This window comes from Ambystoma mexicanum, chromosome 6q (genome assembly GCF_040938575.1).
Source record: "Ambystoma mexicanum isolate Mex_15411 chromosome 6q, UKY_AmexF1_1, whole genome shotgun sequence".
In the NCBI taxonomy this organism is placed as follows: domain Eukaryota; kingdom Metazoa; phylum Chordata; class Amphibia; order Caudata; family Ambystomatidae; genus Ambystoma; species Ambystoma mexicanum.
The window spans coordinates 1,343,886,538-1,343,958,626 of NC_090937.1; positions in this window are offsets into that span (position 1 = coordinate 1,343,886,538).

The window sequence follows — 72,089 nt, forward strand, 5'->3', positions numbered from 1 at the left end:
GGATAACCCTGAGACCATCCACTGATTAGTGCTATTCCATGTGAGACAAAATCTGTGTTCACATTGCACTATTCACAGGCATGACAATGCAAGTGTGTCCAATGATATGTGTCTGGTAGGCCATTGCCACACATCAGTGAATTGGCATTGCTTAATCTTTCTGTATACAGTAATGTGTGCTGTAAGAACACTGTCAACCGTAAACAGAGTACAAGCATCCACCTTCTAGGATGCATAACATGTAATCGACGTGGCCATGGATACATTACTGTTCTACCCATGGATGGGTGAGAAGGACCCCGACCAACTGTACTACAACATGTGAGAGCATATCATTTGTTGAGGAAAGCATACATATCATGCACACATGGCACTCGCCTGATGTGACTGCATAGGTGTCCATGCCTCCCATGCCACCTACCTGCTCACTGCCTATGAGTCCAATGGTGACCCCTTCAAATGGAGTGAGCTCCTCAGCATTTGGTGATCCACCTCCAGTAGCCTGGGAAGATGCCTCATTGTTGCCAAGCTTCATCTTGGTCTGTTGCATGAGGTCCCCCATTCTCTTGTGGACCTTGTATACAGTGCACCCGTTCACCCCACAGGCATTTATCAAGTCTGTGACCTCCTGCCACATCCTCAACCACTACGTCACAGAGGGTACTGCCAGCCCAAGGGTACAGATCGACCTGGTGATGATCTGAAAAGTGCTTCTTCTTTGGTGGCCCCTTCTCTTTCTCCTTTTCATGGGTGCTTCCTCTTCCTGTTCTGCAAGCTGGCCCCTCTTGGCCCTAGTGGGCTGCAGTGGTACGAGGCCACCTGTATGCTCACCACCACATTCAGCAAGTGGACCCTTCTTCTGCCCTCTTCCCTGTCCTCATGCTCTCCACAGAGCCCTCACACTTGTGGTGCAAGTGGTGTTCATGGCAATGTACCCACAAATTCAGGTGCACAATATGTGTGGTACCCCCAAAATACTGCAGCCTCCACGGACAGCAGAAAGTCCACATGGTACCCACTGAATATCGCAGCCTTCATGCACCCAAGGGAAGGCACATTATATACAGCATTCCACGCGTAAGCGTGCCGCGTGCAGCATGTAATTTACACTCATGTGGCCATTCCTCTGATTTGTCACTGCTGCCTCGTGTATAAAGTGGAGACATCTGTGCCTTGCTGTAACTCCTACTTTGTGCCTACAGCCTTAGTTTGACTCCAAAGCTCAACATCTCCTGCTGCATCGTAATGTGTCACTGGCTGCTGGCCACTAGCACTGCCTTGTAGTGCCTGCAGTTCCCCACAGACTGTTCCTCTGTGCCCTCCACCACCACAGCTCCACAGTACGCATAGCCAGGGCTCAGATTTACCCCACCAGCCTCAGGTGAACCATGTCTGCACCATTGCCAAGAACCCTCAATGCAATGCTTAGGGGTGTCAAGATCTTAACTGGAGAAGTTGGTATCCTGGGTGATCAGGTCCTGGCAAATTATGATTCCCTCTTTGTGCCATAGAAGCAGCTTGGAACATACGGGGCATCAACAGATCTGGGTGGAAATCATGGCTGCCATCAAGGCAGAGGGGCTGGTAGTCCATACAGTGGACCATGCTAAGAAGCATTGGGACAACCTCAGGATACGGAGCCAGGCGAAGGTGACCCTTGATGCAGGTGCCTCATTGGAGGCCAAGAAGCTGGAGGCTATCGCACGGCATGCCACTGTGTGGATGGGGTACGCGCTGAGTTTTCACCCAATTTAGCTGGGGTGTGGCCGGTTTATGCGCTGAGTTTTCACATGCCAAATCGCATGAAAACTCAGCGCGTACCCCACCTGCACCCCAGGCAAATTGTGTGAAAACTCAGCATGTACTCAGTCTGCACCACTGTTACACCTTTCCAACGCTGGTCCGTGGTCTATAGGAGAAAGATGCTTCATTCTACAAGACGGAGGGCTGCAGAACCCGGCAGAATGAGCCCTAGCGCTCTAGTTGATTCACGCTGTCAACGCACGCCGGCAGAGAGTCACGTGACCCTATTAAAGGATCGTCTATACTCACCTCTAAGCGTCGCTACTGTTGCCAGAGACGCTCCATAAGTTTGAATCTAGGGTGAAACCTTTCCTAACCAACTTTCTGTCTTTCGTTGCTCACTCTCCCTCTTGTTTCCCTCTTCCCAGAGACTTTGTTCCAGGTTTTCTCACTATCAATTCTCCAACACGCCAGACTCTCCCGCGCTTCTCTATCCATTACGCTCGTTCAAGTGTACGGTGTTCAGTAGGACCCAGAGCCGCTCTCATACAGTGAGTGTCTCTTTCTTGGGTTTCGGGTTTCTCCTCACATTCCCATACTTACTCATTCAGTCTTTTCAGGATTTCCCCCCGGCGCTACGAGAACCAGGCTCACGAGCAGATCCTTACGCCACGCTCACCCTCTCCATCACTAACGACCGTTCAAGCCAGACTCCCGTAAGGATTCTCCTTTCCTCTCCTTTCATAGTTTTCTCACTATCCATCATCCATCACTTACCTGTCCTATTTTCTCCCGTAGGGCTTGTGCCTCAACCCATTGAAGATGCACATGTGAAGGGATTCCATCCATCCGAGAAGCCTCCATCTGCTTCATCAGGGTTTTTTCCCCCAGAGGGTTTCCCTGGGGTTTGTGCCTCCCCTCCGTGGGTATTTGAGCTGCGGTGGGGGTGCAGGCTCCTCCGGGAGATTCTTGCTTTCTGCAGTTGCTGCTCCCGTGTTGGCCGTCTGACCAGGTTAGTGTGATTGTGATTTACTTAATATTAACAACCACAGCCAAATTGCATGAAAACTCAGCACGTACCCCATCCGGACCCCAGGCAAATCACGTGAAAACTCAGCGCGTACCCCGGCCGCCCTCTATTTGCTCCAAAACAACCCATGAGACCTGCACAAATCCACTGTACGCAGACCCCTCCTGACAGGACACCCACACCCCAGCCCCCACCACCTGTGACGCCACCCTGCAGGCAGCCCACACCACACGGGACCCCTCAACCCCTATCACCCTAGCCTGCAGGCAGCCCCCACCACATGGGACCCCCCAGCCCCAATGACCTGTGACGCCACCCTGCAGGCAGCCCCCACCACATGGCAACCCACAGCCCCCATCACCAGTGATGCCACCCTGCAGGCAGCCCTCTCCAGACTGGCCCCAGCCCCCCTCACCCATGATGACACCCTGCAGGCAGCCCCCTCCAGACCGGACACCCCCAACTCCTCTCACCCGTGACGACACCCTGCATGCAGCCCCCTCCAGACCAGACACCCCAGCCCCCATCATCCATGATGCCACCCTGCAGGCAGTCCCCACCACATGGGACTCCCCAGCCCCCATCACCCATGACACCACCCTGCAGGGAGCCCTCACCACATGGGACACTCCAGCCCCCATCACCCATGACGCCACACTGTAGGCAGCCCTCTCCACATGGGATGCCCCAGGCCCCATCACCCATGACGCCACCCTGCAGGCAGCCCTCTCCACATGAGACACCCCCATAACCCATGACGCCACCCTGCGGGCAGCCCTCTCCACATGGGACACCCCAAACCCCAACACCCATGACGCCACCCTGCAGGCAGCCCTCTCCACATGAGACACCCCCATAACCCATGACGCCACCCTGCGGGCAGCCCTCTCCACATGGGACACCCCAAACCCCAACACCCATGACGCCACCCTGCAGGCAGCCCTCTCCACATGGGACTCCTCAGGTCCCATCACCCATGACGCCACCATGCAGACAGCCCCCTCCAGCCTGGACATCCCCAGCCCCTCTCACCCATGATGCTGCCCTGCAGGCAGCCCTCTTCACATGAGACACCCCAGCCCCCATCAACCATGATGCCACCCTGCAGGCAGCCCCCACCACATGGGACAACCCAGCCCCCATCACCCATGATGCCACCCTGCAGGCAGCCCTCTCCACATGGGACACCCCAGCCCCCATCAGCCATGATGCCACCCAGCAGGCAGCCCCCACCACATGGGACACCCCATCACCCATGACGCCACCCTGTCGGCAGCCCCCTCAGACCAGACACCCCCAGCCCCCATCACCTGTTACGCCACCCTGCAGGCAGCCCTCTCCAGACCAGACATCACCTGCATGCTGGATGGTGACATGGTGACACATGTTAACTCCATCGATGGCATGCCGAGCACGTTGACTGCCATGTAGTGATACCACCTTGAACCTCCTGGTCAAAATATATCCTGCAGACAGAAACAAAAGCATACGGTGAAGCCTGCGAGGAGTAAAGGGGGCGCTGTTAACTGCTGTGAGGCTGTTCTGGTTGAAAATACTTTTTGGAACATTTTCTGTTACCTGGAGGAAAGACTGCTCCCGCTCCGATTTGCGTGAGTCTATCAGCTCCATCTGATAGCAGTTGAAGCGAGTGGCGCTAAGTTCCTGCATCAGCACGTGACTCGTGTCACGTGACAATTTGAGGCCACTCCCCCATCTGAAGAACTTAAAAGCAGAACAGCGCGACCCTTGCGGCGTGAAGCCCGCGAGGAGTAAAGGGCGTGCTGTTAACTGCTGTGAGGCTGTTCTGGTTGAAAATGCTTTTTGGAACATTTTGTGTTACCTGGAGGAAAGACTGCTCCCGCTCTAATTCGCGTGAGTCTATCAGCTCCAGCTGATAGCAGTTGAAGCGAGTTGCGCTATGTTCCTGCATCAACACGTGACTCGTGTCACGTGACAATTTGAGGCCACTCCCCCATCTGAAGAACTTAAAAGCAGAACAGCGCGACCCTTGCGGCGTGAAGCCCACGAGGAGTAAAGGGCGCGCTGTTAACTGCTGTTTACGGCTGGGACCGGCGGGAACTACTGGTAAGTGTACATAAATAAAACTAAAGTATAAAGACAGTTTAAAGTACTTGTACATATATCACAATATATACCTCAAAATGGAATTGACCAAATCCCATTCAAGACTACAAGAGAAATTAGAAGAGTCTGTAGCCTTGATCAATAAAATCACTCACTGCCCAAAACTGAATGAGAAAGCTAGGACACCCATTAAAATAAAAAATGTGAGGACTGGCCCATACAAAAATAACGAGAGCCTCATACAAAAACAAGTTATAAAAGAGAAACTGGACGAGCAACAAACAAAGGTATTGCTGATTAAGGACTGTAACATGGCAGACCAAGATCACAATACTAATAAAAGTGCTACAGATCTAACAAAGGAGCTATCTACTGAAACTCTACCCCCACCGAGTAACACGGAGGGTAGCAAGATACCAACACAGCCAGTCATCAAACCTTGTAAAACCAATAGCGGGATATCTCAATTACCAACGACAGAGAAAATCCATCAGGACAATCTACCACTTGATGCTGGCACTCCAGTTTCGATGGTCGAAGAGCAAACTAAAACATCAAGTAAAAAATTACAAAAAGCCAAATCTGAAGAAACCACTTGTACTCCATCACTGCAAGAGAGAGCCAGGATAGCCAAACAGCAATGGCACTCAACATACTATCCTACGACTCCATTAATGAAGACTATACCAAATCTTTACCTATCCGAATAGCACGGCTGTCGCTCGATATTACAGAGATAGATGTTATAATGGATTCCCAAGAAAAAAGAGCAGAAGAGTTTAATGGAGTTCTCACACCAGCCCAAATTAAACAGATTAATACATCTACCCCGATCATACCTAAAGGAAATCAGAACCCGCAAAAAAAAACTCTAGAAACACCTTGTAACCCTACAAAAAATCAAAGAACAGAGGATCTTGATTCTCAATCCATGAGTATGAAAGATGAATCTTCAAGGGATATGTCTAAATCACCATATAGAGTGCCTACTACGATGCTAGATCTACAGAACACCTTATTAGCAGTACTTTCAAATGCAATGATTCCTTTCCTAAAAATCCAGGAATATATGGTTGATGCAACAAACGATAAAGCAACTCTTCTTGCAATGATCATGACTAAACAAACTCAGCTTGAATCCTTTACAAATACCATACAAGAAAGATTAAAATTTGAAGCTGAAACTTCTAGGATATGGCAAACAAGATTAGCAGACATGGCAAGAACAGATCGCATAGACAAACACAACTTTATGGAAACTGTGTCTGCTATAACAAAAAAACTGATAGATGACAAAGCAAAAAAACAAATACAAATGCCGGCCCAATTATTATCTCTGGTTAAAGAAACACAAACTGAGGAAAAAATGGATGTCAAGAAGACCGACCAAATAACTCAATATGAAATGCAAAATGTTCCTATTGAGCTACGTAACATTACAGTCCCGACATTCCCGGGCAATAACGAACCATCAATATGTACACCCTTTGACATTTTCGACATGGCCAAACGAGGAACAGCAGATCAAGTTTCATCAAACAAACCAATGCATATAAAAGCGATTAAGAAAACACAAACAGGTTCTTGTGCGTTCTTGCGCAAAATGCAAACAGTACAAAAATCGTTAGGGGAAAAGACCCAATCAACTAAATAACAAGATATTACTAAGGACATGGTGCAACAGGGACAGAATTCGAACTTGATAACAAACAAGATTTTGACAACAATATCTCAAAAAGCTAATCACATCCAGCCTGAACCATTGGATGAGTTATTAGCAGAAATTAATCAGGATACAACAAACAAGCAAAAAACTCTTCCAATAACCGGAGAGATAGTGATAAGTGAAGATGCGATAGAAAGTAACTTAGCCTCCATAAATTCACAAGACAAGGCACTAATAATCATAGATGAATGTTACGATACAACCATGGACAGGTCAACTAACACACAAGGCTCAGATGAACAAACAAATAATCTATCACTCACATACTCAGTTGTATCGAATGAGGAAATTTGGTCATCTTCACCTGTGCAAGATGGAACAAGAGGAAATGAAAGACCGGTCTCTTGTGAAAGTCCACCAATCACGAGACCAAAATTTCACAACCCACGGAGCACTACGTATGCTTACAGAATATCACTATTCCAAATGACGACAACCACAGAACAACCAGTGATGCTTAACAGATCTAATATTCTGCGGTTATTCAAAGCTATACCCCAACTGAAGTCAATCGGAACTGACGATATCGAAGTAATCATTTTCCCAAAGAAAAATCATATGGAAGAAGTTAACATTGATTTCTACTCTGAAGAGATTATGCAACGTGTACTTGCGACGAACCATCAATTAGGACAATTAGGATTTAACACAGAAGAAATCTTTGTAACAAGATGCATGGCTGAAAAAAAAAACAAGAATATAGCGCGCTCTGATCAAAATCAGAAAGAGAGAAAAATGGAGCAAACAAACAGAGGTATAAATGGGAGAGAATCTACTAGTACTCCAACATCAAGATCTGAATTTAGAAGAGTATACCAATGTCAAGAGATGAGGAAAACATACTTATAACAACCAAAAGAGAAAGAAGGACAGCTAAACAAAATATCTTTAACATCATGGAATACGAGAGGACACAAAGATCTCCTCGAAGATTCTTCACTAACCCTTGCAGAATCAGAAATAATCTGTCTGCAAGAAACATGGTTGACAGAAGAGGTCCTCTGTGAAGGTTACATAACTTGGATGAATCCTGCATTAACTTCGGTTCTAGGTCGGCCTGCTTCAGGAATTATGATTTTAATGAAAAGCACCCCTACATGGTCAATAGTAGCTAGAAAAAACATACATTCTTGGGCTCAATACATCACCATTAATTCAGATGGTGATAATGACAACAACTTGACCCAGTGCAGGTAATCCGGGTTTGTATCAGTCTTTAACATCTACTGGAATCCGACAGCTATCAATGACAACAAACTAATTGATTCAATATGCGATGAAATTGGCCTCATCACTCTGTCCAACAGCAATAATGAATTCATCATTGTAGGAGACTTCAATATACACCTATTTAATAAAGGTGGAGACACATGTAATATACAAGAAATGACAAGTCGTGCAAGAAAATGGATGAAAGAAATGAGAATTCGCAATATCACTTTATGTGAACAACCTATGAATGACAAGGGTTTACCGTGTCCTACTTGGGCACATGAAAATTCCACCTCTATCATCGATTATATATTCACATCAGTGAGTTTACAGAAATTAATAATTGCAACTAACAATTCACCACACATTGCAAGCAACCATCACCAAATATCTATCACTTGGACAGCAAAGAGGAACGAAGCTGATTGTATTTATTTACCAGCACTTGAAGTCACAAATGGGCTGAATAAACTGCAAATCCAACAACATCAAGTACCAGAAATACTTACTTTACTGGAAAATGTGGTGCTTAAAGATCATGCAAAACTGAATTATGGCTGGATACTAGAAAAATATAAAAATGTCAATTCAAAGCTCAAGTATACATCAAACCATATACATAAACATCAATACAACATTGAAATTAAACAAACAAAACAACAACACCAGAAAAGACTGCGACAATTGGAAAAAAAGAAAGAACTTGATTATAAAAATCAAATCAGAAAAGAAAAACAAAAATACTCCAATTTTCTAAAAACAAATAAGGCAATGATGAAACAAAAGGACGCGGAAGCAATTCTTGCTGCACTAGAAACAAAAAATATGAGATATCTTTGGTCAATGATGAACAACGCACCAAAACAACAAACAATGATCCAAGAAGTAGAGGTCAGCCTATGGGTCAAGCACTATATAGGACTGTATAAGAACAAAGAGAAGAAGTTGATCAAAGATATCGAAAAGGATGTGTCACCGTGGAATCTTAACTGGGACGAAGAAAGTGTTATAAACACCATCAAGGCTCTAAATTCATCCAGAGCCCCAGGCCCAGATGGCCTCTCAAATACAATGCTCAAGGAAGCACCAGAAATATGGGCAAAGTTCCTGCTTCATCTGTTCCAAATTATTGAAAAGACTAAGGATATCCCACATACCTGGACAACTGCCATCTTCATTCCGATCTTCAAAGCAGGTGATAGAAAAAACCCAGGCAATTATAGACCAATAGCCCTTTTAGATCCCTTGGGAAAGCTTTTTGCAGCTTATCTCCAAAAAAAACTCAATAATTGGGAAGCGAGCAATGGAAACCAAGCAAAAAGACAAACAGGCTTTGTAACTAAGATTGGAACTAATGTAAATCTTTTGTTATTGAACATCCTAAAAACAGAAGCATTTGCCAGAAACCAACAAATCTATGCTCTCTTCATAGACTTAAAGATGGTGTTTGACTCCGTAAAAAGGAACAAACTTTGGATCAAATTAATTTCATGGGGTTGTCCTTCTGGTATCCTAAATCCAATAAAAAAACTGTATGCAAACACATCTGTGCGAGTGTGAATAACATCTGATGGTATAGTCACCGAATCCATTCCCACTTGGAATGGGTTGAAGCAAGGATGCCCCTTAGCAGCATGCCTATATAACTTGTACACCAATGACTTTGGAGAACAAATACAAAATAATAAAGCAAATCCACCTAAAATGAACAGTGAAGTAATTCAAACACTAATATATGCTGACGACATCATCTTTCTTGATAAAACTGTGAAAGGATTACAACAAAACCTGGACAAAGCACAAGAACACATGATAGAAAATGACTTACAAATCAATACTGGCGAAACAAAAGTGATGAAACTGTCAACACAGAAGACAAAAATTCAACAAGACAGAAAACTGATGTTAGAAAGTCAAGTAATTAGTACAACGAAGACAATAAAATACGTGGGTGCCTTGATCAACCCCTCAAAGAACGAAAATGAATGGAATGAATATATTGAAGAGAATGCCAGATCCTTGGCAAGACAAGGGCGATTTTTTCACTTGAAATATGGAACATATTCGGCCAAAGCAACAACCTTGTTATACAAACAAAAGGTAATTCCGATATTAACCTACGCAAGTGAAACCCTAGTCAACCAGGAGGCAATCAAATGGCTTTATCTTGAAGGAATATACTGGCGAAAGACACTAGCCCTACCAAAATCATTTCCTATAGCAAGAATCAGATTCAAATTGGGTCTTCAATCCATACAATCCATAGTGCTATGGAAGCAGATGGACTTGTATAGGAAAATAATATCGGAGGATAAGATTCCGTTATTGGAAATATTAAAAGAAAAAGAACAAGCCATGCAAGTCTCAGCTTTCTCAAAATGGACAGCTGAAATAAAAACGAAAATGCAGATAGAGGAAATAACAGAGGAAATGCTGACAAAAAGACCACAACACGCGAAGCGAAAATGAAAAACTAATGACTGGATAAAAACGATAGATCTTCAAACAAGCTTTAAACGCTATCTTAAAGGTGGAAATGAAGTAAGATCACTCAATGAACTAACCCAATACTTAAAACAATTTCCAGATACCAAGATCCGTGATCTCTTTCTGCGGTTTCGACTCAACATTTTACCAACTAGAGACTACTTAGCGATGATCAACAAACCACCCAATATATCTCCCGCATGTCGATTTTGTGAAAAACAGGAAGAAAGAGAAACCTTATTTCACCTGATTATGATTTACCCAGCACTGAAAGAGAAAAGAGAATTGTATAGAGACTTTTTCAAGATATCGAAGAAAACAATGACAACAGAAGAGAGATGGGCGCACTTGCTACAAGGAAAGGACAAATGGCTCATTATCACAGTAATAAAATTTTGGATAGACATTACAAAGGAGACTTAATTGCATGAAAGAATTGAAAGGAACTGGTGTATTACCATAATTGCTCTATATGAAATCGTGTGAGAATTATAAATGAAAAGTTTGTAAAAGCAAACAAAAAAAAAGCATACACCTGGGCCACATCCTTGAGTGTGCCAGCTGCTCAAACACAATTGCTGTCTGCAACCATATTCCAACATAGTGAATGGTAAAGTGAGGCACTGCAGCCCATGTTAGAAAGTCATCTCAATAATCCCCATGTAGAAATAGTCACACAGTGACACATTTATAAGTCCCCTCAATGTGTGCCACATGAACAGACACTGCCCAGGCATGTCACAGCCTGAGCCTCAATGACAAAAGTCAGAGGAGCAATTAGTGTGAGTAATCAAAATAAATTATATTATACAGTTGTATTGAGCCATACACACTGCAAATCGTAAATAAAAATATGTACAACAAGAAATGAAAATAATGTTCAATTGTCCAAAACTAAACTTGCAATCATGTACACGAAAAAAATAAAGGTCTGAAAAGAGATCCATGTCCATAAAAGTGTTCCAAAATATTAATCAATATGTAAAAAAAATCCATTCCGACAGGTTGATTCCAAAAATACAAAACACAAGTAAACTATGTACAAATAAACATAAGTAAAGTCCAAATAGCACTCCAAATCATAAAATCAAGAAAAGCGAAATCACACACAAACAACTATGCACAAAAAGTGGAGTATAGTCCAAAAACTCCAAATCATAAAAAAATAAAGGAAACCTATTTCTAAAGAACTATTTACAAAGGCAGCAGGCTAGTCCTTCTCCTCACCATGCTCCAGCAATGTTTTTTTTGGTCGTTTTGAAATTGCCCGCCTAGAGCATTTAGAATCTGTATTGTTGAGGAAAAAGACTGGGCCTGCAACATTTGATGCAGTTAGAGATTGGAGGAAGGAAGCTGTGTAGCAACTCAAAAGTAGAGAAAAGCATGCATGTAGACACATGAAGAATGCTGAGAAAGCAACAGAAACAGTCAGGATCCATTAGAGGTATGGACAGGGCTTTCCAACTAGATGTGCAAAAGATATATCCCTCTCAAAATGTTCATACATCAGACGAGTTAATTAATAAATTATTGAATGAGCGTAGAACTGTTTCAACTGCACTGCCTCCTCTCATTGTTGTTCCTCTTCCTCCCATTGTTGTTCCCCCTCCTGCACCTGCACCCTTGTCGATAGTTGCCGTCCCTGTAGTTCTGTCTGCAACAGCAGCGGTATTTCCTCCGCTGCCTATTGAACAAGATTTGTATGAACTCTCTTTGCCAGGTGGTTCTGCTCCAGCTCTAGTGGTTGAAGGAGCGGGAGCTGATACAAGAATAGTGACTCGTGTCACCGTACCTAAAGACTGAAACAGAAACTTCTATACGTGGGCTAAGAAGTACATAAAAGAGGGTGATGAATCAACTGTTTTGGTTGCGATTTCTGATCAAGGGGGTATTCCTCAACAGAATATTTTGATAGAACGGATGGGAACGTATTTAGTTGATATATGTTGTAATTTGACGGACATGAATGTCCCACAGGGGTTGCAGGATTTGAATGTCCTTGCCCGCTCAAGGGAGACTGCGGCAAAAGTATATGAGCATGTTGCAAAGGTATTTGAGTTTGAAAAGGGAGCTAGATCGGTTACAGAAAGATGAGATGGATGGATGAAAATGGATGGCAGGCTTCATATGTGCAGAAGAGATTTTTTCCTCCATTGAAACCAATAAGTGAAGAAATGCGCATTTGCACAAGAGACCTTCTTAGATGGATTTCGGATGTTTCAATTTCTCTAATTGAAGTGTTTTACATGGTTAGTCAGTGTGCGCTGGCAATGCAAAGGAAAGTGTTACAGGTGATGGTTGAGTATTTACAGGATGAATGTTTGAAGAAATAGTATGTTGTCTTGCAGATTTGATGGTTATTTATAAAAGAGCAATTTCGCCTGACACTGCATTGACTTCTTTCTCACTTGATTTTGCCTTGCTGCTTAAAAGACGTTCAGATTTGCCTTCTTTACAATTGCCAATGAGGGAGGTTCCTCCGACAATTGTTCCAAAAGTAGAGATTCCTGCTTTTATTATTATTTATTATTATATGTTATGCGCAACTAAAGTGGCCCGGAGGCATACGGGCGCAGATCATTAGAGTGGAGATTTCAAGCAGGTAGCATAAGAGGCTGATTATCTAAAGAGGTGTGTCTTGAGTTTATTTTTAAATTCTCCAATTGAGACATCGTTTTTTATGTTGCATGGTAAGGCATTCCATATAGTGGGGGCGCTAGACCAGAACGCACACTTTCTCACAAGTTCTAAGGAGGTTTTAGGAACTTCAAGGTTTCGATCTCTGTTTGAGCGGAGTGACTGTTTTATTTGCTTAAGTTTTAAACTATTAGCTATGTAAGAAGGTGCATCACCGGCCAGAGCCTTACACATGATAGCTAGGAGTCTAAAAATCACCCTCTGCTCTATGGGCAGCCAATGCAGTTTTCTTCTTATCTCTTAAACATGGGCACATTTTCTGACGCCATCGCAGGAACACCTGCCACTACTATTGAAGCACATTATATCTCACAGTTTGTCCATGTCCCATTTTATAGACAGGAAGTGAATGCCATTAAGCAATCAATTCCAGATATTAGGAAGAATCCAACAGGATTTTATAAAGAAATAGAATCTCTTTTCCATTTGTCAGTTTTCACATTGGGTGCTATAGATTTGTTGTTTCCCGTGACTAAATTAAAAACTCTGGTTCCTGAAAAAGGAATGATATGGGATAAGCTTACAGGGAAGTCAGAGGGTTCAACAGAGTATTTGAACAGATTTGAGCAAGTATTTTCAGATTTTAGTGGTCAAGATTTAAGTACAGAGCCAGGACAGAGGTTGTTTGTTGATAAATGTGTGCGTGGATTGTTGCGTGAAATCCAATCACAGATTATGACTTCTGAGAGTGCATGGCAAGCGAAATCACAATCTGGGGCCAGATTACAGAAACTTTGCACTGGTGCAAGTGCAAAGTTGCACGGTATTAGCCCTAGGGCAAAGTTTGCCCTATTTTTTCAATCAGTGGCACACCCTAGAAAAAGACTGCACCATGATAAGGGCAGTTTGACATTAAAAGCACCCGGGCAAAAATTACCTTAGTGCAAAAGAGAAACATTTTTGATGCATTTTTGCATCAGAGCAAAGTTTGCCCTAGTGCTAATACTATTCCGTATTAGCACTAGGGCAAACTTTGCCCTGGTGCAATAAAGTAGTGAAAATGCATCTTTTTTGCACTAGGGAAATTTCTACCCTGGTGCTTTTAATATGTCAAACTGCCCTTGTCATCGCAATCGTTTACTAGTGTGTGCCACTGTTTTTAAAAATTGGGTAACCTTTGCCCTAGTGCTAATACCGTGCAACTTTCTGTAATCTGGCCCTTGAAGTGTTACACATGGCTCAGTATTATGAAAACAGGGTTAATACAGAGAAGGAGAAGGTGGAAAAGAAGAAGGGAGACCTGAAAACTAGAGTGTTATTGCAGCAAATAGCTAGGGGAGCCAGAGGTGGGAATACACAGTTCAGAGGCCAATTTACACCACAAGGTGGCGCACAACTGGGTCCTGCACACATAAACCAGTGTGCATGTTGCAGACCGGAAGGTCATTGGCGAGCACACTGCCCGCTCCTTCAGCAGAAATCAAATAGCACGTATGGCGCCAAGGGTAGATAATCCAGAGGCCGTCCTGGGATAGGGGGTCCTGGTATAAATCAGTTTGCACAGAACCAACAGACACCATCACAAGATAATCAGCAACAGAGTGTTAATAGTGGGAATATTTTTGATAATCCTTCGAATGTCTATTTTTCTGAAAATTTTTATCTGGCGATATACTGTTCCATTAGGACAGCCCGAAGCAGGGTCTGGAACCAATACCTATTCCCATCCATTAGAAAGGGCCCTATATTGAAATGAAGGTGGGGAATAGGGAGCATCTCTTTTTGATAGACACAGAAGTACAGAAGTGTTCTATTGATCATTCATGGGTTTCAGATATTCCACTGCTAGGCAGAGCAACATTTCTGTAGGGTTCTCTGATATGCCAGTGGTTAGTCCGGTCTATCGGCCGGTACCAATTTCACTGGGATCAGTCACTGCTTCTTGTCCATTTCTATTGATGACAAATTGTGGCGAAAATTTGTTGGGATTGAATTTATTGAAGAAATTGAATGCTGTGATTTACTGTTCTACAAATGGAGTGTACTTAACGATTTCACCCCAACAAACTTCCGTTCCACAATTTTCGTCTATTCCTTTACCAACTGAATTAAATAAGGTTCCCACATGTTTATGGGCAGTTAATGACAATGACGTTGGAATTTTACAGGTTGAGCCAGTTAAAATTGTTTTGAAAACAGGTGTTAAATTGCTGCATATTCCGCAGTATAAGATTTCGGTCGAAGATGAACAGGCCTTGAAGAGGCCTGATTTCATACACTAAGGTGTGATTGAAGAAATTGCGGGGCGCATGTGTTATAGCCCAATTTTACAGGTCTACAAGAAAGGGGATAATGCGATTCCTTTTCGTTTTATTATTGATTTGCGTGCAATTAATAAGGTGGTTGCTCCACAGTTTCCGATTGACATTTCTTTGCCTTTATCATGGAACATGGATTGCCAGAACCCTTTTGATTTGCTTAAAGCTGCGTTGTGTTCAGCACCAGTTTTGGGCACACCAAATTACGAAAAGGGCTTTGTTTTGTATGTGCATGAACAGGATGGATGTGCTTTGGCTATTTTGACACAGGGACATGGGGGCAAGAATAGGCCGTGCAGCTATTTGTCCTCCACGTTAGACCCTGTTGCATGCCCTTTGCCAAGATGTTTGTGAGCTGTAGCTGCTGCATCTGTGAAACAAAGTGAGGGTATGGTTTTAGGTCACTCTTTAACCGTGATGTTACACCACTCCGTAGACTTTCTATTAAACAGAACACAGACGCAACATCTCACTTCAGCTTGGTTAACAAGGTACAAGCTGATTCTATTTGTCCTGCCTATCCAAATTAAGAGATCGACTGAACTGTTGCCTTCTGCACATGCGACAGACTGCAGTGACAAGATGTCACATGATTGCCTCTATATAGCAGAACAAGAACCCAAGGGCAGAACTGATTTAATTGATACACCTTTAAAGAATCCACAAGCGGAACTATTCTGTGATGGCTCCTGTTTTAGTCTACCAGATGGTACATCCACTGCTGCTTATGCAATCACCAGATTAAACACTGTTGTAGAGAGCAAACAAATTCTGCATAATTCCGTGCAAGATGCAGAGATTATTGCATTAACTAGAGCTTGTGACATTTCTGAGGGGCTTAGTGTAAACATATGTACAGATAGCCAGTATGCATTCGGGGTGGTCCATAATTCTGGCCGACTATGGGCAGAGAGAGGATTCTTGACATCAAATGGAACAAAAATTCAAAATGGCACTCTGATAGTCCGGTTGCCGTCAGCACTTGCGCTTCCTACACAACTAGCAATAATGAAGTGCGCCGCACACCAGAAAGTGATGGATGATGTAGGAAAAGGAAACACTTTTGGTGACAGAATAGCAAAACAGACTGCTACTGATCTGCACTTAAAAATGTATGTGCTTGATTCAGCAAGATGGGTTACTGATGGACGAAGGGATTAGCAGTATAAAAGAAATTCAGGCTGAAGCTACGCCAGAAGAAATCAAACAGTGGGCTGAGGGTCCAGCGTATATAGATGATGAGGGTTGTTGGGTGGATAATGAGAAACAAAGATGGATGCTACCCAATGCCTATGTCACTGCTATGGTCACCATGGATCATGGCCCAAAACACATATGTGCTAAAAATATTTGCTAACAGTTATACCCCGTCTGGTATAACACTAATATCCAGAAAACTGCTCAACCTTTGGTCCAGAGTTGCATGATATGTTTGCAACATAACATTGGGAATGGAACACCGACACCGAAGGGCAGTTTTGGTCCCCCCTCCATGCCTTTCGAAGTGATTCATTTTGATTTAATTGAGATGGAACATTGCCAAAATTATAAATATGTCTTAGTTGTGATCTGTGCCTTTAGTAAATGGGTTGAGGCTTTCCCGCGAAAGGACGCCACAGCAATGTTAACGGCAAAGACCATGCTTAAGGACTATTTTCCTAGGTTTGGCTTGCCGAGCTTAATTTGGTCCGACAATGGCCCACATTTTATCGCTGATGTTATCCTGTAAGTATGAGCGGGATAACAGATCGATAAACGTTTCCACTTGGCGAAACATGCTCAGAGTGCCGGCCTGGTGGAATGCCACAAAGGTATTTTGAAGAATAAAATTGCCAAAGTGTGTGCACACACAGCAATCTGAAATGGCCTGACGCTTTGCCAATAACCGTACTATCTATGCGGACGACAAGCCAATGTATACAATGCACCTAGACAGGTGATAGGGTCCTGTTAAGGAATTCCGAGAGGGGTACCTGCCTTGCACCTCATTGCAAGGGACCCTACCAAATCCTTTTGGCTACGCAAACTGCAGTACGAATGAGCAGCAAAAGACACTGGATCCACGCGACACATGTGAAGAGGATTCCTTTATCTCTGCCCTATGACAAAGGGGAGGAGAAGGAAATTGTTGATCTTGACGCTCACAATGAACCTTCTTTGATCATCACCAAGTGTGCCACAAAAATCCTTTCTGAGCCTGTGCGGCCTGGGGAGATTGCCGCTTTTTCTTGTTTTTTTCTTCACCATCAATCAATCTTGTTTCTTCATCTTCTTCAGGAAACGACAATGCTCTTTACACTGATCATTCTGTACCTGGTGTTTCAAGGTACAATTTGTGACCATGAAGCAGGATTTAGATTTAGGGTCTGTTGACATTCAGTTAAGGTAATAGAATAGGAAAGTGCAGCTAGCATTCTGCACCCACAAGAAACCTACAAGAAACAAACGTTGAGCCAGTCCCTTGTCATTTCTCTGCTGCGTATGATAAGAGGCAGGGACCGGCAAAGTTACCTTCAATCAAGATAGGCCACGTGGTCAAGTGCCACCTATGGAGGTCCTAAAAGAGCCTAACAATGAGGCTTCTTAACGGACGCTGAGAAACTATGCCTGTGTTTGGGGCCACTCGTACTAATAAGGATACTGATCGTTTTGCTGATGATGGGCCCGTCTATCGAGGGTCATGGTCCCCTAGGAGCAAATTAATACTGATCACAATAACAGCTTGTATTGTAATTACATTGACATTCGTATTTTAGTATTTGGAAAGTATGCATCCACCTGATATTCTATTGCCAACTGCAAGTGTCTCCACTGTGTCTCCACCATATGTGCATTTGCATACTCTTCGTCCTCGAGACTTCAGACATAGAGGGGGTTATCAAAAGAACACCCTCCTGATGATTATGAACGCCACACATCCCATTCTGAATACAACAAACTGCTGGGTCTGCTCACATCTGCCACAACATGGGGAAAAGGGATTGGGCTGGTGGGCTGGTATATACATCCACTCCCTCTAACTACTGCTTGTTATGCTTCACTCAGGGCATTATTCTTTGGCAGATGGAATGATAGTGTCACTGGAAATTTTGATGATACTAATCTCAATGAGTTTGAAAAACGGGTTTTGGCACCTGTAGGATGTTCTTTGTTTGCAAATAGGAGCAAGCTAAACGTTGCTTCTACTAGGCCTTCTGATAGACTCTCCTAACATCTCCAATCTATGATTACCTTTAAAATGGAGACCAGTAGGTAATAGGGATGCCATGCCTCCTTCCTATACTATTAACCATACTCTGCATTCTGTTCCATTTTGTATACAAAGACGGTGTTCCCAGCCAATGGGTACATTTGAGGGATGTATGAATATTGCTGTACTAACCAGTGAGGATAGACCTTGGTACGTAGGAGATCCTGTTTATTTTGTTTGCGGTAATGAAGCATATCCATGGTTGCCAAGAGACTGGAAGGGTACTTGTTATTTAGGGATACTGTTACCAGGTGTATATGGCGCCACCACTGCCGAAGTTTCTAGAACTCGTCCCAGGCGGGATGAGGATGGTGACATTCCCTCACAGATTCTGGGTGATGTTGCTAAATCCTTTGTACCATTTTGGGGACCGATAATAAACTCCCAAGATATTAGGAAATTGGCGAGGGTTTTAGAGAAAACCATCAATGAAACTACTGACATCCTATATAACATGACACTAGAGCAAGGCTATTAGATTAGTGGCTCTTCAAAATAGGATGGTGCTAGATATCATTCTAGCTAAGCGTGGTGGAGTGGGCAAAATGGTGGGATCCGCGTGTTGCATTTTTGTACCTGATTCCTCCCCCCCATATTTAAGGCAATAAATAAATTGCACACCTTGAACACTGAAGTGCATGTTCCAGAGGGAAACTGGCATATTGGCACATGACTCTGGGACTTGTTACGAACTTAGGGCTGGAAAATATTTGCAGTTCTGATGGTGATCCCTGGCATTGTACTGTTTTGCTGTTGTTTCAAACAGTGTATTCCTGTCATTTGTTCCATGATAGGGGGAAGTTGTGCACAAGCGGTTGTAAACTAGAACCTAAGACACATATGCTGGGAAAAATTACTAATGCCTTGGTAATGCAGGATATCACCATAAAGGAATTAATGGCAATCAATGTTTATGAAGATAGCGATTTAGGATGTTCTGATGATGATACGTGGTTTCAGATGATGCTAATGTTTGAGTAATGCTCTTGGCTGAGGCCCAAATGAGGGTTTGTGAAAATATATCTTACATAATACCGCCTGACAGTAAATATTGGCCTAAGCACATTCGCATTGCACTGTAATATCGCAATGAATGAACCTGAAACAGGCTGACTACGCCGCCATGTTGAGTGATCTGCAGTTTTGATCGACTCCTGCTTTCTGTCCCATGTTCCAAATTTGTGTTTTTGGCTTCAGCAGAGCAAAAGGAACTTTGTGCTGTTTCATGATATCAACATAGATAAGAATGTTGAAGCTGCCAAGGTGGGTTGTTTATCCTACACTGAGGATCCTTGGAGCTAAACAAAATCTGTACTAATCAGTAATTTAGATATCATCTGTCCCAACAGTGCTTTCCTTGTTCAAACAGCAAAGTAAAATAACAAATAGGTGAAAGTGCTCTTTTGCAGAAATCCTTGTTTTCTCTCCTTGAAACTAACTGACTTTAAGATTAAGAAGAAATGGTAGACAAATATAAGTGAGTAAAATGAGGAATGTTACCTTTGTGTCTTGTATTTGGAAAACATGTAAAATGTTTGATGGAAAACAGTGAACTAGGCAAAGATGTTTGAGCATTAATTAGTTATGTAGTTAGGTCATGAACCATAGGTTATGTACTACACAAAGAGGGGCTGCACGATGTGTCCAAGGTTGTGAAGAATTTGTATAAATATGTGCATCTGTGGAATGTTCAGGACTCTCTCATCTCACGGTGTCTGCTTGCACACACTGCGGGGTGTTGAGAACCAGATAGCTGTTTCTTAATAAAAGTACAATTGTCACTTTGAAACTGTGACTGGCGTATTTCTAATATGTGGTAGTAAGCCTAGATATTCTTTAATCTTTCAACACGGCCACATCTCAGCCACATGTAAGCAACCACAAGCACATCTTTACGTGCTAAATAACATCATGCATTGCATCAGTAACACCGTTGGTATCACACATGCCTCAATTGACACACATGCAGCACTGCCTGGCACATGCACACAGACATTCGTACAAGAGACATACCTGCCATAAGGTTAAGGTGCACACTCTAACCACACATCAACATCCACATGCACTGTTGAGGGCACCAACACATGGACACTTACCAGTCGACTCCAGGCAGAGCTGCAAATCCATGACCTGGGCGTGCAGCACTGGGAAGAACGGCTCCAGGACCCACATGTTGTTGATGTTCGTTCAAGGTTCCCCAGCACCCCCCTTCATTGTCAACAGCCTTGAGGAAGCACCAGGCCTTGTTGGGGGTCCTGGCTTTGTAGTCCTCCCAGCACTTGTGCACATGGATGTAGTCCCAGGGTGCCATCCCATCCGCGTTGATGGCACCCACGATCTTGGCCCAGATCATCTTCCGTCCTTCCTTGCTGACTTGTATTGGTCCGTGGAAGAGGGCATCATAATGCTCCAGGACTTGCTCCTCCAGGATGTCAACTTCTATGGCACTGAAGCTGACAGCCCTCTGCCTCTCTGCAGGGGGGTTGCCACTTGCCTCAGAAGATGTTTGTCCAGACATGGCAACCCCTGAGGCAGGTGTGGTTGGGCAAGGTGGTCCTGGGGCTGGGCTGTGGAGCGGTGGTCTGGCACATTGAGAGTCGTCTGGATCAGCAGAGGTGGTCACAGGTCCGACAACATGCGCACTGGCAATGGCTGTACAGCAGGCCCTAAAATTGTAGGGCACGTGGGCAGCAGGCACACAAAGTGGACAGGCAGCAGCAGATGGCTCGTAGGAAGCAACTCAGGGAAGTTGGAAGCAGGCAAATTGGCTGGTAGGCAGGAGCATGGGTCTTCCGTGTTACTCGCGTGGGCAGCCGGAAATATAGTGACGCTGCACGTGCGGAAACAGCACGTTCAGAGGAAAGGGCCTAAATGCGTAAGTTAAGTGACATGCGCTGAATGTTGGGTGTGGCATTCAGGATTGGGATAAAGTAGTGCATAGGAGACCATCACATGCTTGTGTGAGTTATAGCGGACGGATGTGTGGACTTTGTTTCCATGAGATCACTTCACTACTGCAACAGTGCAAGCTTTTTATTTTGGTTAAGGATTTGCCTCTGCGCACATGTGCGTGTAATTTTCCATTTTATTTTAGGCTGATGGTGAGTCGCTTATGAATTTTGCATACTATGTGTGACCCTGTGTCGCGTACCCCCTTTCTTAACATCACAGTACTTTACAGGTCCTTCGTACACTCGTTTTTTTTGTGTTGCTGAGTGCCACAGCGTACTGCATAACGGTTGATCTTTTCACGTGAGCTACCGAGGGGTTGCAAACACATATTTTTATTTTTTGGGGTGCCTGTGCCTTACGCGGCCCGTTTTTTTCTCCCAGGGGTTAAATTGAGCCTTGCAGGAGCACACTGGTACGTTTCACATCACATTCATCCCCCCTCGCTGAAATTGCCCAGGAAGTTTGATAGCTGCACCTCCCATTGCACTATTCCATCAGTGCCATGAGTGGGAGGGCAACAAATGAGAAGGGTGGACAAGGTGGCCAAGGTGGCCGAGGTGCCCAGGGCCATGCAGGGAGAGCTATGCCCCCCATCCAACAGGGTCAGGGAGATGCAGCTGATGCTGATGTCCCCAGCACCCGGGTTCCAGGAGCAGCACTGTCATTGTTAGGGAGAATTCTCATAAATGTGCTAATTCCCTTCACCTTAGAGACCCCCAGCAACTTTGCTGGATTTTGAGGACTTGATTTGTTTACCAGGAGAGAGTGTGAACCTTTTCTCCCCACTATCTCATGTATTTTGATGTGTGTTTTACTCTTGTGTTCTTTGATTATGGAGTTTTAGCATCATCTTTTCATGGGTGTCACACAGCAACCTCAGTGCAGTGACACAGGGAAGCCTTTTAGGCTTTCCCAGGGTTTAAATACCTTCTCTGGGATAAACTACTGTTTCCTAGAGAAAGTAAAGTGAAATTGACTTCACTAGTCTTTTCAAATTCCTAGACCCAGCACACCCTATCTTACAATAGAGTGCTGGAGGGTTACCTAGTATCCCCTGTGTCTAGATACTCATGTAGCAGTCAAATGCTACCCTTTCCTCTCAAAATGGCTGGTGGCAGTGGTTTTACAACAAACTGCCATGTCATGTGTTTGCCGACCGCGAACACCGGTAGCGTTAAATCGCGGGAGCCATGTTTTTCAAGATGGCATCTGAGCCCCCTTTGTTTAAACAGGTCCTGGTCTTCTTTTTTCACCATTTCTTTTTGGAAAGGTCCTTCTAGAGTTTGTCTCTGCATGCCAAACCGGGTTTGGTCCCTTTGTTCCATCGCCTTTGGTGGGCTTCAGGACTGAAGACCGACTCTGGCGCCCAAGTGTCTGGGGTGGGCAGGAAGTGAGGGAGGTGCCCGAAACTCCCCGTGCTTAGGACAGCCACCCTGCTGGGTGAGTGGCAGCTAAGCTAGAATGAATGGGAGGAAAATGGATAAAAGGCAAGTCTCTTGGCTTGGAAGACAGAGTCAACCACTGGAAAGAAAGAGCCGAAGACGAGCTTGAAGAGGATGGCTGTTGCAACTCCTGGACCGTTGGTTTGCCCGGTGAAGCCCTGTGCAGGTCCGAATTGCCAAGTTCATTTCGACAGAGAAGCCCCCACATAGAAGACTTCTCCCTTTGAGTTGGTGGGACCAATCAACTCGAACCCTAAGCCACCTGGTTATCATTCTTGGAGCTGTTTGTATTTTCCTCAGAGTGCTGCAGGAAACCGAATAACCAGGGAGAGGGACACCAGTTTGTGTGCTTGTCCAGGCTAGTGAAACCTCTGGTGCCAAACCAGAGGGAGGTCAGCAGAAGCCCCCATTTGTCAAAACATTTGGAAAATGTTATGCTTGTGGGTCAACCGACTATGTGAAAGGGTATCCCAGGTGCAAGTGGAAACTTTCAGGGGTCCACACTGCCTCCTTAGCCTTTTCCCCAGAGGGAGAAATACAAATGGCAAGTGGACACTTTCAACTGCTGGCTGGTTGGAGTCTCTTCCAGTGTTTCTTTAGTGTCCCTGGGTATGTGGGAACAGCAGAATTTAGATGTTTATAATTCAATTCCAGATAACTCAAAAGAATATTACAAGGACAGCGTACTTGTAAATGGTCAGGAGACCCCTGCCATTAGAGACACTGGGGCCAGCATTACAGTGGTGGATGAAACGTTTTTCAAACCTGAGGATGTTGCTAAGGCACCCAAAGGCCTCACTAAGATTGCTGGAGGGCCTGTCCAAATGCTTCCAAGACTACCAGCTCTCATCTATTGCAACAACATGACTGTCAGAATACCTGTTAGTGTGTAGAGTGAGGTGCCTGGAAGAATCCTGCTGTGGAATGAATTAAAAAATGTTGGAGTTGTATCAAGCACCCCCAGCCTCCTAGTAAAAGGAAACAGGAACAGACAAAGAAGGCCAGAGAGAGTACCTTAAAAGACTCTCAAGAGGTTGTTACAGGAGAACCTATAACACCCAGTCCACAGGAACTACTAACTGCTTTTTCCAAGAAGAAAGGGGCAAAGGGGAAACACAAGGTCTCAGGAAAAAAACAGGATAGCACTCCTGTGCATCCAACAAGGACATCCCCAAGGGGACTGTCCAAAGTCACACCTGTGATTGCTCCACCAGCTGAGGCTGAGTATGAGAAACAACCAGGAGAGGTTGAATCAGCTGCTGAAGATTCAGAGCTGGAAGAAGGCCTTCCCCCTGTTGGAGATCTGGATCCTAAAGACCATCCTGAGCTGCAGTCTTTACTGGCAGAAGGTGGCCCCTATAGGGCAGACTTCAGCAGAGTCCAAAGAGAGTGTCCTTATCTTAAAGGCCTTCCCAAACAGGCAGATTCCCAGCTGGACGGGTAAGAGACGCTAAGCGCAGGTTTTACTGGGAAGATGGCCTCTTCTACAGTGAACCTACTGAGTCTATCCCAGGGAACTACAGAAGACTTGTAGTGCCTCTAGAGATACGACAACATTTCCTACAGTTAGCCCATGAGATCCCTTTGGCTAATCACTTAAGTTTTAAGACGACCATGGAAAGGCTTTCTCAATATTTCTACTGGCCTAAGTTGGGGTCTGATGTAGATACATTCTGTAGGAGCTGTCACACTTGTCAGACATCTGGCAAGAGTGGAGCCAAGAATGTGGCACTTTTGGTGCCTCTCCCAGTGGTGGGAGTCCCTTTTGAGAGGGTAGGAATCGGAATTGTTGGTCCCTTAGACCCTCCAACCTCTTACAGCAATCGATTTATATTGGTTGTAGTAGACCATGCTACTAGGTATCATGAAGCCATACCTATGAGGACTGTTACAGATCAGGCTCTTGCTAAGGCCCTACGTGATATTTTTACCACAGTAGGTTTTCCTAAGGAAGTCATCTCTGACAGGGGATCAAACATTATGTCCCACTACATGCTGGCCATGTGGAAAAACCGTGAGTGACTTACAAGTTCTTAACTGCCTACCATCCCCAGATGAATGGGTTGATAGAGAGGTTTGATAGAACTATGAGGATCATGATAGGTGCTTTAAAAGAACCCCTTAGAAGAAAGTGGGACCATCTACTGCCATGCCTTCTCTTTGCTTATAGAGAAGTCACTCAGGAGGGAGTTGGATTTAGTCCCTTTGAGCTCCTCTATGGTCATCCAATTAGAGGTCTGTTGGCCCTAGTTAAGGAGGGGTTGGAGAGTGCTCCTTCCCCCAAGCCAGTGAGAGTCACTGACTATGTGCTAGGTCTCTGGAGGAGAATGACACACATGATGACAGAAGCATCTGATGACTTGAAAGCAGTTCAGGCTCGGGTGAAGCATTGGCGTGACCAGAAGGCCAACATGGTTGAGTTTACTCAAGACCAGCAAGTTCTAGTAATGGTACCTACAAGGCAGAGGGCCTTATAGGACATATGGATTGGACCCTTCAAGGTTGTGGGAAAACTGGGAGAGGTCAATTATTTGGTATACTTAGGCAATCCTAAGGAGGCCCCCAGTGTCTTCCACACCAACCGTCTAAAAGCCTATGTCTCTAGAGCAGAAGAGGGAGCTTTGCTTGTAGCCTCTGCTCAGGGGGAGGAGGAGAGTGAACCTCTGCCTGACCTCCTCAGGGGAGAACCTTTAGATGGGAAGATAGAAGGAGTTAATCTCTCTTCTAATCTGACACTGGAACAACAGGAGGAGTGCAAGTTTCTATTAAATCAGTTTGCCTCCCTGTTTTCACTATCACCAGACTTGTCCCCTTGGGGCCAGCATGATATTCTCAATGGTGACTGTTTATCTGTTAAAAGCAGAGGTTACAGGATGTCAGACCGTGTAAGAACTCACATAAAGGAAGAGGTCAACAAGATGCTTGATCTCGGGGTGATAGATCCATCTACCAGTCCATGGTCTAGTCCAGTTGTACTAGTACCAAAGGCAGGAACCAAGGAGTTGAGATTCTGTGTGGACTATAGAGCTCTTAATGCAGTCACAAAGACTGATGCCCATCCTTGACCTAGGACAGATGAATTGGTGGACAAACCTGGTTCAGCCATGTACCTCAGTACATTTGACCTAACATCAGGCTATTGGAAATAGCTCTCACAGACCATGCCAAGGAGATAACTGCATTTTCGACCCCAGCAGGCCTCTATCAGTTTAAGGTTATGCCTTTTGGATTAAAAAATGCACCTGCTACATTGCAAAGGATGGTTAATCAAGTTCTGAATGGGATGGAGGACTTCTGCATGGCATACTTGGATGACATTGCAGTGTTCAGCCCTACTTGGAAAGAACATGTTGACCACTTAGGATATGTCTTGCAGGCTCTTGAACAGGCCCATCTGATCATAAAGGCAAGTAAATGTCAAATTGGTCAGAGCAAAGTGGTCTACCTTGAACATGAGGTAGGAGGAAGTGAAATCAGTCCATTGCCTAGCACAGTACAAGCTGTACAAGAATGGACCACCCCTACTACTCAAACTCAAGTGAGAGCCTTTCTAAGTCTCACTGGTTATTATAGGAACTTCATAGAGAACTATGGGTGCATAGCTTCTCCCTTTGATGTGGTCTCCTCACCCAAATTCCGCCAAAAAGTCATGTGGAATGAGGAGTGCACTAAGGCATTTAAAGGACTTAAGAAAGCCCTTTGTCAAGCTCCAGTCTTAAGAGCTCCTGACTTCAGCCAAACCTTCATTGTGCAAACAGATGCTTCCAATACAGGTTTAGGTGCAGTTCTGAGTCAGCTGGATGAGAAAGGCTGGGGACACCCAATCTGGTTCATCAGCAGGAATCTGAAGGAACCTGAGACAAGGTGGGCAACCATAGAACGTGAGTGTTTTGTCATTGTGTGGATCTACTTTTGTCATTCAGACAGACCACCAACCCTTGAGATGGTTAATGCAGATGAAGGGGGAGAATCCTAAATTGTTAAGATGGTCAATCAGCCTACAGGGGTTTGATTCTACCATTGAAAACAGGTCAGGGTGTAATCACCAAAAATGATGATGGTCTCTCCAGAATGTATGACCGACTGGAGTAAGGAGATTCATCCAGGGGTGGATTAAAACCTCCTGTCCCTTAGACTGGGTGGCCGAGTGTTAGGAGGAATTCTCATAAATGTGCTAATTCCCTTCACCTTAGAGACCCCCAGAAACTTTGCTGGATTTTGAGGACTTGCTTGACTTTTTTTACCTGGAGAGAGTGTGAACCTTTTTTCCCCACGCTCTCATGTATTTTGATGTGTGTTTTACTCTTGTGTTCTTTGATTATGGAGTTTTAGCAAACTCCATAGGCATCATCTTTTCATGGGTGTCACACAGCACCCTCAGTGCAGTGACACAGGGAAGCCTTTTAGGCTGTCCCAAGGTTTAAATACCTTCTCTAGGAAAAGCTACTTTTTCCCAGAGAAAGTAAAGTGAAATTGACTTTAATAGTCTTTTCAAATTCCTAGACCCAGCACACCCTATCTTTAAATAGAGTGCTGGAAGGGTTACCTAGTATCGCCTGTGTCTAGATACTCATGTCGCAGTCAAATGCTACCCTTTCCTCTGGGAATGGCTGGTGGCAGTGGTTTTACAATGAACTACCATGATTTTTCCCGACCGCGAACACCGGTAGCGTTAAATCGCAGGAGACATGTTTTTCAAGATGGCATCTGAGCCCCCTTTGTTTAAACAGGTCCTGGTCTTCCTTTTTTGCATTTTTTTTTTATTATTTGATATAGCTGCAAAAACAAACAGTTACAGCCTTTCAAATCATAAAACTAATACACATCACATCAAGCATATAAAATCCCAATTAATAGCATTTACAATTAGAGGAAAAAAAACATAGTATATCGTATACACTTAAAATTATTTTAAAAACTCCCTAAACACTTTTTTTTTCCGAAGTAAACCACAATGTAGCACAGAATAGAAACAAAATCTTCCCTAATTACAAACACTTTAACTAAATTTCTTTTTCAGCAGACACATTTTTAACAGCCACTTTTAACTCCTGCCTTCTTTTTGGCATATACATCTTCTTAGAATCAATTACATCAGAGTGTTCACTTAACATTAACGATTGAATGAATAGTACCATTGCCATATTCATTTGTGGAGTTTGGCTGTTATATACGAGATCCCAGAGAGTTTCGGAGTTCAAAATTATTCGTCCAACTAACATATGTCTGAAACAGATTATTTTTCTCTCATTCAGCTCATCACATTCTACAATTAGATGTTTTAACGATTCCCTCTGACACGGTACTTTGCAAAATCTATAATCATCATTTTCTGTGAATTTTCTCATGAATCTTACCTCATTAGTCATATAAAGATTCAGTCTTAGCCGCAAATAAGCAAATCTATTTTTGGGATCAGGAAATTTCAGCAAATACTGTTCTGTTTTGTATATCTCTTTGATTCCATATGCTTGTTCCTTAAATAGTTTTAAGCAGACGTTTCTTGTAGTGATCCAGTCATACAGCCATAGTTTCTTCTTGGCTCTTTGAGGGTTTTTAATGAGCAGATACTTGCTAATACCTGCTTCCTCCCTTATCTGGTCTATCAAATTACGCCATTTACACCCTTTTTATTCTTAGATTCCAACATATGTATGCCCATTTTTTCCATCACGGTATTTGAATTAGATGTCACCAGGTACTTCCGATATAACGATAAAACCTTCCAACAATAGATGGCATACAAGGATGTAATTGCTAGCTCGTGGCGAATAAAGCACATAGATCCCATTGTTGGTACACCACACACAGTTTTCCAATATTGACCCTCTAGAGGTTGCCATATTGTCTCTGAAATAATGTCTCTATTCTCAGCAGCATACGTCAGAATCGGAGTGACTTTTTGTTTATAGAAAATTATCTCCGGACATAACGAGAATTTTCCATATTTGGCCAAAATTATTTTGGTTTGGCAATACCAGTTCGATTTTTTTGTTCTAGTTCTCTGAGGTAAGGCTTATCATTTTTATTGTTACTGATTTGTATCCCTAGGTACTTTGTCAGTGCCAATAGTAATTCTTGTAGGCCCCTAGAAGTTTTAGCCAACAAAATCAAGTCATGGGCATAAAACAACCAGGGGACTGCTTGGCTCCCAATACGCAGAGCGTCAGAAACAACACTGCCAAGATCGTGCCGAACATCAGAAATAAAAAAATTAAATAGTGTACTTGCCAAGATGCATCCTTGTTTTAGCCCACAAAATGTTTGAATAGGGTTTGACAAGGTGCCATCTAGTGCTAACCTAATTTGAACTGTCGTATTTGTGTGTAATTCATTGATCCAAAAAACCAAATAAGAGGGACACTTTGCCATTAATCATTTTTTGATAAGTAATTTTCTGCACACTGAATCGAAAGCGGCTTGGAAATCAATGAATGCCAAGAATACTGGTTGATGCTTATCTTGTTCTTGTTGTTTGATGATCTCCAAAATATGTAGATTAAAAGAAGTACCAATTCCTGGTACAATGCCCGTTTGATTGGGATCACACAAGTTGTTCGTGTTTAGCCATTTATTCAAATCTCTCAATAACAGTCTGGCAAATAATTTTCCAGGAATATCCAGCAATGAAATTGGTCTTTAATTTGCCGGATCAGAGTTCATCCCTTTCTTATAAATTGGCATAGTGATTGATTTTCTCTATGACAATGGGATGCATCCAGTTCTCATCATTTGTTTAAATATTGTGACAAAGATCATGGCCCAACCCTCAGGGTTCTTTTTGATGATATGGTTCGATAAGCCATCAGGGCCAGGAGCCTTGGAGGTTGAAGGTTTAGATATAAAAAATAACATGTCTTCAACATCAAAAACAAAATCTAATCCTTGGGTGTTATCATAGATAATATTAGATCTCTTGGTGTTTGTATCATCATATAATGTTTTATAGTATGCAGCCCATACCTCTTGTGAAATCGGGTTCATTTGATGTACAATTTGTATTTTACACTGCAAATCTTTTAATAAAGACCATATTTTAGCAGAGCTTTTAGAGCTCAGCCTTTCAAGCATTAATTCAGCATCAGCTTGGTTCATTTGGAGATGTCTGCTTTTTATCCAATTTTTATGTGTGCATTTGAGAGTTTTCAGTTGGGATGTGCGTTTGTCCACATCAAGATTCTGGAGCAGTATTTTATCATGTCTATATTGGGCTTTACGCAGTGCAATTTCATTATTATAAGCATGAACTATTTGTGGTGCTTTAGCATTTGATGTTTTCTTGTGATATGCAAAAATTTGTAATTCTTCAACATATGATGATGTGTGCCTTGGATAACAGTTTTTGCTATCTGCATATTTCTCAATCAGATTCTGATTCAAGGATTCTAAAATCGGAGGGGTCCAAAAGAATCTATTTTGTGCAGAGTTCAGGAATATGTTAGAAGCTAGCGAATTATCAAAGCTTTTCTTATTCATACACATTGACCATTTTATAGATTGAATATCATGGTCACTTTTGTCTTGCTGAATTATCTTAAACTCGTCAATGCGGTCAAACAGTCCCTTGTCTACAAACGTATAGTCAATAAAGGCAGATTGCACTCCTCTGTGCCACGTCGGATTAGGAGGAATATCACCTCCTTTAGCAACATTAAATCTGAGAAAATGCCGTTCTGCCATTAGTGAATTCCACCTCCTAGCCGCAGGTACAACACCCTTTCCATTTTGCTCGTAAAAATTGATATTCAGATCTCCTGTAATTATTAGATGAACGCAACTTGAATCAAGGAGTGTTAAGTTCAGCAAGTCATCAAGCGCCTCGGAAAATAGATTGTCAAAGATGGCCACATGATTCCAGCAGCAATTTATTAAGCCAATTATCATAGGGCCTCATTACACGGTAGGCGGTGAGCCATGGCGCTGTTAGCGCCATGGCTCATGTCGGTAAAATACCGGCACCGCCTTGGTGGAAAGGGGATTTACCACCCCATTCCAAGGTTGGAGGGGCGGTAAATCCCCCTTCCACCATTGCTCTTCCCCATTCCCATTTCTGCCCATAGGGCTCTATGGGAATGGGGAAGGCGCTAATTACTGCACCGCAATTTTGCGGTGCCGTAATTAGCTCTGAGGTCCCTTTGCGGGTTGGATTTTAACGCCTGCAAAAAGCAGGCGTTAAATCCCCCAACCCGCAAAGGGACCTCGTAGTAAGGCGGTAAGGATTTACCGGTACCGGTAAATCCTTACCGCCATCCGTGTGATGAGGCCCATAGAGTCTACTTTTATTCTTACCATCTGTAAGAAGCTATTTGGAGAACTCCATGGTTCTAGTTGGATGTGGGGAGATCTTTTGGCATCTACCATCAGTCCGGCCATGGGCCTACCTCTCACCGGTACGATATCCGGGGTCATTATAATAACATGTTTATCCCAAATTGGAGGAACTGACAACAACATTTCTTGAAAGGCTATTATATCAAATTCCCATAGTATCATGTTTTTGGAGGTTGTAAAATGCTTGAAACATCTAGTATTCCATGAGGTAATCGAGCATTTATATTCAGGTTGGTTTAGCTAACAATTCATCATGCTGGAGTCATTTTTCTCCACTCTTTGATCATTCTCAAGTGAGGCCACCTTTGCTGGTTAGAGGTCATGTCTTCAACATATCCCACAGATTTAGATACATATACATTATAGATTTCATCCATAATTTGACCACAGATAGGTCATTTTCATGAACAAATTCAATTTGATCAATATCAGCAGAGCAGATTCCTGCTAAAGTCGGTACATCGGCCAAAATATTCATTAGCGATTGTCTATTTAAATCAAAACTTCTGAAGGGTTGAGGCCGGCATTACAGTAGCAAATGGTTTAATTCTTGTTTTTTCAATATTTGCTTTTGAGGTCTGGGAGTTGCCTGCATTCCCTTTGTAAATTGGAATGATTGGGCTTGATGAGGCGCATTCACTGTAGGCGTTCTAGAACCTTCGCCATTATTTATTTGTAATGACGTCTCTTGTTTATTTGCTTGGAAGATCAATCTCTTCAATGATTGCTCAATTTCCCCTCTCCAATCAGCAATTGGTAAGCACATTTCACCATTTGATTTAGCAGTCTCCAGCCTCATCACCTCCTTTTGTATGTTACAGTCAGATTTCACATTTTGGATAGAATAACTCTTCTCCACTTCATTTACAGCAATTTGTTCGATTGCCTGTACAGTTTTGTTTTATGAAGTCTTACATTTTTGCTCCTTGCTCAGCATAATCAAAGTATCTAAGGGTTCATATGTTAATGATTATTTACAGACTCACGCTCTCTTGCCATTCTGAGTAGGTGAACATTTTTGTACTTGTTAGCTATGACAGTACGAGTGGTGGCAGCTGCTGATTTAGGCATAGTTAGCGATTGTAGGAAATGTTGTGTACCTGTAATTTTTGCATTTGTCATACTTTTAGCATTTTTTGGTTTTTTTCAGTGTGACCTTTGCATGCTGCGAAGTTGAATCTTTGTCCTTCTTTTAAAAGATGTTATATGAAGGCGTGTTGCTACATTCGCGTACTTCCTCATCTTCTACAACAAGTGCTACCTTTTGTTTTTTATGAGGTGCGCATACTTCTACAGCCTTTAGAATTTTGGATTTCGTCTTTTTTTTAAACCACATCTTTTACCCACTTTGCATGGTTCTACAGGCTCAATCACTGGGTTCTCAAAGGGCACATTAGTGGAGTTAATTTTTAAACTTGATTCATTTGTTGGGTTTTTTAACATAACTGTTGTGGAGGCAACTTTGTTTTTACATTTTCGTTGTAAGACCTCTTGTTGGTTTTGTGTACAATCAATCAACAAGACTTCATTACAGTCGGATGGTTTTACTTTCCTGTTCAAGGCAATCATATCATCCATAATCATCCATAATCAAAGCTTCGGGCTGCTTCTCACAGTTTTTACATTGCCTCTGTTTAGAGTTTATTTCATGCAACAATCGGACTATGATCATGTGTTGGGCATTTATTTTGGTGTCAAGGGTGTCATATAACCTCGTAAGGGAAAACAGAGCAGCGTTCATGGTCTGAAGATACATTTCCAGTCCTATGACAAAATGACCCGGTACTGAATGGGGCCTATCATTAGGGTCTGTATTGTTTCGTCGCGGGGTGGGTTGAATAAACGAACAGGAAAGAACTGAAGAGTTCTTGGCAGTAGAAGAAAACATCATCGGAGATCGTAAAAGATCATGCATCAGCGATTTTATCTCCTACTGTTCTTTGTTGTCAGTACCCAATTTACACGGGATCGATGTATTACTCTCTCTTGGACTATCCACCCATATAGGGTCTGTTGTATTGGGTTCCTGATGATTCAGTGGGTTTCCGTTTTCCAAGACGAGTTCCTTCTGGTTATTATTATGAGCATGAATAAACGTCTCAGGTTCTCCATTTACGGCCCCGGCTGCCACCAATGAATCAGGAGGCGTGCATAAGTTAATGGGGAACTTATTTAACGCCTCAGAAGTCTTTTCGGCTTCCTTAGGCAATAGCACACCTAGAGGGCCCATGGGGGAGGGATCAACAACGGCCGCTTTTCTCCCGTTGTTTCCCTCCCACCATCCGCGCAAAATGTCCTAATGTCAGTCATAGGAAAGCACCCACGCTGATTACTGGCAGATTTTGATACTCTTGCCAGGTGTATGGTCCGCGAGGACGATTTTGGTGTAGAAATCGCCTCTTTAGAATACGCCATGATTTCGACCATAATTTCAGCTTGTGCAGGCATTCCAGATTTCAATCTTAATACCATTGTTTCAGAGGCTCACAGGGACTTGATGTAAATAATATTAGTATTTAGTTAGATCTTAATAACCACAAGAAAGCAAAATGGACCTACGAGTTCAAGTGCTTCGATGCGCTTGTAGTATCCTATGCCTCCCGCTGCCAGCTGACAGCCAAAAGGCACTTCCAAGTACTTCCCCAATGCGTGCGCGCTAATGCGTGCGGCCCGTGCCTTAAGAAGGGATACTGGGTAAGAAGGAGGGGCTAATAGCCAAGTCACTGAAAGAAGGAATAAATGGGATAAGTATAAGTAAATATAAGTAAATAATCCTTTGTTTGCTTCAGGGTAGTCTTTAGAAGTTGTATTCTAGTCCAGCTTCATAATAAAGTCCCATACCGTGATTCACAGAAAACACGTGGAGATGTAGGAATAGCAGTCTCTCCAGCCGACAGGCACTTCCAAGCACTTCCCCAATGCGCGCCATTTCTTTTTGGAAAGGTTCTTCTAGAGTTCGTCTCTGCGTTCCAAACCAGGTTTGGTACCTTTGTTCCATCGCCTTTGGCGGGCTTCAAGAATGAAGACTGTCTCTGGCGCCCGAGTGTCTGGGGTGGGCAGGATGTGAGGGAGGTGCCTGAAACTCCTTGTGTTTAGTCTCCCAGGAGACCCAAATGCACTCTGGCGTGATTGGCTGGCTGACTGTCTGGCAAGTACAGCCACCCTGCTGGGTGAGTGGCAGCTAGGCTGGAATGAATGGGAGGAAACTGGATAAAAGGCAAGTCTCTTGACTTGGAACGCAGAGTCGACCACTGGAACAAAAGAAGCGAAGACGAGCTTCAAGAGGATGGCTCCTTCAACTCCTGGACCGTTGGTTTGCCCGGTGAAGCCCTGCTGCAGGTCTGAATCACCAAGTACATTTCGACAGAGAAGCCCCCACACGGACAACTTCTCCCTTTGAGTTGATGGAACCAATCAACTCGAACCCTAAGCCACCTGGATACCATTCTCGGAGCTGGTTGTATTTTCCTCACAGTGCAGCATGAAACCGAATAACCAGGGAGAGGGACACCAGTTTGTGTGCTTGTCTACAGCTACCAGAACTGAAGATTTGCCAGCTTTTTCAGTCCCCTGACATCATCCCTCTTGTCCCCACGACTGAGGCTCAGGAACAGCGAGTGCTGCAGGAACTGCTGGAACAGAAGTCTTCAGCTGCATCTTTTTCTTCATTTATAAGGTAAAGTGAAACAAGACTGAGAGTACTTACCTCTCACTGTGAAAGTGCTTGAAACTTTCCCAACTTGCAGGCCTAATCAGCTTGTGACCCAATTTATTATTCTTTCTTTTACAAACTACTTCTGAGAACTTTGGCAAAGACTTTTCTTTTTAACTACCAGAATTGCTTTATCCTATACAAGACTTTAGCCCATTGACTTTGGCCTAACCTATGTCACTGAATCAACTTCTCTGGTGAACTTAAAACCTGTGCACTGTCTAAGAATACTTGTAACCTTCCTTTTATTAACCTATGCCTTTTTGCTCTTCCTTCAAAGTAGTTTAAATGCCTCAGAAGCTTCTAGTGTCAAGTACTGAAGTATATTTGTGTGTGCTATATATTACCTCCTTCGATTGAATGTTTTCTAACTGACTGTGAAATAAATTAATAAGTATTTTACCTAGAAACCTTGAGTGTAAGAGTCTATTTAAATACTTGTAATTGCAGACCACTATGTAACCTCATTACAAGCTCACATTCCCGCTTGAAATAAGCCTGGTTGCTCAGCTCCACTACCAAAAACTGTGTAGTACAGACTTATACCAAAGGTTGGTGGAGCTTACACCTGTAGTCTTAGTTGTGTGTAGTGGTCCCAAAGGGTACTGCATACAAACTCTGCCTAACAGTCATCTGCTGTCGACACCAGCCAGTTCAGGAAGCTTCAGGGGCAGCTGCAGCAACCACCACCCAGGCTAAGAGTCACCCAGCCAGGCCTGTAGTAGTCCCGGGTCAGGTCCAGACAGACCCAGGCTCAGATGTCCTTGTCTCTAAGGGCAAGAGACGTGCAGTGAAAGGTCCTGGCACCAGCACCCAGGGTCCTGGAGCAGCATTGTCAATTGCTGTCCACACCATCCAGGGTCAGGAAGCTGCAGGGGCAGCTGGAGCAACCACCACGCAGGCTCAGGGTCACCCAGCCAGGCCTTTAGTGGTACCAGTCCAGGGCCACAGAGACCATGGGGCAGATGTCCTTGTCTCTAAGGGAAAGGGACCTGTGATAAAAGGTCCTGGCACCAGCACCCAGGTACGGAAGCCTGCAAGGCAACCTACTGTCCCAGCATCAGTGGTTGATGCCATAGCCCAGTCCACCAGTGCTCCAGCCTCTGCTGACCCAAGTGGTCCCAGCCACTCAGGGTCTGCACGACCTTGCAAGAAGGCAAAGTGTGCAGTAGCGGAACAGGCTCAAACCCAAGGCACGGCACAGGAGGCTCACATGTCGAGGAAGAGGAGCTTCAGTGATGAGGAACTCCAGATCCTCGTGGACTACGTGCCGGAACACGAACGTGAAATGCTCATGCAGACAGGGAGCACACATACACCTGCTCAGTGTATGGCCCAGTGGCAGAGCGTCACGGATCGAATTAACGCCTTGCGCAATGAGAGGTGCACAGCTCCTGAGGTAGTGAAGCGTTGGAATGACCTCTGGCGCCAAACCAAAGAGAAGCTAGGTGCCACCTACCCCTCTACTCTGGTGACTGGATGTGGGTCACCACGAGAGGACGATGAACTCACTCCACATGAAGAGATCATTAGTGATATGATTGATGTGGAGCATATCCAAGGCGTTGCAGACTTGCCAATTTATGAGAGAATGTCCGCTGAGTGGTGATGTGTGTGCAACCAGGACATGTGTATGTTGCTTGGATGAAGTGTAATGATTGTCTGGCAGTTCGGCTTGCATTAACATGACTGCCATGGCTGAACCATGTCATGATGAACTGACACATGCTTGTTGTCCTGAAGACTGCATACGAACGATGTGCTGCACACTGTGACAATCCTCATCACCACACCTTCTCACTCCTTCCATGTCACGCTCTGTCCAGCCTCAGTGGGCCCTCTTCCTGCTCCAATCTATGATGGCTGTGTTAGGGAGAATTCTCACCCAAGTGCTAAATTCCCTCTACCCTAGAGCCCTCCAGCTCTTTTGCTGTATTTTGTGACTTTGAACTTTTTATTTTCAGTGTTTATTTCTTTTGTGTTCTTTAGATATGGAGTTTTTAAACAAACTCCATAGGCAACATCTGTTTCCTGTCTGTCACACAGCACCTTTAGTGCAGTGGCTCAGGGGTGTCTTTCAGACTCCCCAAGGTTTAACTACCTTCTCTGTGACTGACTTCTTGGCGGTTCTTTTAGGAAAGCCCATTGTGTTTAACTCTGCACGCCAAACCAGGTTTGGTCTCTTTGTTGGTGGCCTTTGGCAGGCTTCAGTGCTGAAGCCAACCTCTGGCGCCTGAGTGTCTGGGGTGGGCAGGATGTGAAGGAGGTGCCCGAACTCCCTGTTCTTAGTCTCCTAGGAGATCCAAATGCACTCTAGCGTGATTGGCTGGCTGACTGTCTGGCAAGGACAGCCACCCTGCTGGGTGAGTGACTTCTAGGCTGGAATGAATGGGCGAAAACTGTTTAAAAGCAGTTCTCTGGGACTTGGAAAGCAGAGTCGAACACTGGAACGAAAGAACCGAAGACGAGCTGAAGGAGGACGACTGCTGCAACTCCTGGTCCACCGGTGAAGCCCTGCTGCAGGTCTGAATTGCATGAAACTCCATCGACATAGAAGCCCTTTAAGGTTAACTTCTTCCCTTGAGTTTGGTGGGAACAACCAACTCGCAAGCCACCTGGACACCGTCCGCATACTGGTCGAATTTTCTTCAGAGTGCTGCTGAAAACTGGATATCCAGTGGGAGGATACCAGCTTGTGGACTTTAAGGCACTCACACCTTAAACTGACGTTTTGCATAGGTTGTGGCCTCTTCCCTGGGCAGTGCAGGAACCTCCCGACGACCTCCTTCTTGTCTCCACGACTGAAGCACAGGAACAGCGAGATCTGCAGGAACTGCCAGGAACAACTGCCTCAGCTACAGCTTTTCTTCCAAGGTACTGTGCAAGTGCGGTCGAGAGATCCTTTCGGCTGCGGTGAATATTTGTGAAACTTTCCCAACTTTGAAGGCTTGTCCTTCCCTAAACCGACATCTAACTTATTGTCTGACCAACTACTCCTAAAACACTGTGGCAAAGACTTAACCGTGTACTACCAGAACTGTGCCATCCTCTCTGAACCATTGACTTTGGCCCAGGCCTAATGAATTTTATTGCTGGTTGTAGTGAACTGAAACTATTTGCCCTACCTCTGAAAGTATGTGTGCTTTAATTCTTCTAACCTTGTCTTTTTACCCCTTTTAAAAGTAACTGAAGTGCCATTTTGATCCCACTTCAGGGGAGCTGAACTTGTTCAGAAACGTATTGGTTGTGTATTGTAGTATATTAGATTTTGATATTGAGCTTCTCTTACTGGTGGAATGTTTTCCAACTGACTGTGTAAATAAATGTATATTCTTTTACCAAGAAACCTTTAGTAAGTGTTTGAACCACTGTGATTGCTAGTCCTTTGTGTAACCTCTCGTACTGCTCACTTTACTCTTGAGATAAGTCTGGCTGCTCAGCCACTGCTACCACATTACTGTGTAGTACAGGTTTGTACCAAATGTGAAATTGTACTTACACTTGTATTTTTAATCGTGCATAGTGTTCCCAAAGGGTACTGTATGTGATTCTGCCTAACAGGCTGCTAGCCTATGATAATCTTCCACACCACACTCACCTTCTCTCCTCAGCATTCTGACGTCTATGAGAGGTCACCCTGCCAGCTGCACCTCCTCAGAGGTATTCTTCCTTTCCTCTCCTTCCCCCAGCAGATTTCTGTGCGTCTACTCTCTTCCCTCTGTAACTCATCCAGAACTGTACTGTTTTTTTTTTTGTTTTTTTTTTAGAATTGTCCTTTTGTTTTGGGGCCAGGTATTGTATCTCCCTAGAACTGTGATGATGGCACTGGCTCCCAGTGGCTACGATTGTTCATTTCCAAACCATGTGCATTGTCCACAAGGCCTTATGGGTCCTGGGGCTGCACATTCCTTCAACTCCATCTTCCAAATTAGCTTCCTTCTCATGGTCTTTAATCATCCCTTTCCTTCTCCCTCAGGGTCAGTAGCTTCTCATAGCAATTAGTTGGTGGTTAATGTCTATCTCCACCTGGGGCCTCCCTCTGGTACGGCCTCACTGCCTCAATGGAACTGGAGGTGAAGCTTCTCCGGGTCTGGAGGCACTTCTGATGCTTCCTCATGTATTGTGATTTCTCTCCTCCTCTCCCCTGCTGGAATCCTGGATGACTGAGAGAATGCACTAGTAACATGGCCACACTCTGAACTCTAACACAGGCTTCTGAACCTCCAGTTGAACCCATGAACTGACTCCCTGCTATCCCCCACACTTGGTGGCTGTTTCCTGTATCCCTAAAACCCACTACCAGCAATTTACACCTGATGTCTGCACTTACCCTTCCACTGCCACCAGCCCACTGCATGTTCATTACTGATTATGTAGTTTTATTTTATTTGGATGCAGTTCGCATGTACCGCACTGCCCACTCCCACTTCCAACCCCAGGTCTCCCCTTCAATATGCCTATTCACTTGCGTGATGTCAATGTGACCTGGCCTCATGGGATGGGAGTGTCTGGCTACACTCTATTCCACCACCCTTGAATCGTTGCACCTTGTGACACTTGTGTGTTTTGAGTTTGTGAATTACATGTCATGTCACATCCATTGTGCATGGCTCTGGGACAGTAGTCAGCAAGTTGCATCTCATGCAGTTTGACAGTTCAAGCATGGCTATGCTACGTGGCATTTCTGTATTTGCATCAGTGATGTTGGTGACTGAACTATGCCAGTCAGGTGCTTGTGTGTGAAGCAGGTGCTATGCACCATGCACTACATGTGGTATTGAGCTCTTCCACACACGTCCATGGCTGCTTTTATGCTACCCTTCCCCTCCATTGACACTGCGTACACGCAGGAATTTGTGCCATGAGTGACATGGCAGGTTAATGTGTTGCATGACAACATTGTGATACATATGTGTGTGCGCTATGCTATTTACATGGGTCTTCATGTATTTTTCTGTCCATGTGCAGGTGATGAGGCACTGGATGCAGAGGAGGAGGTGGAGGAGGAACAGGATACTGCTCCGCAAACGAACATGAGTGGAGGACGTGGTTTTGCAGCCCATGATGAACCACTGGTGCTACAGTCCATCCCAGGCCTGACTCTGTATGTGTTTGCCTCTGATGAACCCTATGGCTCTGGTGGTAAACCGGAATTTGATTCTTCAGTGCTGTTGCAGGTGAGTGCATCGAGTGTGGGTGCTGTTGTATCCCAAACATCTGCAGGGGGGGACGACCCCTCACAGGGCCAGTCATGGTTGGTACATCCGTCTGTGTGGGTTACGACTGCAGGGTCACGCTCCACAGTATTGACTCCTGGTCCTGGGCCAGTTGATCAAAAGAAGGGTTGCAGTCCTGCAGCCACAGACAGTGCCTTGGGCAAGGCAGGCATGGGGTCTGCCAACGCAATGGCCATGTAGCAGCTGGCAATACTGTGTGGGAACAGTTCATGTATACTATTACACAACAACAGGGTGCTTCATATGAGATGTTGGCTCAGGACATGGATAGGGTGGCCAATTCCATGATCCCCCCAGAAAGAAAGGTGGAGCACCAGCTGCAGGCATTGCGGTCCACATGCTGCTCACACAGGCTGCACATGGAGGCCAGCAGCACGAGCCAAAGGGTGGAATTGAGGGCTCTGCAGGCATCCCTGCATGCAGAGGGTCAGGCTCACAGTGATGCCCTGAGGGAAGAGTATAGGCCCCTCAAAACTACACTGGCTGCACTCGAGGCAGCCCGCAGTAGACAATCTGAATAGCAGATGCAACAGTTGACTCATACCATCACAGAGGAACTCTGTGCATCCCGTGAGGTGTTGCATGGGGACCTCTGAGCCATCATGTTGCAGATGCAATCCTCTCAGTCCTGCATGGACACTGCCACGGAGGACCAGGCCATGGCTATGCGTGGTGAACCTTGCTTACCACTACCACATTCCGATGCTACAACAGAGGATGGCCACAGCAGCTGCAGGACTCCCGATCCATGCTAGCCGTGCGGCCCATGAACCCATGGAGGTTTTTTGTGGGTGTTGACGTGCGCCCTGTACCTCGTCCCTTCCCTGTACCTCGTCCCTTCTAGGTGGGCCCCACCCTCCCCCCGGTCCACCATGGGCATTTTAAATGTTTGTTTACTTGTTTTTTGAATATTGTGCATTTATGTGACAGTGTGCTTTGTGTGGCATCCAAGGGTGTCCACTGTAGGTTCCAGCTGGACCCATGTAGGCTTGTCTCGTGTTGGTACACTCCTTGTTTGTGCCTTAGGGTCCAGACAAATATACCACTCCTGCTTCCCCTTTCCATGGGCTTGCAAGGAGTGCAGCATGAAAAAGTAACTTACACAGAGGCATTGGGCTTCCATTATACCAATTGTTACGCTCACCTGTTATCCACGGGGATGCCATCCAGCCCTGGTTGGATGATTTGCACTCTCGAACCCTCTCCCGGTCCCTTGGTAAGGCCTCTGGTTAAAGATGGGTCTGCAATATAGGAGAGCTGGATTCAATACCAGATTGTCTTTATGTTTTCCCACCTCCCTTGGCCTCAACTCCTTCCTCCTCCTTGGGCCGTCTCCTCACCTTAATATTGTAAAAGGTGGATTCTCCGCCCTGCTTCTCGTAGCCGGGGCACGTAGATGTGGGGGCGAGCAGCGACCAAGTTACTTCGCTGGTGCAAGCCCCCCTGTGGGAATCCAGGCCTGCTGCGACTCCGTAGGTTTGCTGCTTTACAGTCTTTATATGCAGTTCTTATGTTCCTCTTCGTTTGAATAATAATGTCTTGCTTCTTTCCTTTTAGGTATGGAAAGGTATTTTGGTGTTGTCATGCAGTTTGAAGAGGAGCATGGGCCGGTAGGCGAAAGCGTGGTGTGCAGGATGCTGTCTGGTGAGTAATGCACGATGTGCGGCACTGTTTCACCTTTTATATTGCTAACCTGTGTCTTTTCTCTCCTTGCTGGTTGCGAAGTTCCTCGCCGAGCGTCGTAATGTTCCAGCACTGATACTGACCAGGAGATGACTACCCAGGTAAGCATTGTGTGGCTTTCTTCATTCGGGAGGAAATGTGAGTAAATGCTTACTAATGCTGTCTTTCTTTCTCCTCTTTCCAGGTTATGGTATTCCAGGATGCATGCAGTGCCCGATGATGGAGTTCTTACCTTCAGGTGAGTGGAACTGAAGTCGGCAATGGATTGAAGACAGTGTACTGTTCCAGGTAAGTTTCGTAGTGTTCTTTCTCTCTCTGCAGGTCCTTGGTTTCAGGTAAGATGGCATCAAAGAACTGGACACAGTGAGCGTTATGCTGCCCACAGCAGAATAACACAAAGCATGTTCTGCTGTTTGGGTGCGGTTTAAATAGTCTCAGGTAAAGTAGTCCAGGTAAAATAGTCCCAGGTCTGCAACACCCAAAGTAGTCCAGGTAAAGTAGTCCCAGGCCTGCCGCACCCAAAATACTAGACCGCATAGCTCAGTTCCTTGTAACTGAGCTATGTGCGTGCCTCCATGTTGGCTGAACCCCCGCCCCAAGTTAAATAGTCCCAAGTAAATAGTCCCATTCTAATGTTGGTCTTCATGATGGTTATGAGCCTGGCGCCAAAGGCGCCAGGACTGACTCCAAGAGAGTCTTGGATGAAGTTTTAAGGCCTTTGACCTGGCGCTAACTGGAAGGCTGACTTGCAAGTGAGGGCCAGGGGCAAGGGTCATGATAGCAGTCTCAAGTCCGACCTGTGCATACACCCCTAGAGGGATTTATGATTGTTTGTCCAGTGCATGCTTGGCATCCCTTTTTGTTTGGTCAATGAGATCCATATTTTGTTCATGTTCCATCTTCATGTATTAGCTTTCCTGTCTCCATTATTTTTAGCCTTCCTGCTGTATGCGCTTCCTTGCCACCTTTGGTTAGCAGTTTCACAAGAAAATACAAGGGTGTCATGTGCAAGTTCCGATACATTGAGACACATGTGAAATTATGATTGATCACTGTCAGAAAGATTCAATCTTGGGTCCTGAGTATCTGGTATGTTGTAGTGGCCAATTGATGTTCCTGTGTACATCATTATTTTGTTATGTGAGAGTGAGTAATTCTGAACTTGTTCTGTTGATCGTTGAGCGCTTTGTGACAGTAGTGTTATGTGTTAGCCATTTCTTTGTCTCTTTTGACATTGCATGCCATGGCATCGTGTGTCAACCAGGTGACATGAAGTGTGGGAGGGTTTAGGTGAAATACCAGCATAAAGCATTTAGTTTAGTGGTGTTAGTGGCATACTCTATCTTCCATGTGTTCCTTTTGTGCACACCCGATTTAGTTGGTTTAAGTTCTAAGGGATAGACACAATTTAGCACTTCCAAGGACACATTCTCAGGGTGGTAAGGTTGGGACAGATGATTGTCGCTTTGTCATCATCGATTGTCACCTGGAATGTGCCAGGGCTGTGTGCATTCTGCAGGGGTTGGATTTTAGGTGAAAAATTATGCGACACCCTTGGTACTGGCAGCCTCACCACGTGCCCTTTCCCCTCCCATGCGCAGCCACGTGCATGTGGTTGGGGATGTGGGGGCACCACCATGTCCACCGGTACGCCATGCAGTGTTGCAATGTTGTACAGGACACATGCTGCCACAATGATCCTGCACACTATTGGTGGTGCATATAGTAGATCACCACAAGAGTGGTCAAGGGAGCAGAAGCGTGAATTTAGCACTCCGAATGTGCGCTCCACTCTGGCCCTAGATGCAATATGGGCTGCATTGTATCTTACCTGGGGTGGTGTGGTGGGGTTCTGTATTGGCGTCATCATGTAGGTGCTCAGAGGGTAGGCATTGTTCCCTGTGGAGGTGACATGGTTTGTCCATGGTGTGGTTTTGTCGGTGTGAGACATGCATGCATGTGTAGGGCCATTTGTACTCACCAATGAGCCATGTGTTGCCATGCCACCCAGCTTCCCAGGCCCGGTGTAGGGGTGCCATTCTGAATATGAAACTATAATTGCCTTGGCATCATATTCAACCTGCACGCTGATGGAATGCCAGTGCTTGCAATAGCGATAGATCTGCTCTGTGGCCCTAGGTGGACGCAGGCCCACATGGGTGCAATCAATGGCACCAAGCACTTTAGGGAAGTGTGCCACCCCGTAAATGTCCTGGACCATGGCCTGCCTTTCTGCAGGTGTTCTGGGCATGTATATGTGCTTGCAGACTGAGGAGCGTGCAGTCATGATTGCCAACACCTGGTGTAGGCAGCGTGACTGTGTGGCCTGTGAAATGCCCCCAACTATGGCAGTTGTCAACTGAAATGACCCATTAGCCAAAAAATGCAGTACATTGAGCACCTTTTCCAAGGGGCTCAGTGCTTGGGAGCACAGGGTGGGTGATGTGAGGTCATCTTGCCGTTCCGTGACCAGGTCTAATATGATATAAGGTGGAAACCTATACCTGCCATAGACCTGGTCATCAGGCATCCTAAAAAGGATTGTCCTGGGTAAAAAAATGCAAGCCTGGCTATCCTCCTCCTTCTGCGGTATCCCATGACCACTGCTGCGAAAAATTGTACATTCAGAGTAGCTGAATACATGCGTTGGTTTTTCGCATGCCCTTTATATGCATTGTTTTTCATGCGCGGTGGCGCTTATGCCAGCTTTCGCGTGGCGGACGTGTTTCCGGATTTGCACATCTTCTTCCACGCGCCAGTGAGCCCTGTTTGATTCCATGAATATGTGTTGTTAGCGCGTTGTGAATATTTTACTGTGGTACTTCCCACGTAATGGCCACATTTACGCTTGTTGTTCCACATTGCATGTGTTCCGCCCCCTTATTAGGTAACTGCGCAGAATGCAGCGCACGAGTCTCATGCAAGGCATTCGTGGTGTCACACTGACTTGTTGGACCGGTGTGGATTCCTCGCAAGTCCCTGGTAAGCCCCACGCATTTTGTTCCATAAATACACTAACTGGCACTTGCGCGCGATTTTTTGCGCATGCCCCCTATTTTCCGCACAAATTATTCCATCAATCGGGCCCTTAGTACGGCTATTTTTTGGCGCACTGTTAATAATAATAATTCACATTTACATAGTGCTATGAACCCTCAGGCAGCTGAGCACAGCACATTATTACCCACGGTGTGCGGTGCTCATTTATCGACCTCGGAAGATGAAAGGCTGAGTTTGGCCTTGCAGGGATTGGAACCTGCATCAGCAGGCGCTGCACAGATGTTATAGCGAGCGCTCTACTAGTTGTGCTATCTGACTGGCTAATTCCTTGAGGGGGAGGGGGGATAATACTCAAGGCAAGCAAATCCCATACCCTGGGTTTGGGAAGGGGCATGGGACAAGTTTGAATGCCTTTTTTAATAAACTGTTTACAGGATATGGTCCACGGGAAGCAATATGACATGATTCATTTAGCCGTGGTCAATTTATTGTCCGCTTTCGATTTCGTGGACTGCAATCGTTTATGGTTCAAATTATCGAATTGGAATATCCCAGGAGGGCTGTTAAGACTACTCATGTGCCTCCACAAAAACTCTAATGTCCAGGTGCGATTAAGTCATGAAGGGGCCTTTTCCCAAAAGATTACTACCTGGAATGGGATCAGGCAGGGGTGCATTTTATCCCCCTGCCTTTTTAATTTGTATGTATCAGACGTCAAGGAATGTCTTCATTTAGTGGCATCCACCACCCCCAGGATAGGAACCCTGAGTGTAGAGTGGTTAGCCTATGCAGATGATTTTATATTAGTAGATTGTGCAAGTATTGGGCTTCAAAATCTTGGGTTTTAAATGATGTTGTTTTATAGAGAGTTAAACACTAGGGGCCATATTCATCGAATTATTTGCACGTAAAATCCAGTACTTGCGTGTCAAACTGTGTGTGAAACACTGCTCGTCGTTTCATGGAACCGCCTACACTGGAAATTTCCGGGACTTGCGTGGAGCTTGCGCAGACTCGACATGGCTCTGAGAGCGGCTGAGTGCCTTGCATGAGACTCCTTGCAGTGGGTGGCTTGACCTGCGTAGGGGCCAGAATAGGGGGTGGAACACGCAAAATGGGAAGAACAAGCCAGAAAGTGGGCGTTATGAGGGACGGACCGCAGGCAGTCCATAGCACACCCAAAAATGCACACAACAAAGCGTTTACATGCATGTGACTGCACAACGTCTCGCCTGCGAAATGCACATGCAGTTCCCTCGAAATCTCTACCACCCGGTAGCAGGTGTATGGACTTGCGCGGTGGAATCTCAACTCTGTAGGTGAGTTTGCACATCGGGGTAGCGATCGCACTTTGGGGTGCTTGTATGCAGCATAGTGAGGTGTAGGGACTGTTTACAGGGGTTCTCACGCATTTTGACTGGGAAAATAAATGCTTTGCGTGAAACTGTATGCATGTCCTCGGGGTGCTGGTTACAGTTACAGGGAACCCCGCGCAGGGTCCCCGAGATGCAGGCCTGCTTTCGTGGGACCCCATGCACTGTTTGAAGGGTGCGTGTATTCGCACCCAGGTGTGCATGCAAAGGTAGCTGTTCTGGTTTTAGCTTTGCATGGGGACGTGTTAGGGCGTTCCGGCTGTGACTTGCATATACGGTTCCTTTGCGCAGACAATTCTGTGAATACACAGGGCTCGCATTTTTTTATTCTGCATGCAGACTTGTGCAGTGTCGATCTCGGCATGCAGAACTTGCAGGATTACTGCACTCTTTTCCATGAATCAGGCCCCTAGTTTATATGGGCTACCTTATTTATGGCAACCCAGATACAGCCCATACTAAGGACTTCTTTAAGCATAAGCTGTTAGGGCTAATCACTCAGGTTAAATAGATAAAAGGTCAATATTGTAAGTACACCCTTAGCTGCCACTAATTGATATGATATGATATGATATAATGTGGTATTTATAATGCGCCTATACACAAGTGTTTCAAAGGGCGACAAGGCAAGGGAGGGGGAACATAGGGACAACAGAGACAGCGATCTTACCAGGCCAGGTGATATTGAGATCTCACAAGTGCAGAGGAGGGGGGAAGGGGAAAAGTGCGGGGGGAAAGGGAGAGGGGGCAGTGCAGTACATAAGATAACTGTGAAAGAATAATAAATAAGATAAATACATAAAATAAGTAAAGACAATAAATAAAAGTGCAGCCAGCTAGTTGCAAGTGCAAGGGTAAGGGCAGACATTAGGTATCAAGTGCTGGTGGGGGCTGTAGAGATAAAGAAACAGTGCATGAGTGCAAGAGTTGCCAGGGGGGCAGAGGAGGTGTGCAACTGGTGGGGAGGTGACCTGGGCCCGAGATCAGAGGGTAGGCAGGTGAACCAGTGCAGTTTCACTTTCAACCAGGAGATCAACAGGGGAGAGAAGAAGAGAAAGGAGAAGCAAAGAGGAAGGTCTTAAGGTGCTGCCGGAACAGGGGATGGTTCTCCTCAAGTTTCAGAGAGACAGGGAGGCTGTGCCAGAGGGCGGCCCTAGCAGAAGAAAGATATCTACCATCAACTCGCTGCTTAGAAAAGCGACTGACCCTGAGCGAGTTGGAGGCGGATGAGCAAAGAGCTTGAGAAGGAAGATATTTAGGAAGAGAGAGTTGAAGGTATTGAGGTTACAGGACCCAGAAGACCTTGTGGACAATGCAGAGGGTTTTGAAATTAATCCTCACTGCCACCGGGAGCCAGTGCAGAGATTTCAGTCCTTGAGAGATACGATCCCTGGGATTGAGGCCAAGGACAAGTCTCGCAGTCCTGTTTTGGATGAGTTGCAGAGGGCGGAGAACAGAGGCAGGCAGAATTAGAAAGAGGCTGTTGCAGTAATCCAGCATAGAGAGACCCAGAGCTCTGGAGACAGTGAGCTTCTGGGGAAAGAGAGGAAAGGAAGAATACCTCTGAGGAGGTACAGCTCGTAGTGTGACTTCTTAGGGATGTCAGAGATGTGAGGAGTGAAGGAGAGCGTGGAGTCGAAGATGACCCCAAGGTTTTTAGCCCCGCAGATGAGAGCAGGAAGAGGGCGAAGAGAGCCCGGCCATAGAGTGACGGGAAAGGCGGGAGCAGGTGTGCTGATGAGGAGAATCTAGGTCTTACTGGCATTAAGGCAGGGATCATTGGCGGCACACCACTCCTGGATAGCAGATAGGCAGTCAGAGATGAGAGAAGGAGAATAGGTGGTGGAAGGGAGCCTGAAAATGAGTTGAGAGTCATCCGCATAGCACTGTGGGCGCACAGTGCTGCAATGCTGTGGGCAAGAACTGCCCGGTATTGGTTGAACCACCAGGGAGAGAGGTTAGACCCCTGGTGAACGCCACAGGTAGAGATAGAGATAGAGGAGAGGAAGGACCCAAGATGGACCTGGGAGGGTCGATCAGAGAGGAAAAAGGTCAACCAAGCCAGGGCCTGATTGGTGCTACCCAGGTTATCACAGAGGTGTTTGAGCAGGATGGCATGGTTGACCATGTCAAAGGCAGAAGAGAGATCACGTAAGATGAGGACAGAAGGTGTGTTGGAATCAAGGTTGGAGAGCAGGTCTTCATGGATGGTCAGGAGAGCAGTTTCCGTGCTTCTGGCAGCTCTGAAGCCAGACTGATGGCCATGGAGACAACCAACAGATTCAGTGTGAAGATTAAGCTGGGAGATGGCCAGCTTTTCAAGGGGTTTGCCCAGGTAAGGAGTGATGGAGATTGGGCGATAGTTGGCCGTGCAGGAGGGGTTGGCAGTGGGTTTCTTAAGAAGAGGGTGCACAAGGGAGTGCTTCAGGGGGGAAGGGAAGACACTGGTGGTGACGGAGTGGTGGCAGAAGTTGGCCAGAGCAGGGGCCAAGGTGTCAATGTGGTCCTTGATGGTTTTGGAGGAACAGGGGTGAACCTGTTTTGACGAGACTGTCATAGATTGGACTTCTCTAGAAACCTTGTCTGGGGAGAACAAGGCAAAGGCAGAGAAGGAGGGAGGTGAGGATGCCGAAGAAGGGCCAGGGGAGGAGCAGGCAGTCGAGGGGGCAAGAGGAGAGCAAGAGAGAGAGGATGTCCTTAGTTGTAGAGATGAAATGGGAAGCCATGGCCGTGCAGAGGGCCTGGGAAGGGAGGAGAGGTAGAGACTGCAGCAGGATTGGCTAGCTCCTTGCAGATTTTAAAGAGTTCAGCCGAGAGACGCAGACTTGGATGTGGGCACTCTTCTTGGTGCAGACAGAGAGTCAGTATTGCCTTTGGAGGAGGCGGCATGCCAGTTTGTCAAGGGATGTACCGGAAGCACACCATTTCCTCTCAGCCACCCTGCATTTGCGTTTAAGGGTGGAAAAGTCTGAGTCATACTAGGAGTTGCACTTGGCTTTGGGCTTCAAGCCCATCCTCATGACAAGGGCAAGAACATCGAGAGAATCAGATATAGCAGAGTGGAGCATGGAGAGGGCTGTGTCAGAGTGTGAGTCAGCCAAAGGGGGAGGAGGTGGTAAAAAAGTTGCAGCACAAGCCTCAAATGCCACATGCAATTTTAAATACTGGAGAAAAACACACCTAAGTCTGAGACTCCTATATAAGGGGAAAAAGGCCTAGGTTTCACCATGCAATTTTGAATACAGGAGAAAAACACACCTGAGTCTGAGAGTCCTGTATAAGGGGATAAAAGGGCTATGTTTCATAATGCAATTTTGAATACATTCACAATGCAATTTGAAATACTTTCACATTGCAATTCTAATCATGAGAGAAAACACACCTAAGTCTGAGAGCTTGTTAAGTGGCATAGTATACGTTTGATGTGGGGAAATTAGATTCCAAACCTATGTATGGTGTGGAATTGCAGCCTGAATGGGTACTTGATTTCATGAATAATTTAGAGGGTACCGTGTGGCGGAGGATCTTGGGTATTCCTAATGCGGTTCCCACCGCCTCCATTATCTTTTAGCTTGGTCTGAATTCACTCAAGACCTTGGGCCATTGGAGGCTATTGTCACTATATAGGACACACTCAGTGAGAGTGTTAAGAGAGTTTGTGTTACAATGTAATACAATTTTGGACAGCTGCAATTTTACCAAACTATTCTTAACAATGGATCCTACTAGGGTGAAAAGGATGTTTTTCTTGTCTGATTGGTGAACAACGACCACTCTATATCATGGGTTTGTGAGGCTTAGATACCTTGTGGGTGAACATAAGAGCTTGGGGGAGTTAGCCTCTTATTTTAGTCTATGTCCTTGTCTTAAGGTTAGACGGGAGTTTATGAGGTTCCAGTGGAATCAATTCCTAACAGGAGAAGTATCACATAGACGCAAAATGTTTTCAGAGGAAGACACAAAATGTAGATGTTGCAAGATGGGAAAAACCTTAGAGACTCTTGAGCATCATATGACATCTTGTCCTTCCCTGAATGCTTTGAGGTTAATCTAGTTTAGAAGATTGCTTGGGGACTGGGTCCACAATGAATAAGGAAGCTTTCTTACCCAAGTACCTGAGTGGACAACCAACTTTGAATGCCATTGATGTGGTATATTTAATTAGAAGTCTTCACCCAGATCAGAGCGAGGTGGGTTGCTCTATGGTTCCAAGGCATTTGATGTAACCTTGAGCTCTGTGTTTATATTCTTTAGATGAAAAACTATTGTTGCCTTTGCATATGCTTACCTTGTTGCACTGTTTCTGTAATCTGTACATAAAGAAGAAAACTTGGAAGGTATTGCATTGCAATGTTTTTCTATATATTTATTAGCTGTGTATTAGCACCGTTGTACAATGTGTTCATTCTTAGTACTGTAGCAGATGTTTGCACAGTTTGCATGATTTGCACAACTATGTAACATCATAGGTTGAGATTGTTGGATTTTGATGAGAAGGGCCTAGTGGGTGAGAGAAGCCCTGGCTATATATTATCTTCACACTTGTAATAGTGTGTCAGCAAATGTTTGTACAATGTGCACATTGTTATTACTGTTTCAGCACTCTTGCACAGTCTGCACAATGTGCACATCTATGTATCAGGACAGGTTGAACTTGATGAGAGTGGGTCAGTGAAGCCATGTTAGATAACATGGAATTTTAAAGTGTGGTATACGAAATTCTATTTCATGATATGTGTCTATTTCTTTTCTGTTTTAGATTTCTTTATTTCTGTGTTTTATTGGTAAATATTGTTAAGGTTGAATGACTAATTTAACCAATAAACGATTAATAAAAAAAATTCAAAAAGAAGAATGAAAAGCTGAGTTAAACTTGTGACCTGCAACATTACCATAAATCTCAAAAGAAAGTATATGCTTATAATAATGGCTGAAGCCGGACATGCTGCATACAGTGTCACAAGCACTTCAGTTGCATTTTTCTCATTCTAGTGACAGTTAGGCATGCAAACAATTTGCAAACTTCTTTCAAATCACAATCTGGGAGTGTTATTGGCCGATGACAGACTGAAAACTTTGGGTCTTGCAGCCATCTTGGGTACAGAAACTAAAACCCACGTTTGCAAAGTGTATGCTGCACAAAAACCTTTTCAATAGGCATGCAGAAGTGCGCCAGGAAATGTTTCTACCCTGGGATTGGAGGTGCATGCTAGTCAAGGACGCTGGTTGCCCCTTAAATTAAAAAGCAAAATGTTGCTTCAGATTTCACTAACATATCGGGTGGGTTTGCAAACCTATGGGGAGGATTATAAACATGTTTTATTTAGCGTGAAATAGGACTATAGGAAAATGCAATATTGTTAGTCTTATAACTTTGGCCACCAGGAAATGAGCTGAATGTTTTGGAAATGTTTCTTGAAGTTCCATCCAGGGGTATCAAAGTGGAGAGAGTGCCAAAAAAATGAAGTCAACTTTAATGCTGTCCATCTACAAGTATGAATTAACAAACACATAACTAAAGCATGTTGCATTGTATTTAACCAAGCCCATCACCATGACAGTGCCTTCAAATTTCAATCCTCACCTTAAGAGATATGAATATCGTTCAATCCAGTATTATAAACTATCTAAGGATGAAAATATGATGGTTGAGGTAGTGGGGCTGTGATGAGGACATCATATTGAGAACCAATAATTTGGGTGTTTACTAGTTCGCATTTTGAATTTATAAGCACCAGGGCGAAAGGAGGAGAGTGCAAAGTTTCAAATGAGGATACTATAAGGGAATAGAGCAAGGAAGGAAACGATTGAGAGGTGGGTCTATTACTGATGAGCAAGAAGAAATATGAGTGAGAAAGATTGAGAGTGAGAGGATAAGAAATAAAGTGAGTGTGTGAGGAAGAATGAGAGGGGTAGAGAGTGGAAATGGGGTGGTTGGGTTGGTTGTAGAGAGAGTGGGGTAGGATGGGGTTAGAGAGAGTGGGGTGTGGTGGGTTGCTTTAGAGAGAATGGGGAATGTTGGGCAGGGATAGAGAGAATGGGAGTAGGGTGGGTGGGTTGAGGTAGAGAATGGAGGAAGGATGGGTGGAGGTACGGTGGGTGGGAGTAGAGGGAGTGGAAGAAGGGTAGGGGTGTGGGGGTGGAGAGAGTTGAAGTAGTATGGGTGGTTTGGGTAGAGAGAGTGAGGGTAGAGTGGGTTGGGGGTTGGGGGATAGAGAGGAAGTGGAAGTAAGGTGTGTGGGGTAGAGCGAGTGGGGTAGGGTGGATGGGTGGGTATAGAGAGATTTGGGGTATGGTGGGTGGGGTAGAGAGAGTCAGTTTTGTTAGTGTGGGTGGTTGGCGAAAGAAAGAGTCAGGTATGGTCTACTGTTGGGGAAAGAGAGAGTGGGAGTAGGGTGGGGGTATGGTGGGTTGGGGTAGAGAGTGGTGGCACAGTGGGTAGATGGGGTTAGAGAGAGTGTGGGTAGGGTGGGTGGGTGAGGGTAGAGGGCATAGTGGTAGGGAGGTGGGTGGGGGTAGAGAGAGTGGAGGTGTGGTGGGTGGTGCATTGAGAGTGGAGGTAGGGTGTTTAGGTGGGATAGAGAGAGTGGAGGTAGAGAGAGTGGAGGTAGGGTGAGTGGGTGTGGGTCCATAGAGCGGGGGTAGGGTGAGTGGGTGGGGGTAGAGAGAGTAGGTTTTGGGTTGATTGGGGTAGAGAGAGTGGTAGTAGGGTGGGTGGGTTTGGTTAGAGAGAGTGGAGGTAATGTATTGGTAGAGAGGGTAGAGGTTGGGTAGGTGGGTCGGAGTAGAGAGCATAGATGTAGTGTGAGTGGGTGGGGTAGAAAGTGGGGGTAGGGTGGTTGTGTGGGGGCAGAGAGAGTGGGGCTAGGGTTGGGTGCAGGGTAGGGAGTTGGGGAAGGGTGGCTGGGGTTCATAGAGTGGAGGTAGGGTGGGGTACAGTGGGGTAGGGTAGGTGGCCGGGGGTAGAGAGAATGCGGTTGGGTCAGTGGATGGAGTAGAGGGAGTGGGGGAATGGTGGGTTGTGGAATAGAGAGAGTGGTATTAGAGAGAGTGGAGGTAGGGTATGTGGATGGGAGAGAGAGAAGAATAAGGGTGGGTGGGGGTAGAGAAAATGGAAGTAGAGTGGATGGCTGGGGGTAAAGAGAGTGCAGGGTAGGATGTGTGAGTGGGGATAGAGATAGTGGTGGTAGGTTGGCAGTAGAGATAGTGGAGTTAGGGTGGGTGAGTTTTAGTAGAGAGAGTGGGGTTAGGGTGGGTGGGTGTAGGATGGGTGGCTAGAGATAGTGGGGGAGCTGGGTAGAGAGAATGGAGTAGGGTGGGTGGGTTAGGGAGAGAAGGGGTAGGGTGGATGGTTGGGGTAGAGAGGGTGGGCTTTGGGTGAGTGGTGGATTTATTCAGAGAGTGGAGATAGGGTAGGATTGGTTGAGGTAGCGAGAGTGAGGGTTGGGTGGGTGGTTGGAGTAGAGAGAGTTAGGGTTGGGAAGGTTGGGATAGAGAGTGGAGTTAGGGTGGGTGGGGGTAGAGAAAGTAGAGACAGGGTGGGTCAGTGGGGTTAGAGAAAATGAAGGGAGGGTGCGTGGCGGTAGAGAGCATACAGGTAGGGTGAGTGGGTGAGTGTAGAGAAAGTGGAGGTAAGGTGGGTGGGTAGAGAGAGTATAGGTAGGATTGGTGGATTTGGGGAGACAGTGGAGGTAGAGAGAGTGGAGGTAGGGTGAGCGTGTGTGTAGAGAGAGTGGAAGAAGGGTGGTGGGTGGGAATAGAGGGAGTGGGGATAGGGTGGGTGGGCGTAGGGTTGAAAGTGGGTGACAGATGTGGGGATAGAGAGAGAGTAAGTAAGGTAGAGAGCATGAGGTAGGTAGGGTGGGTGACTGGGCTAGACAAATAGAGGGTAGGGTCAGTGGATGGAGTAGAAGGAGTGATGGAATGGTTGGTGTGTGGGGTAGAGAAAGTGGAGGTAGAGAGAGGGGAGGTAGGGTAGGTGGGTGGGGTACAGAGAGAGAGCAGAAAGAGTAGGTGCAGATAGAGAGACTGAAGATAGAGTGGATGGTGGGGTAGAGCGAGTGCAGGGTAGGCTGAATGAGTGGGGGTAGAGAGAGTGGGAGTAGTTTGGGTGGGTGTTGGTAGAGATACTGGGGGTAGGGTGGGTGGCTAGAGATAGTGGGGGTGTTGGGTAGAGAACATGGGGTTAGGGTAGGTGGGGTAAAGAAAGTGGGGGCATGGTGGGTAGATGGGGTAAAGAGAGTGGGGGTAGGGTGGGCTGGGGTAGAGAGAGTGTGGGTAGGGTGGGTGGGGGTAGAAAGGATGATGTCAGAGTGGGCTTGGGTGATGGTAGAAAGGGTGGTGGTAGGATGGGTTGGTATGGGTAAAGAGAGTGGGGATTGGGTGAGTACGGGTTCAGATGGTGGGGATTGGGCGGGTGGAAGTAGAGAGGGTGGGGTTATGGTGGGTGGGTGTATAGAGGGTGGATGTAGGTGGGTGGGGGTAGAGAGATTGGGTGGTGTGGGGTATAGAAAATGGGGGTATGGTGGGTGGGTTAGGAAGAGAGTGAGGGTATAATGGGTGGATGGTGGTAGACAGAGTGGGGTAGGGTAGGGTTTGGCTGGTGAGGTTGTAGAGTGTGTTGATTGGATGGGTGGGGTGGAGAGGGTTAGGCATGGTTTGTGGGGGTAGAGAGAGCGAGGGTATGGTTAGTGGGTGGGGTAGAGAGATTAGGGGTAGGGTTGGTGGGGGTAGAGAGAGTGGAGGTAGAGAGAGTGGAGGTAGGGTGAGTGGGTGGGAGTAGACAGTGGAGGTAGGATGAGTGGGTCAGAGTAGAGAGAGTAGAGGTAGGTTGGTGGGTGGAAGTAGAGGGATTGGGGATAGGGTGGGTGGTAGTAGAAAGAGCAGGGGTGGGGTCGGTGGCTGGGGTAGAGAGAGTAGAGTAGGGTGGGTTTTGGTAGAGAGAGTAGGGGTAGGATGGGTGAGGGTACATAGAGTAGAGATAGAGTGGTTGCGTGGGAGTAGAGAGTGGGGATTGGGTGCCTCGGTGGGGGTATAGAGAGTGGAGTGGGGTGGCTGGGTATAGGGTAGAGAGTGGGGAAGGGTGGTAGGGGTAGAGAGACTCAGGGTAGGGTCAGTGGATGGGGTAGAAGGAGTGGGGACATTGTTGGTGCACGGGGTAGAGAGAGTGGGGTAGAAGGAGTGGAGGTAGGGTAGGTGGGTGGGTAGAGAGAGTGGGAAAAGGGTGGGTGGGGTTAGAGAGACTGGAGGTAGAGTAGATGGCCAGTGGTAGAGAGAGTGTAGGGTATGGTGGGTGAGTGGGGGTAGAGAGAGTGGTGGTAAGGTGGGTGAGTGGGAGGATCAGAGATTGCTTCAGTTTTACAAAGTGTAATCTATCAGTCTTTGACATTTCCATAATGGCACTGCAGACAGCATGGGGCAGCCTGCTGATCAACCATGCAATCCTGTCAGCATCACTCACACCTTGTACCTCACATGCATACTCAAAAGGTACAAACCAGTCAATGATGTCATTCATCTCTTCATACATACACAAGAGATCTTTTGGCAACCCAGGATGTGAAGAGAACCCAGAACCATCTTCTGATCCTTTGGAAGAACTTTGTGAAGCCAGAATCTTGGCAAGCTCCAGCTGTTGATCCCTGTCTTTTTGCATCTCAACCCTCTCAACCCTCCCATGTAGCCATTTCAAACTCAAAGGGTCCTCCAAGGTTGGAATAACCCGGTAAGTTCCCATTCCGACAACCCGGACCCGGAATGCGGTAAGGGGGTAGCCATGGTGCTAATAGCACCATGACTACCTCGAACCTCGTAATGAGGCCCTGAATGTTGTAAGTGATTTCAATCCGACACACACCCAAGTCAAGCCCAGTGTGTAGGGCACAACTGAAACCCTTATTTATTGTTATCTATAAGTTCAATATTCTGAATGATATACCACTCATATCAAACCTTTCTCCTGAGATCCCGGGGTCACACTGAACCAGGAATCAGGCTAGTTTGCTAAGGTAAATATTTATTTATGTATTTAAAATGTAATCACAATAGGGGTCATTCCGAGTAGGGCGGTAAGGGTTAACGGTCACCGGTAACGAGACCGGTGCCGTTAAACCCTTACCGCCCTATTCCGAGTTCCCTTTGCGGGTTGGTACTTAACGCCTGCTTTTAGCAGGTGTTAAAAAACGAACCCGCAAAGTGACTTTGAAGGTAATTACGGTACCATAATTTACGGTACCGTAATAACCTCCTTCCCCATTCCCATTAAGCCCTATGGGGGCAAAAATGGGAATGGGGAAGGGCCCTGGTGAATGGGGAATTACCGGTCCCTCCAACCTTGGAATGGAACGGTAATTACTCCATTTACCAGGTCGGATTTGGGACGAGTTGAGAGGCAACCATGGAGCTAATAGCTCCATGGTTACCTACAAACTCGAAATGAGGGTCAATATGTTTTAATAGATAGACAACAATCACCAATGGGGTGACAGAACACAGAATAATATCTTTAATACAAATTGAATCAAGCAATGAGCACCAAAACATATGCAGCACAGAAAAGAATACTTTTGTGTTGGTTTAGATCAGATAGCACTATAGTTAGAGGTTCCCCCTGCAAAACCCCTCAACCCCAATAAGCAATGTAAAGAGATGTGAGGAGAGAGAGCAGGTATTCAGGAATAGCACAAATCAAACAGAAAATCAGTCCCACTTTCCCCCATCAAACACAAGAAAAAAAAAACGGAATTGACTTTTCAGCTGTCAGATGGCTTTAAAATTGTCTTTAGAATTGGCTGTGTAAAAACACCAAATATGGTCAAAAATACTTAAATTGTTGTAGATTCCTATGGGAGCCACTTTGAACAGTTGCACACAGTCACAAACAATGATTTAGTCCAAAGAAAACATCTGAAATCTTAAAGTCCAAGTCAGGAAAAAATTAAAGCTATTTAACAAGTGTCAAAACCTTTCAGAATTATAATTCACGGCAAACTTTTCCTTACATGATATTCCTGATAACAGGAGAATTGCACTGTTTTAGTTCTATGGATAGATGCAGATGTTAGGTACAAGTAGGAGTTCAAATTTCGTTTCTATCACAAAAACTGAAGGAGTTATAGAAGTTTTAGTGAGTGTCATGTTTGCAAATAGGCGCAAGGATGGAAAACAGAAATGCACTTTGAAAATGAAAGATGGGTTTGATTACACTAGATGATGACTATGAAAAAGCTAATACCACAGAGGGATCTTACAGTCACGTGATCAGCGTAAGCCGCCTACTGTGGAAACTCTACTTCTTTAGATAAGAAAAGAGTCAGCACAAACATAGTTCTAACAATACTGGTTCTGAATGAAAGATAGTATGGGTTTGAGATAGGGATAAGACAATGCAAATCTACTATGGATCACAGTTCTTCCTATTAATACTCACAGGATAAGGTATTAAATTGGAACATCAGCTCTGGTCATTGGATTGGGTCTGGTCTAGGAAAGAAATTACATCAGGCACGGTACTGCATCAGCTAGGCCGGTTGCCGGATTTGCACAGGATCTGCCCTCCTAGTCTGTGGGTATTTTAATCAGCTGGATAGCGAGTTCCTCGGGCAAGCCTAGTGGTGGCAAGCCAGAGAATTTCAGGATACTGGTTCAAACGGCCTTCTCACAGCACACAGCGCTTCACTGGATGGAGAGAATACATTTGAGGATTTGGGCCTTGCTGAAATCAATAGTTCTCTATTGCTGGCAAGAGTTTTGGCCTCTGGATCTAGAAGAATATTCAAGCTGGATGTAGAATGCTGGATCAGAGTGCTTTGCCGGAATCAGTAAAGTCAGTGGATCAGTGAGTCCCTATGTGTTGTCAGCTGTCTCTATTTATGCTTTAAAATGGCATCACAAAGTGGGTGTTTGGGCCGGCTTAGCTAAGCTTGCCCTTGTGAGCTGGAATAGGATCAAAACGTCACCTCTGCTTTGCATTTGAATGATTGGATGTTTATTGTTTGCTTTACAGTCCTCAGAGACCTCCCTTTAGCCACTGGTCTCAAAATCGGATTTGATACTAAATGTACATTTCTACATTGGTCATTATACAAATCACACACAAAGATGCCATATTTTATGTAGCAGCTATTCCTCAAAACCCCACAGCGGTAGGATCTTGTCTCAACTTTCTACAGAATTTTGTCCTTTTCGCTATGAACACAATTCCCACATTTTATGCAAATTTCACAATTCTAACATTAATACATTTTGCATAAAACCACATGTATTGGCAATCCTGTCCAGAACATGTCACACAGTTCTACCGCCTCTTCACACGTGCAGCCAAAATTGAACTTAACAACTCTGTCCTTTTTATATATTTCATCACTTTGAATAACAAGTTATGAGTCTTTTTTTAAATTGTTTATTGTTCATTCTTAACAGCAGATGGTCACTTGGATCCGCCACTTTGTCTTTCCTGGGAGTCCAGTGCATCCCCGTCATTGGGGAAGTGACTTCCAGAAGCAATTTACGACCACCTTCACACCTCCGTTTTCTGGGCTGAAAGGCTTGTCATTGTTCCTTTTCTTTCTGTAGACAAGAGTCTGTTGTAACCCACAATTAGAATCTCGCAGTGAGTTTCTGCTGAGAGGTTGGCCCTCCTTCTGGGAGAAACCTGCCTTTCCAGTTCTTGCAGCTCAGCCAGGCAAATTAACTTCTTAAATCCAGCAAAAACCAAATTTGTAGCATCAAACATAAATACATTACTTTCTTAGCCTTAAAATCTGTGGGATCAAAAACACAACTAAAATCTGTATTCCTTTTTGGCAACAATCCTTTTTATGTTTGCTAATCCAGCAGACTTTTTAGTTTTGGATCACTTTAAAGTTTCATCACTAACTCATCTGACAGCTGCCATTCAGGTAGCCCAGGGTACTGAACCCAGATTTTGGCATCGGCTGTCAGTTTACAGACAAGGCAAGACAGAGAAACTAATGGTAGTGCTTGAACGATAGTCCTGCTTACTAGGACACAGGATGGAAAGCTGATCTGGTGCTCTGTTGAGATGCCCGGACCCCACCGGTGGAGAGCCGGGGGGTAGGGGGAGGTGTCGTGTGGGATATCTAACCACAGGCGGTGATGGGCTTACTGCCTGACTAGGGGGCAGTCTAGCTAGTGTGTGTGGTTTGAGTCACCAACAGCCTGACAGATGATGGGAGAAAAAGGGAGAAGGGGGATGGGAAGTAGGGCAACCAGCACTGTTATTAAAAAAGTACGAGAAGGGGATTAGATCTCGTGGTCTTGGACCTAAAGGACTAGGAATGACAAGTGGAAAAATAGAGGCATCGGGATTTCCTTATGATTTTATTCACCCTGGTGGCTCGAAAGTTCCTTGCAGATGGATGGTTGCCCAAAATGTAGATTGGGTGATAGCAAATTTTTACTAAAAATGCACTGTCCCACTAACTAAGGGATGTGCTGAAAAAACCCATGCTTTCTGGGTTTTTTTGTGCAATTTTGTGCAGTAGCCCCTGTTGGTCTTGGGGTATCATAAAATGTTGTGGTGGAGCCACAACAGGTCAGGTCGACCGGTTTCGATGGTTTGTTAGTGATTACCGACCATCTTCTTCAGGACAAGCTCCATCTTCATGTGCTACTGAATAGTATCTGTCCTCATAGTAGGGCAGCGGTAGCAGACTGCATGGGGATCCTGGAGTAGGAGACACAAGAAACCCATTGCAGAGAGGGCGTGAGTGGACCTCTAACCGCAATGTTGCAACAATGGTGCATCCAGAATACAGCTCGAGAGCCTGTTACATAGCAAGTAAATGCTGTCACAAAAAAGGAGGGGTTGCTCACTTACTGAGTTAGAGCAAAAACCACTACAATGGTGGCTAAGGCGTAGACAAATAAACCCCAGTGCGGGGAAGGTGAGGATAGGAGGAAAAGATGTGGGATGAGTGGCAAGGAGCTGTGCAAGTGAAGGTGGGGGGGGCAAGGGTGGGAAAGTGAGGGGGAGCAGGGCGAGGGCCGGGTGGACGTGCTAAAGGTGATGCCAAGTGCAAGAGCAACCACAGGGTTGCTGTACTGTCCAGGAGGTCCGCTGGGAGCGGAAAAGTGCTCTCTGCAGGATCGTGCCTGTAGAAGGAAGCAGAGCGGTGAGAGGCTGGATGTGCCTGTGCTCAGACGGCGGCGCTGGGTGGAGGGAGGGGATCACATACCTGAAAGGACTCAGGGCGGACACAACCGCTGCAGTCTGCTCAGTCCCAACGCTGTAGGCGTAGTGAGCAGCCACAGCGGTTGTTAAGTGCCACGTATGACGCGGCAAGGGGGTGTGGCAACACCCTGTCACAAGCGCATGGGCCAATCAAGGGTTGCCACAGGGAGGGTGTGTCAGCCGGCTTTTGTCCAATCGTAGCGCGGCCCACACGGGTGTGTGGGCTGCGCTTATCCAATCAAGGCACACGCATCAGTGGGTGTGTGTGCTGCAGGGCTAGAGCTCGTATCGAAGTGAGCTGGGGAAAGGGGAGGAGGGAAAGCTCCTCTAGATAGAAAATGGCAAATTAATGTCAAGGGCGGAGGCCGTGCAGGGGGGTGTGGGGTTCCTGTGCCCCATGGGCTGCCAGATGGTAGTGCAGGGTCAGGGCAGGCTCGGGGGGGGAGGAGGAAGTGGAAGAAGGTAAGGGGGGGAGAGAAAAAACCGGGGGGGTTGTGGGTGGGTGGTGACGTGGAGTGACAAGGGGAAAGAAAGGGGAAGGTGGGGGTGGGGGACAGAGAGGGGCAAAAGAACAAAACAAAAACTGTTGTGTATGGAATACACAATGAAGCAAATTGAAGGACAAATTAAGCAAAGGAAAGAAAATATTTTATAAGGGAGCAAAACACTATAGAAAAATCAAACAAATGAGAAGAAAGGTGACAATGAATGGGGAAAATGAATGGAAAAAGAAAAACATTTTTTGATGGAAACAAATAACATTTTAAAGATGAAAGCGCATCATGTGTTGTCCGGTTCATCGCACAGGTCCATCTGCCAAGAGCAGTGGTTCGAGGGATGTCAGAGTTCAATGATGTAACACTGCAAGTTCTTGCCACTGCATTGCTTCATTCAACCCTTGCTTGCATGTGTTCAAGCGAAAAATCTACTTCTGTTCTTGGGTGAAGAGTATTGCGTGGTAATTGCCTCCTCGCTTTGGGCGCTTGATTTTTTTCTAGGATGGTTCATTGGAAAGACTCAGCTGTATGGCCTTCCGCCAGGAAATGGGGAACCATGGGTGCTGACAGTTTCTTGGTACGGATGCAAGATCTATGTTCAATCATCCGTTTTTTTACTTCTCGGGCGGTCATCCCAATGTATCGCAGGGACACGGACAGGTGATCATATATACTACTCCTTTGGTATTACAGTTAGTGAAGAGTTTCTGAACCCATGGAGTGGTCCAGCCGATGTCCAGAGTAGTGCTCCGAGCCGTCTGGATGCACATTGGGATGACCGCCCGAGAAGTAAAAAAACGGATGATTGAACATAGATCTTGCATCCGTACCAAGAAACTGTCAGCACCCATGGTTCCCCATTTCCTGGCGGAAGGCCATACAGCTGAGTCTTTCCAATGGACCATCCTAGAAAAAATCAAGCGTCCAAAGCGAGGAGGCAATTACCACACAATACTCTTCACCCAAGAACAGAAGTGGATTTTTCGCTTGAACACATGCAAGCAAGGGTTGAATGAAGCAATGCAGTGGCAAGAACTTGCAGTGTTACATCGTTGAACTCTGACATCCCTCGAACCACTGCTCTTGGCAGATGGACCTGTGCAAATAACCGGACAACACATGATGCGCTTTCATCTTTAAAATCTTCTTTGTTTCCATCAAAAAATGTTTTTCTTTTTCCATTCATTTTCTCCATTCGTTGTCACCTTTCTTCTCATTTGTTTGCTTTTTCTATCATTTTTTCCTCCCTTATGAAATCTTTTCTTTCCTTTGCTTAATTTGTCCTTCAATTTGCTTCATTGTGTATTCCATACACAACAGTTTTTGTTTTGTTCTTTTGTGCCTCTCTGTCCCCCACCCCCCCTTTCTTTCCCCTTGTCACTCCGCGTCACCACCCACCCACAACCCCCCTGGTTTTTTTTCTCCCCCCTTTCCTTCTTCCACTTCATCCCTTCCCCCCCGAGCCTGCCCTGACCCTGCACTGCCATCTGGCAGCCCATGGGGCACAGGGACCCCACACTCCCCCTGCACGGCCTCCGCCCTTGACATTAATTTGCCGTTTTCCATCTAGAGGAGCTTTCCCTCCTCCCCTTTCCCCAGCTCACTTCGATACGAGCTCTAGCCCTGCAGCACACACAGCCACTGATGCGTGTGCCTTGATTGTATAAGCACAGCCCACACACCCGTGTGGGCCACGCTACGATTGGCCAAATGCCAGCTGACACACCCGCCCTGTGGCAACCCTTTATTGGCCCACGCGCCTGTGACAGGGTGTTGCCACACCCCCTTCCCACGTCATACGCGGCACTTAATAACCACTGCGGCTGCTCACTACGCCTACAGCGTTGGGACTGAGCAGACTGCAGCGGTTGTGTCCGCCCTGAGTCCTTTCAGGTATGTGATCCCCTCCCTCCACCCAGCGCTGCCGTCTGAGCACAGGTACATCCAGCCTCTCACCGCGCTGCTTCCTTCTACAGGCACGATCCTGCAGAGAGCGTTTTTCCGCTCCCAGCGGACCTCCTGGACAGTACAGCAACCCTAACCAGGTAGGCTCTTGCACTTGGCATCACCTTTAGCACATCCACCCGGCCCTCGCCCTGCTCCCCCTCACTTTCCTCCCCTTCACCTTTCCCCCCCACCTTCACTTGCACAGCTCCTTGCCACTCATCCCACCTCTTTTCCTCCTATCCTCACCTTCCCCGCACTGGGGTTTATTTGTCTACGCCTTAGCCACCATTGTAGTGGTTTTTGCTCTAACTCAGTAAGTGAGCAACCCCTCCTTTTTTGTGACAGCATTTACTTGCTATGTAACAGGCTCTCGAGCTGTATTCTGGGTGCACCATTGTTGCAACATTGTGGTTAGAGGTCCACTCACGCCCTCTCTGCAATGTGTTTCTTGTGTCTCCTACTCCAGGATCCCCATGCAGTCTGCTACCGCTGCCCTACTATGAGGACAGATACTATTCAGTAGCACATGACGATTGAGCTTGTCCTGAAGAAGATGGTCGGTAATCACTAACAAACCATCGAAACCGGTGACCTGACCTGTTGTGGCTCCACCACAACATTTTATGATACCCCCAAGACCAACAGGGGCTACTGCACAAAATTTCACAAAAAAACCCAGAAAGCATGGTTTTTTTCAGCACATCCCTTAGTTAGTGGGACAGTGCATTTTTAGTAAAAATTTGCTATCACCCAATCTACACTTTGGGCAACCATCCATCTGCAAGGAACTTTCGAGCCACCAGGGTGAATAAAATCATAAGGAAATCCTGATGCCTCTATTTTTGCACTTGTCATTCCTAGTCCTTTAGGTCCAAGACCACGAGATCTAATCCCCTTCTCGTACTTTTTTAATAACAGTGCTGGTTGCCCTACTTCCCATCCCCCTTCTCCCTTTTTCTCCCATCATCTGTCAGGCTGTTGGTGACTCAAACCACACACACTAGCTAGACTGCCCTCCAGTCGGGCAGTATGTCCATCACCGCCTGTGGTTAGATATCCCCCACGACACATCCCCCTACCCCCCGGCTCTCCACCGGTGGGGTCCTGGCGTCTCAACAGAGCACCAGATTAGCTTTCCATCCTGTGTCCTAGTAAGCAGGACTATCGTTCAAGCACTACCATTAGTTGCTCTAAGCTGACAAACTTTTTTCCCAGCAAACCGTCCCTTGTGTACCAGTATTCCCCTACGGTTTGGGAAGGCAGTTGCCACTCCGGCTCTTTGAGCCTTAATTTACCCTGTTGTTATTTTCTAGTTTACAGACAATCCAGTTTGTCTGAAGAAAGTTTGGCTCTTCACATTAGTACTTTGTATGCTTCACAATGTTTCATTAGATACATGCATTTTAGAACCAGGCAAGATTTTACACGTTGAGAAGTGTTGTGCTTTGGGCATTTTGGAGTTTTTAGCAACAAAACAAATGTCATTTGTAGGCACATTTTGGGGTTTCAATTGCAAAGTACTGCTTCTCTCTCTGCACTCTGTTTGCTGATCATGGAGTCCACTGGCACATTTTCTGCCGGGTGTACTCTATTCCATCGCACATGCACCATGGGTGGCAGGTTGTGCATCCCTCTTTTTGTGTGCTGAAGCACACGGTTTTTGTAGGTTTTTGGCGGAGAAGGGTTTTGCTGCCATTGTTGCCGTTTCGTTCACCATAACTGGCAGGGTTATGCCTCACAGCATAGCAGAGTGTGTCAATACATCCCACAGTGTGTCTCTTTTCAAATTGAACAATGCCTCAGTATTTGAGGAGGTCACAGCCAGAAGTCCAGAGAATGCACTTTCTTCCTTCTCATCCTCAACACTAGCCACTGTAGCGGCAGCAATTACAATACTGGTGCTGGGTCCAGCCCCAGCCCTGCCCCACTATCAGGACCATTTGCTAAGTTAGGCACAACCTTATTTCTCTCAAAGTCAATAATTTTTACAACCAACTCTGCTTTAGTGCCAGAGACTGACAAGCCCCTCTCAGCACACAACTTTCTCAACTGATCCACTTCTGAGGCACACAAAGTGGTGAAAGTGATTGTCACCATTATATTTAGTACATTAGGTGACTTGTATTTACAAGGCAATCAAAAATGTACACTGTTCTGTGTAAGTATTATCTGGACACACCAGCAGTGATCTACACTGTGGTACCCAATACAGATCTTTTTCACAAAAAACACCCAGATGTTACGTGGAGATGGTCATCCCACCCCTGTACACCAATCTGTTAGGACTGATTTTCTATACTCTTGCCTGGTGGACAGATGTATAGAAGGCCAACCTATACAGTGACAGGGACAACTTTGGGATGCTGTAGCCAAACCAGTTTATGTAGCAGCAACAGGCGGTCTAGGCTAAGTTCTACAGAGGGGGTAAGCTTGTAAGAGGTCCACAATGAGGTCACACAATGAGAATCACAGATTAGACTTAGACAGGATGTATACAAATACATTATGTATTTATGGCCAAAACACACTATAGAAAAATAACTACAAGCAGGTAGACGTATCACACACCACTATCAATAAATACATATATACATTCACTATGTTATAGGGCATAACACATATCAGAAACTACTGCAAAGGAAATGTTAACCAAGTATTAATCACTTATGGTACACAGAGATGATACCTAACTAAAACTGTCCAGAGCTAATATTGCCTGAGGCCTTTTGCCCAATAGTTCAGGTTACAGTTCCACAGAACTTAGGATGCAGAAAAACATGCAGCTAAGGTCTCTGGGGTCCAGTGAAGAGTTCTTAGGGTTAGGGTTCAAGTTAGACTAATGCCCAAAAGTAGCCACAACAGTCAGATGTCTTGCGCAAGCAAGCAATGGCAAAGCCAACAGTGCTATAAATAAGCTTTATTATAAGCCCAATTACTTATAATGGGAGTATAGGGGTAGGGTAGAAACTCTGTAACTTACCAGCCATACTCCGATTCTTCCCCAGACTTGGCAGAACAAAGGAAGGCTTTTACCTCCAAAAGTTGCATTCCTTGATTCCCAGGGGTTGCTGGTTCGAGCTGTCTCCGGTTGGTGTCTTTTACTGTTGCAAGGACTCTCAATCGAAGAATGCAGAAATGCTCGATGTAGCACCCCTCTCAGGATGGGACTTAGGTCAGGTAAGCAATTTTTGGACAGTGGTCACTGTGCACAGTGACACAAAAGGACTCAGCAGCCGCAGTCAGACTCTCCCTCCTATCTCCTGTCCCCTTGATGCTAGGACGCCGAGCTTTCACAGGAGGTAGTCTTGCAGGGCCAGCTGAGGATACCCACGTTTCAGTACGGTGACGTCGGCAGCATGGTAGCCCAAAAATGAAGCTGAACAGCCACAGGACGGTTCCAGGGCACATCCGAATGCTTCCTTTGGCAGGGCATCGAGCAGACGTTGGGAATGGATGGTCCCTCCACTCCAATGGTCGTAGCTCCATCACAGGACTAATAAAGATCACGAGCAAGACAGGGCTCCTCCAGGACAGCAGCATAAGTTGGTTTCCAGGCCTCCTTCAGTCAGGTCTCAGGATTCTTCATGGATTCTTAATGGATTTTTCATGGATTCTTCATGGATTTTACAGCTGGATAGGATACTTGGCTCCATCAGGTTTCTCCAGGATCTTTGAAGAATGGAAGCAGGGGTCCTCTTCTTATCCTAAAAGCCAAGTAAGAGCTGCTGCCCTAACTAGATGATAGCAGGACTAGCCCACACACCCAAGCAATGGTCCAATCAAGACAACTGACAGGAACATTCATGCATACCACTCAGATACAATGAAACCAGTTTGTGGATTGGAGTCAGAAAGACCCAGCCCACATCCTGCCAGCAAACACACACAGCCCTCCAGTAGCCCACCAAGCACTGGAAGTACTCATAAGGATTTTCCTGGCCTCTTAGGCCAGGAAGAAGGCTAAAGAACAAGATGGCAAAAGGGGTGAAAAATCGTGCAGCACAGCCATGTTTGAGCAGTAGCCACAGTTAGTAGGCAAATGCGGTAAATGCGGTAAAGCTAAAACGAAAATCCCAAAAAGTGGAGAAAAGTCACTGCTGCCACCAGCCTATACTTTTAGTACACCTAGAGCAACCAAACATCATCTCAGTGTTAGTCTAGGGCACTAGGGCAAACAAAAATGCACCCCATTGTACTGCAGTAAAAAGAAACCTGTCACCCGTCTCTTGCGCTCAAGTAGCAATATTGTCTTGGTTCAGCCCCCATCTATCCTAAAAAGATTTGGGGGTATTAGCTTTAATTCCTGGGCTCCAGCTCTCTGGAATGCTCTCCCTAAATACCTCTCTAATAGTGAGTCTCTGCCTATCTTCAAAAAGAAATTGAAGACCTTCCTGTTCGATAAAGGCTAGGTCTTTTTCTGCCTTCTTAGCGTAGACCTCTCGGCATCTGAACTTAATTTCCGTTATCTCCTCCCCCTTCTGCTGGCCTCACGAGGCTTCGTTATCACCAAGTCTTCATGTCTTTTTTTTTAGTCCTTTGTCTGTCCATTGTTTCTTTGTTGTTTCTGTCCCTTTCCTTCTTTTGTGAGCGCCCTGAGGCCTATGGGTTGGTGGCGCTATACAAGAATATAGATAGATAGATAGATAGATAGATAGATAGATAGATAGATAGATAGACAGTGTAAGCTGCTGTGCACAAAGATAAAAAAGCTTCCACAAGTGATACAAAAGTAACCAAAAGTAGTAACATAGTAACACAACTAAGGGACTGCGCTGCAAAAAGCACAGGACAGATTAAAAAAAAAGCGAACATTTTGCAGGTTCCATTAATATGGAAGGAAAGGTGCAGTAAAGATAAATGGAGGAAAATAGGAGATTTCAAGAATGGAAGGGTGAGGTGGTGCTAGTGGGGATGGTGACGAGGAAGAATGAGCTGACCATTGGTGGGGGACTGTGCTGACAAAGAGTGAGGTGGGGTAGTGGGGGGACTGTAACGAGTCAGTGTGAGGTCGGGATATTAGAGTACTATGTAGAGAAAGTGAGTATTAAGGTACTCAGGGATTGTGATGAGGAAGAGTGTGGTGGTGTTCGTGGAGGCTGGTGATGAGGATGAGTGAGGTAGGATAGTGGTGGACTTTGATGGCAAAGAGCGATGTGGGCAGTGGGTGACTGTGACAAGGAAGAGTGAGGTGGGATAGTGTGAGACTGAGATGAGGAAGTGTAAGGTGGGGTAGTGGGGTATTATGATGAGGAAGAGTGAGGTGGGTAAGTGGGGTATTGTGATGAGGAAACATGAGATATGAGTAGTAGGAGACTGTGAAGAGGCAGAGTTAGGCAACGTAATGAGGTACTGTGATGAGGAAGAGTGATGTTGAAGTAGTGGGGGACTGTGATGAGAAGGGAGGTCATGAGGAAGAGTGTTGTTGGAGTACTGGGGGGCTGTGATGAGGAAGAGTGAGGTGGGGAAGTGGGGGGCTGTGATGAGGACAAGTGAGATGTGGGTAGTGGGGGGCTGTGATGAGGACGAGTGAGATGTGGGTAGTGGGGGACTGTGCAAAGGAAGACAGAGATGGGTAGTGTGGGACTGTGATGAGAAAGAGTGAGGTGAGGTTATTAGGAGATTTTGAGAAGGGAAGAGGTGGGTGGTGCTTGTGGGGACGATGATGAAGAGTGAGTTGACCATGTTGGGGACTGTGATGAGGAAGAGTGAGATGGAGAAGTGAGGGAACTGTGATGAGTCTGTGTGAGGTCGGGTTAGTAGAGTACTGTGAGGATAAAGTGTGACATGAGGTACTGAGGGATTGTGATGAGGATGAGTGTGGTGGGGTAGTCAGGGACCGCGATAAGGAAGACCAAGGTGGGGTAGTGGGGGAACGTGATGCGAAAGAGTGAGGTGAGGTAGTGGTGGACTGTGATGAGGAAGACTTAGGTGGGGTAGTTGGAGACTGCATTGATTAAGAGTGATGTTGGAGTAGAAGGGGACTGTGATGAGGAAGAGCGAGGTCGGGTAGTGTTGGAATGTGACAAGGAAGAGTGTGGTGGGTTAGTGGAGTATTGTGATGAGGAAGCAAGCAATGAGAGAAGTGGGAGACTGTGATGAAGCAGAGGAGGCAGTGTAATGAGGTATTGTTATGAGGAAGAGTGATGTTGGAGAAGTGGGGTATTATGATGAAAAGAGTGAGGCAGTGGTAGTGGGGCACTGTGACAATGAAGAGTGAGGTTTGGGTAGTGTGGATAATGTGACGAGGAAGAGGGAGGTAGGGGTAGTTAAGTACTGTGATGAGGAAGAGGGAGATGTGGGTAGTTGGGGACTGTGATGAGGAAGGGTGAGGTGAGGTACTGGGGATTGTGATGAGGATGAGTGTGGTGGTGTTAGTGGAGGCTGGTGATGAGGATGTGTGAGGTGGAATAGTGGGGGACTGTGATGGGAATGAGAGATGTGGGCAGTGGGTGACTGTGACGAGGAAGAGTGAGGTGGGGTATTTGGGGACTGCGATAAGGAAGAGCAAGGTGGGGTAGTGGGGGACTGTGATGAGAAAGAGTGAGGTAGGGTAGTGGTGGATTGTGATAAGGAAGACTTAGTTGTAGTTGTTGGAGACTGCAATGAGGAAGAGTGATGTTGGAATAGAAGGGGACTGTGATGAGGAAGAGCGAGGTGGGGTAGTGTCGGAATGTGACAAGGAAGAGTGAGGTGGGTTAGTGGAGTATTGTGATGAGGAACCAAGCAATGGGAGTAGTAGAAGACTGTGATGAGGCAAAGGAGGCAGTGTAATGAGGTAGTGTGATGGGGAAGAGTGTTGTTGAAGTACTGGGGGGCTGTGATGAGGAAGAGTGAGGTGGAGAAGTGGGGGGCTGTGATGTGGACGAGTGAGATCTGGGTAGTGGGGGGCTGTGATGAGGAAGAGTGAGGTGATTTAGTGGGGGAATGTGATGAGGAGGTGTTAGGTGGGGTTAGTAGGGTACTGTGAGGAGAATGTGGGAGGAGAGCTTCTGGAGGACTGTGATGAAGAAGAGTGAGGTGGTGGTAATGGAGCCTGGTGTAGAGGAAGATTCGGGGGTAGTGGGCAACTGTGATGGGAGAGAAAGAGATGGAATAGTGGGGGACTGTGACAAGGAAGAGTCAGGTGGCACAGTGGGGGAATGTGATGATGGAGAAGTGTGGCACTGTGATGCAGAAGAGTGAGGTGTGCAAGTGGAGGGCCGTGATGAGGAACAGTAAGATGGGAGTAGTGGGAGACTGTGATGAGGCAGAGTAAGGAGGTGTAGGGAGAGACTGTGATGAGAAGAGTGATGTTGGAGTAACCAGGGACTGTAATGAAAAGAGTGTGGAGGTAGTACTGGGAGGCTCTGACAAGGAAGAGTCTGGTGTGGGTTGTGGGGGGAATGGGATGAGGGAGAGGGAGGTAGGGGTAGTGGAGCACTGTGATGAGGAAGAGAGAGGTGTGGGTAGTGGGGGAATGTGACGAGGAAGAGGGAGAAGAGGGTAATGGGGGACTGCAACGAGGAAGTGTGAGGTGAGGATAGGAGGGTACTGCGAGGAGAAAGTGTGAGAAAGAAGGAAGTGGGGATAGTTGAGACTGTGATGAGGCAGAGTGAGGTGGTGTATTGAGGGAAGGTCATGAGGAAGAGTATTGTTGGAGTACTGGGGGGCTGTGATGAGGAAGAGTGAGGTGGGGAAGTGGGGGGCTGTGATGAGGACAAGTGAGATGTGGGTAATGGGGGGCTGTGTGAGGACGAGTGAGATGTGGGTAGTGGGGGACTGTGCAAAGGAAGACGGAGATGGGTAGTGTGGGACTGTGATGAGAAAGAGTGAGGTGAGGTTAATAGGAGATTTTGAGAAGGGAAGAGTTAGGTGGTGCTTGTGGGGACGATGTTGAAGAGTGAGTTGACCATGTTGGGGACTGTGATGAGGAAGAGTGAGGTGGAGAAGTGAGGGGACTGTGGTGAGTCAGTGTGAGGTCGGGTTAGTAGAGTACTCTGAGGAGAAAGTGTGACGTGAGGTACTAAGGGATTGTGATGAGGATGAGTGTGGTGGTGTAAGTGGAGGCTGGTGATGAGGATGAGTGAGGTGGCATAGTCGGGGGCTGTGATGGGAATGAGAGATGTGGGCAGTGGGTGACTGTGACGAGGAAGAGTGAGGTGGGGTAGTCAGGGACCGCGATAAGGAAGAGCAAGGTGGGATAGTGGGGGAACGTGATGAGAAAGAGTTAGGTGGGGTAGTGGTGGACTGTGATGAGGAAGACTTAGGTGGGGTGGTTGGAGACTGCAATGAGGAAGAGTGATGTTGGAGTAGAAGGGGACTGTGATGAGGAAGAGCGAGGTTGGGTAGTGTCGGAATGTGACAAGGAAGAGTGTGGTGGGTTAGTGGAGTATTGTGATGAGGAAGCAAGCAATGGGAGAAGTGGGAGACTGTGATGAGGCAGAGGAGCCAGTGTAATGAGGTAGTGTGTTGAGGAAGAGTGATGTTGGAGAAGTGGGGTATTATGATGAAAAGAGTTAGGCAGTGGTAGTGGGGCACTGTGACAACGAAGAGTGAGGTTTGGGTAGTGTGGGTAATGTGATGAGGAAGAGGGAAGTAGGGGTAGTTAAGTACTGTGAGGAGGAAGAGGGAGATGTGGGTAGTTGGGGACTGTGATGAGGAAGGGTGAGGTGAGGTACTGGGGATTGTGATGAGGATGAGTGTGGTGGTGTTAGTGGAGGCTGGTGACGAGGATGTGTGAGGTGGAATAGTGGGGGACTGTGATGGGAATGAGAGATGTGGGCAGTGGGTGACTGTGATGAGGAAGAGTGACGTGGGGTGGTCGGGGACCGCGATAAGGAAGAGCAAGGTTGGGTAGTGGGGGACTGTGATGAGAAAGAGTGAGGTGGGGTAGTGGTGGACTGTGATAAGGAAGACTTAGTTGTAGTAGTTGGAGACTGCAATGAGGAAGAGTGATGTTGGAGTAGAAGGGGACTGTGATGAGGAAGAGCGAGGTGGGGTAGTGTCGGAATGTGACAAGGAAGAGTGAGGTGGGTTAGTGGAGTATTGCGATGAAGAAGCAAGCAATGGGAGTAGTAGAAGACTGTGATGAGGCAGAGGAGGCAGTGTAATGAGGTAGTGTGATGAGGAAGAGTGTTGTTGAAGTACTGGGGGGCTGTGATGAGGAAGAGTGAGGTGGGGAAGTGGGGGGCTGTGATGAGGATGAGTGAGATGTGGCTAGTGGGGGGCTGTGATGAGGACGAGTGAGATGTGGG